Below are 72,089 nucleotides of genomic sequence, written 5' to 3'. Positions count from 1 at the left end.
ATTTATATTGGATTGACCCACCGTGAGAATACTACATAGTAAGTTATGTAATTGTCATAAGATATACTCACAATGATAATAGTGTATATCGCTCTTAGACCTGAAACCACTATGATCCCTAGATGTGGAATCAAGTGCTTTGTTGCCATTCTAACGTTGTCTGTAAAAGGATAACCATAACGTTGGTTGATGGGTACTTGATGAAGCATGCTGAGGGACATGAGTGTCCTAGATGGGATTTGTCCCTCCTCATAAACGGGAGATATATCTTTAGGCCTCTTGATGAAATATGACTGTAAAACTGCATGGCCATGCCGAACTAAGTCAATATAAGATATTGGACTTATTCGTTATTCAGTATATTTCGGAATCAAGGAATATAAATATTGATCTATACAAGGGTGACAATATCTATGCCTTGGGATCAATAAAGATATCGAGACAAAGGAGTAAGTGTACACATGAGTATTATCATGGAAAGGTTTCGTCAGATCACTTGACATTCTTGTCACTTGGGTAGCAATGATGTGTTGCTAGATACCGCTCATTGTTTATAATATTAAATATTAGATTTAATATTATTGCCAACGTGACTAGAACCTATAGGGTCACACACAAAGAACAGTCAAAAGAGAAATATATAAGTATGACTTATATAAGGGGTGCATTTAGTAAATAACGCTAATTAGTTAGCAAAATTACTAAACTCGTTGTTGGGCTTACTGAAGCCCAATAGTGACTTATGACTTGCAGAGCACACTAGAAGTTCTATAAATAGAACTCTGGTGCTGAAGTTTTTGGTTACAGATTTTGAAGCAACCCCTTTCTTCTCTGCACTTCCAATTCATTGGCTAGCACCGAGTTTTGGAGGAGCACTGTTTGTGTGGACTTGCTAGAGGCTTTGCTGCTTGCTGCTTGCTTGGCTGTGATCAAGATTCCAGTTTCCAGTTCCAGCTTTCAGATTCCACAGTTCAAGGTAACAATCAAATCACTGATTCATGTTTGAATTTCGTAATGATCCAAGGAATGAAAATCGAAATTTTTCCGCTGCTTCTACTCCATTCTTCTATTCGATTTTCCTTCAGGCTAATTATGCAGATAATGACGCAGTGGTGATACACTGCTTCCAAGACAGCCTAGCAGAAGATGCGGCAAATTGGTACACTGGTTTGAGCAAAGACAATATCCATACTTTTGAAGAACTTGCTGCTGCTTTTGAAAGTCATTACGAGTTCAATACCCGTCTGAAGCCAAATAGGGACTCTCTTAAGTCCTTGTCTCAGAAATCGGATGAAACCTTCCGTGAGTATGCCCAGAGATGGAGAGGGGCAGCTGCCCGTGTTTCTCCTCGACTCGATGAGGAAGAATTAACACAGACATTCCTGAAGACTTTGAAGAAGGAATATAAGGAAAGAATGATAGTCTCTGCTCCAAACTACTTCTCCGACATGGTTACTATGGGAACTTGTCTAGAGGAGGCTGTCAGAGAAGGTATCATTGTTCTTGAAAAGGGTGAATCTTCAGCCAGCGCACCAAAGAAGTATGGTAATGGCCACCATAAGAGGAAAGAATCCGAAGTAGGGATGGTATCTGGTAATCAGTCTACACCTGTTAATGCTACTCAATTACCTTTGCCCTATCAATACATGCAGTACTCTCAACATCACTTCTTCCCGCCGTTCTATCAGCAATATCCTCTGCCACCGGGTCAACCACCAGTGCCCGTTAATGCCATTGCTCAGCAAGTACAACACCAGCCTCCTGCTCAACAACAGCAGCAGCAACAACAGGGTCCTCGGCCCAAGACTTATTTTCCACCAATACCTATGCGGTATGCTGAGCTGCTCCCAACTTTACTTGCTAAGGGACACTGTGTCACTAGACCAGGCAAGCCTCCGCCTAATCCTTTGCCTCCTAGGTTCCGACAGGATCTTACATGTGAATTCCATCAGGGCGCTCAAGGCCACGATGTTGAAGGTTGCTATGCTCTGAAGTACATTGTAAAGGACCTGATGGAAAAAGGACGGTTGACTTTTGAAAATAGTGTTCCTCATGTTCTTGACAACCCACTTCCAAACCATGCTGCTGTTAACATGATTAAAGCTTTTGAAAGGATCCCCGTTCCTCAAGAGGATCCCACATTGAATGTCCGTAATATTGCTACTCCTTTGGTTCCACTACATGTCAAACTCTGCCAGGCTTCTTTGTTCAATCACGATCATGCTTCTTGCTCAGAATGTCTTCAAAATCCTATGGGTTGTTGTGTGGTGCAAGATGATATACAGAGCCTAATGGATGGCAAACACTTGATTGTCAGTGATGTATGTGTGATTGTGCCAGTATTCCATGATTCTCCTGCTGGAGGCGCATCCCAGACAAGGAATGTTGAACCCTTAGTGATCAGATTACCTGGTCCTGTACCTTATGCCTCTACAAAAGCAATCCCTTACAAGTACAATGCGACCATGATTGAGAATGGAGCAGAAGTGCCTGTGGTATCTCCAGCTACAGTTGATAATGTTGCGGGAGAAATCACAGCTCTGAGAAGCGGGAAAGTCCGTTCACCCTTGTTCCAAAAGAAGGTGGTTACACCTATTGCTACAATAACTCCACCGGTTGCTCCTCCTGTTGACAAGAACCCCGGCCCATCAGGCCAATCTATTGACAAGTCTAATCTGGACGAAATCCTGAGGCTTATCAAAAAGAGCGATTATAAAATTGTTGACCAGCTGCTGCAAACTCCGTCAAAGATATCTATTTTGTCTCTGCTCTTGAGCTCAGAAGCTCACAGGAAAGTATTAATGAAGGTACTTGAGCAGGCCTATGTTGATCATGAAGTCTCTGCGGATCAGTTCGATGGAATAGTGGGTAACATTACTGCTTGCAATAACTTGGGGTTTGGTGATGATGAACTCCCCGAAGCAGGGAAACACCACAACTTGGCTTTGCATATCTCGGTGCACTATAAGTCTGACATGATATCTAATGTGTTGGTGGACACTGGATCATCCTTAAATGTAATGCCTGAATCTACACTGAGACAGTTAAGTCATCATGGAATTTCTCTGAGGGGAAGCAGCTACTTGGTTAAGGCTTTCGACGGATCTCGCAAAGATGTTCTTGGAGAGGTAGACTTGCCAATTACCATTGGTCCTGAGACATTCTAGATCACTTTCCAGGTCATGGACATCAATGCTTCTTACAGTTGTCTCCTCGGAAGACCGTGGATTCACGATGCTGGAGCAGTAACTTCCACTTTGCATCAAAAGCTCAAGTTCATGAGGAACGGTAAGATTGTCACTGTACATGGTGAAGAAGCATATCTGGTTAGCCAAGTGTCATCTTTCTCTTGTGTTGAAGCAGGGTCCGCTGAAGGGACGGCATTTCAAGGCTTGACTGTTGAAGGTGCGGAACCCCGGAGAGCTAGTGCTTGTATGGCTTCATTGAAAGACGCCCAGAAGGCTGTTCAAGAAGGGCAAGCTGCCGGCTGGGGCAAAGTGATACAGATTTTGGAAAACAAGCGTAAAGAGGGCCTTGGATTCTCCCCGACTTCAAGCATTTCAACAAGAACTTTCTACAGTGCTGGGTTTATCAATGCTATTGCTGAAGATGCTGCTGAAAGTAGTTACGTGCCTACATTTGTTGTACCAGGAGGCACTGTGAGAAATTGGGAGGCCATTGATGTTCCTTTAGTCATGCATGCTTCCATGTAATGTGTCTTGTTGCTCATGTTTTTCTTTGTTTTCAAAATAACAATCCTTTCGCTCTGCCCAAGGCGAAAGTGATATCATTGTTAGGGCATGTTTGTTTCGGCATTGCCGTTATCAATAAAAAGTTGTCGTCTTTCTCGCGACTCTTTGTTTTTTACTTTTTAGTGCCTTTTTCTTGGAAATAATGGTAATTCCAGAAAAAACCAAAACATCTGTATTTTCTTATTAATTTCAAAAATCTGCATGAAAAACAATTTTCTAAAATCATCCCAATCACATTATGCATATTGAACCACAATAAACCCGTTGAACACAGTGACCCTATGGTTCCTCCAAATTTTGAATTCCCTGTATATGAAGCTGAGGATGAGGAAGATGATGAAGAGATACCGTATGAGATCACCCGACTGCTTGAGCAAGAAAGAAGAGCCATTCAGCCTCACCAGGAAGAGATTGAGCTCATCAACCTGGGTACTGAAGAAAACAAGCGAGAGATCAAGATTGCTGCTGCACTCGAGCTAGAAGTGAAAAAGAAGATCACTCAGCTTCTCTATGATTATCCAGATGTCTTTGCATGGTCCTATGAAGATATGCCGGGTCTAGATCCCAAGATTGTGGAACATCGGATACCGACAAGACCTGAATGTCCTCCTGTCAAACAGAAATTGAGAAGGTCTCGTCCAGACATGGCTCTTAAGATCAAGGCTGAGGTGCAGAAGCAAATTGATGCGAGTTTCCTCATGACAGCTGAATATCCTGAGTGGATTGCCAACATTGTACCAGTGCCAAAGAAAGATAAGAAGGTTCGAATGTGTGTTGATTACAGAGATTTGAATAAAGCCAGCCCGAAAGATAACTTCCCATTGCCTCATATTGATGTACTTGTTGACAGTACTGCTCAGTCCAAAGTGTTCTCCTTTATGGATGGTTTCTCTGGCTATAACCAGATACGGATGTCACCTGAGGATAGAGAAAAGACGTCCTTCATCACTCCATGGGGAACGTTCTGTTATAAAGTGATGCCGTTTAGCTTGATAAATGCTGGTGCTACCTATCAAAGGGGTATGACTACTCTGTTTCATGATATGATTCACAAAGAGATTGAAGTATATGTTGATGACATGATTGTGAAGTCAAGTGATGAAGAGCAGCATGTTGTGTATTTGAAAAAGATGTTTGAAAGATTAAGAAAGTACAAGCTGCGGTTGAATCCTAATAAATGCACATTTGGTGTAAGATCTGGAAAACTGCTAGGCTTCATTGTCAGCCAAAGAGGCATTGAAGTTGATCCTGACAAAGTCCGAGCCATCAGAGAAATGCCGGCCCCTCAAACTGAAAAGCAAGTCAGAGGTTTCCTTGGACGTCTGAATTACATTTCAAGATTCATATCTCACATGACTACTACCTGTGGACCAATTTTCAAATTACTCAGAAAGAATCAGCCTGTTGTATGGAATAATGAATGCCAGGAAGCTTTTGATAGCATTAAAGAATACCTGTTGGAACCACCTATCCTTGTCCCACCAGTGGAAGGAAGGCCTTTGATTATGTATCTGTCAGTGCTAGATGATTCAGTGGGTTGTGTCCTCGGTCAACAAGACGAGACTGGAAAGAAAGAACATGTTATCTACTATCTGAGCAAGAAGTTCACCGACTGTGAGACTCGGTATACAATGCTTGAAAAGACTTGTTGTGCTTTAGCTTGGGCTGCCAAACGCCTGTGTCATTACATGGTGAATCATACAACTTGGTTGATATCCCGAATGGATCCAATCAAGTATATCTTTGAGAAGCCTGCTGTTACTGGAAAGATTGCATGGTGGCAAATGTTGTTGTCTGAATATGATATTGTGTACAAAGCTCAGAAAGCAATCAAAGGAAGTGTCCTTGCTGAACATCTTGCTTATCAACCTCTTGATGATTACCAGCTAATTAAATTTGATTTCCCTGATGAAGAGATTATGTATCTGAAAGCGAAAGACTGTGAAGAACCACTGATCAATGAAGGGCCGGATCCCAATAGCAAGTGGGGATTGGTGTTTGATGGTGCTGTTAATGCTTATGGTAAAGGGATTGGAGCCATCATTGTAACTCCGCAGGGGCACCACATTCCTTTCACCGCTCGAATAACTTTTGAATGCACAAACAATATAGCTGAATATGAAGCATGCATCTTGGGCATTGAAGAAACTATGGACCTGAGAATTAAGCACCTTGACATCTATGGAGATTCTGCACTTGTTATTAATCAGATAAAGGGTGAATGGGAGACTCATCATGAGAAGCTGATCCCTTACCGTGACTATGCCAGACGCCTGTTGACATACTTTACAAAGGTTGAGCTGCACCATATCCCTCGGGATGAAAACCAGATGGCTGATGCTCTTGCTACTTTATCTTCCATGTTTCGAGTCAATCACTGGAATGATGTGCCCGTAATCAAAGTACAGCGTCTTGATAGACCCGCTCACGTGTTTACTATTGAAAATATGCCAGATCAAGCCGATAAAAATGTGAATGATAAAAAGCCTTGGTATCATAACATCAAACAATTCTTGCAAAGTCATGAATATCCACCTGGTGCCTCCAACAGGGATAAAAAGACATTGAGACAATGGGCTAGCAAATTCCTTCTGGATGGAGAAATCCTATACAAGAGGAACTATGACATGGTCCTATTGAGGTGTGTTGATAAACAAGAAGCTGAGAAATTGATGCATGATGTACATGACGGTACCCTTGGAACCCATGCTTCGGGTCACACCATGTCAAGGAAACTGTTAAGAGCCGGCTATTACTGGATGACTATGGAGCGTGACTGTCACAAATATGCTAAGGGATGCCACAAATGTCAAATTTATGCTGACAAGATTCACGTACCTCCTCATGCCCTCAATGTTATCTCTTCCCCATGGCCTTTCTCTATGTGGGGCATTGACATGATCGGAAGAATTTAACCAAAGGCTTCCAACGGATATCGTTTCATTCTAGTGGCAATTGATTACTTCACCAAGTGGGTTGAAGCTGCCTCCTATGCAAATGTGACCAAGCAAGTGGTTGTCAAGTTTGTCAAGAATAACATCATCTGTCGATATGGGGTTCCCAACAAAATCATCACTGACAATGGTTCCAATCTGAACAATAGCATGATGCAAGCTTTATGTGAAGAATTCAAGATTGAACATCACAACTCTTCTCCCTATAGACCTCAGATGAATGGTACAGTTGAGGCTGCTAACAATAATATCAAGAAGATTGTTCAGAAGATAGTCACAACTTAGAAAGACTGGCATGAAATGCTACCTTTTGCCTTGCATGGTTACCGTACCACAGTGCGCAGTTCAACCGGGGCAACTCCTTTCTCTTTGGTATATGGCATGGAAGCAGTTCTCCCTCTGGAAGTGGAGATTCCATCTCTTCGGGTGATCATGGAAGCAAAATTAACTGAGGCTGAATGGTGTCAAAGTCGGTATGACCAATTGAATTTGATTGAAGAAAAACGTATGGATGCTATGGCTCATGGACAGTTGTACCAAGTGCGAATGAAGAATGCTTTTGATAAGAAAGTCCGACCTCGAGAATTCAAGTAAGGCGAACTTGTATTGAAAAGAAGGATAAGTCAACAACCCGACCCAAGGGGCAAGTGGACACCTAACTATGAAGGTCCTTATGTTGTCAAGAAGGCTTTCTCTGGTGGTGCTTTGATTCTTACACACATGGATGGTGTTGAGCTTTCAAACCCTGTTAATGCCGATATAGTCAAGAAATACTTTGTCTATAAAAGAAAAGAACAGCATAGTAGGTCGAAAACCCGAAAGGGCGGCCTAGGCAAGAATGCGCTTCCCGGTGGATCGAAAACCCGAAAGGGCGATCCAGGCAAAAGTTAGGGTCAAAAAATATATATGTGAAAAAGCTCGCTGAGATTGTACGCAACTCAGGCAAGAATGAGCGCCTCGATGAGCCAAAAACCCGAAAGGGCGGTTCATGCAAAAAAGAGGTTAACAATAAAAGACAAGTAACTATATCTGGCAAATCACCATCACTCCCTGGGGCATCTACAACTGTCAATGGTCATCTTCATCAGAAGCTTCTGTACTTGTGAATTCAAAATTTCTATGAAATGTAGCGGTCATCGTGTTCAATGTATCACCAACCAATAAAATTACCATTTTCCAAGCTTTGTAAATCCGTGAAGTCATGCCTTTGGCTGACTCTCACTCTTCTACATCAATTTGAGCCTGTGTTTTTGTTTGAAACTCTATTTTTCTTTCTACCTTCAATGCTATATACAAAATATTTTCTTTCCATTTTGATAATGTCAATGTCTGAAACAAACATTTTTGAAAACTGAAAAACTTTTTTCCCGTCTATTTTGAAAGCAAACCTGAGCAATATGGTACATTTCAATGAAACATGCATGAATAAATGAGTGTCACTGTCTATTTCAATATGTGTTACAAGATGGTTACTCCCCAGGACGATCTGTGGTCAATGGCAAGAATGAAAAAACAGAATGAAAAATTGAAAAATGCAAATAAAAAGCTCGCTAAGTTGAAAACCCGAAAGGGCGGCTTAGGTAAAAATGAGCACCCCGCTGATTGACAACCTATGAAGGCAATTAGGCAAAAATGGGGCAATGAAAAGAATTTTATTCCCCGGTGAATCGAAAACCCGAAAGGGCGGTTCAGGCAAAAATGGGATTGAAAAATGAAAGAATGAAAGAATGAAATATTGAAAAGCATTGACCACAGATGCAAGTATCCAATGTTTACCCAGCACTGACACGCCTAACAACGGCGACCCGTACCAAAGAATCTTCCAAGGATCCCTCCTCTACAAGTTCATATTGCCCTCAGCCATGGTTTTGATACGTCTCTCAACGACGGTCTCTCCAAAGAGGATTTCTATGTGAATATGTTGCAGCACGAGCCACTACGTGCCCAATCTTCCAATGTTTTGTCTATCTCTGTGAAACTTCCTTGTCAAACTACAAACCAATCATGCATTTCAAGCATTCATACATGCATAATCATGCATTTTATGTGCTCATACATTCAATAATCTTGTTATACCATACATACATGTTACATTTCCAATCTTCACTGTCAAATTCAATTTCAATCTCCAACTTCAATCCAATCACAATTTCAATTTCAACTGTCAAATTCAATTCAATTTCAACTTCCAATCCAATTTCAGCTGTCAAATTCAATTCAATTTCAACTGTCAAATTCAATTCAATTTCAACCTTCAATCCAATTTCAATGTCAATTTAACTCAATTCAATTCCAATCTCCAATTCAATTCAATTTCAACTCTCAATTCAATGTTTATGTCTATGTCTCCGATCAATCTCAATTTTCAATCTCTTTTTCAATCTTAAACCTTCAATTCAATGTCTGTGTCACTGTTAATCCACTCCCTGTTTGCTTCTGGGCCAACAAAATGGTCATGTCAGTCTCCAAATCAAGTCAATATCAACTTACTCTCAATTTGTATCTTTCCAAATCAAACTTCCAATTTGTATCTTGTTATTGGTCAAGCAGCTAGTTCGATCCAAAGAACAACTTGTACCTGCTTATATACCTATACTTCCGGACAAACGACAAGTTCGATCCAAAGAACAGTTTGTACCCAGCTTATGCTTTGTTATCAGTCAAACGACAAGTTCGATCCAAAGAACAGTTTGCACTTACCCACATGATGTGGTGATGATCCAATGGCGAGTTCGATCCAAAGAACAGTTTGTATCTACCCTTTTGTCTATATCTCCATCCAAACAACCAGTTCGATCCAAAGAACAGTTTGTACATGTCTATCTGTTTGTATCTTCAATCAAGTGTCAAGTTCGATCCAAAGAACAGCTTGTATCTGCCTATATGTCTGTGTTTCCGGTCAAGTGCCAAGTTCGATCCCAAGAACAGCTTGTACCTACCTCTTGTTTTGTATTCCTTCGTCAAGTGGCTAGTTCGATCCAAAGAACAACTTGTACCCTATTTTCTATCCCCTGGTTTGTCTACCCTGTCAATGTCCACCGGAATCCCCAGTGACATGACATGCTCCATAGACTCCAGTTGTTTGTCTTGCATTCATAATCAAAATACTGCATGGCATTCATGATTCTGAAAATCCGAGAGCGTATTTTTATGTCCAAAAACAGTGCAAATGTTAATATTTAAGTATCTTCGTCCCGTCAAATCAAAGACTTCGTCTCTTGACTCTCCGGACGAAGAAACTTAAATAGGGGCAGCTGTTATACCCTAATTTTGGACCTAAAAATACTAGCTCCATTCTTCTTTTCTTGCATTTCAAGTCATTTGATATGTCTCTGATCAATTACATCTTTCTCTGCATTTTATTTCAATATTACTTGGAAAGTTCACATAGAAGGGTATTTTAGTCATTTCCTATGTTAAAATTTCTTTCAGTCTTTTAAAAATTTGTTTGAGTCCTTTCAAATAGTTTGAATAAGTCTTCATTTCAATTCTATGTCAAAATCCATTTCAAAAATTGTATTTGAAGTCATTTTGAGTCAGTTTAGCCCCTAGGGGCATTTTAGTCTTTTCATGTGTCAAAACTCTGTTCAAATTTTGAAAATTGTCTCTGAGTCTATCAAATTGGCTTAAATAAACTCTTGCTTCAATTCTCTGTTAAAAATCATCTTAAAATTGCATCTGAGTCATTTTTAGTCGTTTTAGTCCCTAGGGGCATTTTGGTCATTTCACACAAAATTTTGGCAGAGAGAGGTTACTTTAAAGTACCTCATTTAGGTAATTGGTTCGTTTTAGTCCATTTTGTCGTTTTTAATCGTTTCACTTTACGTTCATTTCAAATTACATTTTTTAAATTCAATTTTATTAATTTTCGTATCTTAGTCCTTTTGTGTCATTTTGCATTTTGGTCCTTGTCTTTTATTATTTTGCAGATTAGTCCTTTTGGTCCAAATTTACAGTCCAGTCCACATGTCAATTTTTCATTAGTCCACAAGAGTTTGTTACAAAGTTATGCCACGTGGCAGTGTCCTATTGGTCCAGATTGCACAAGTGGCAGCCTATAAAAGGCCACTTCATCAGTCAAGGTCAAGGCACCACTCACTTTTTGCCAAATCACCAAAAACACTTTCATTTTTTCTCTCTCTCCATCAAACAGATCAAAAACTCAAAAATTCGATGAACTTATTGGAAGTTCATCAAGAACTTCAACAAGTTCTTTCCAAACCTCCACCGTAACCAACTCTTACGGCCACCACTGCCACCGCCCTAACTAACATGTCTCCACCGTAACAAATTTCCAACCGTCACATTGCTACCGTAATCATCTTCTTCATCCATAACCAAACAAATTTTCCAGAAAAAAAATCAACAACAACGATCACAAACCCTAGACTCTCCAGAATCAAATTCAAAGTGGAATTAAGTAAAATTTCTTCGCAATTCTCAGAGATTCAATTGAATCTTCATCACTGAATTGCTATCCTCTGCAATTCCAGCACGAACTCACCACAATCATGGAGGTTCCGTACGATCACAGAGAAGAAGTTTGAGGAGAGAAAAAGAGAAATCGAAGGGGAATCGAACCAGAGAGAAAGAAGAATCTGCTCAGAGAGTACGAAGAGAAAGCCAGCATCAAAACCGAATCGAAATGTTCAATGGAACCAAATCAAAGTTCGATTAGAGTCAATCCAAAACCCTAGGGTTTCGAATCAAACATCACAGAGATTCAACAACTCAGATTTTGCCAGAAGATCAAAGGACAAATCGAAACTTCCTCCAACTCTTTCTCGTTCAAATCTTTGATTTCCCACAGGTAAACTCTTCGTCCTCTCTCGTTTCTTTTGAAATCTCAAACAAAGTGTACGAATGATATATGTTCATGAATCAGTGTAGATCCAAGAGTTTCAAATCGTTTTCATCAAAAAGATTTTAAAAAAACTGAAGACGCTTCGAAAATCGTAAGAGCTCATGCTCGATCTACACCAATTCATTGATGTTCTTACGTTTCAAGTGTTGGATTCGTGTTTATGGTGAGAAAAGGAGTGAAATAAGTCCTAGATCCAAGAAAGAAGATGACGGAACCTTCGCCGGCGGCGGTGAAACCCGTCGGCGATGTAGAGAGAAGAGAGAGCACTAGTTTAACCTAGAGAGAGAAAGAGAGGGTTGGAATGAGGATTGAACCGGGTTCCTTGCTTATATACACTCTTGAACCGGTTCAACCCATGGTTCGACCCATTCCAAACCCTAACCCGGCCTGTTTCTCTCCCTGAGGCCTTTTTGCATGCCTGAAAGCTCATTGCTATGCGCACCCCCCTGCCTGTGTGTTCTTGGTGATATTTTGCTGTTTACACCCCTGTGTGTTTTTTTTTCCTTATAAAAAATGCCTAAAAAATTACTATGTGTTTTCCATGTGTTTTTGATGAATTTGTGATATTATTTTTACATGATAAAATTGATGAAAATATATGTGTTGATCCCTTGATTAATATTTTGCTTTTTTTGTTAAAATTGTGTATGGTTTGGCCATGATGTTTTGACATATAATATGAGTACTTGATGTGTAATTTCGTGATGGATATGCCCCTGAATTTGTGGTTGTTTTACTGTCTTGTGAAATGGTTTGTGGATTTCTTGTTTTGCAAGTTATGTAATTACTTTAGTGCATGAATAAAGTGCCAAATATGCCTAAGACATATCATAATTCTTGACTTGAGTGTGTACTTCTAATCCTCATATTATTTAGTGTGATAAGACCTTTAGAAAAGTTGACATGATGTGAGGATTATAGGTCATGCACTTGTCTTAACATTATGATAAGTTTTAGGAATATTTTGCCACTTTTAGGTTAGGAATTTCATTAACTTTTGCCAAGTTTTAGCATTTCCCTTTGCTTATAATTTTCGATTCCTATTATTCCTTATGCCACTAACTATCTCTTTTCATGTTTCATTCATTCATAAGCATTCCATACTTCATCTTCTCCTCCATCTTATTTCTTGCACTTTAAGTTTCACCAAAAATTAGAATGTAAAACTTAGGAATTTTGTATTTTACTTTATGCCTTTAAAACTCTTGCAAGACCATGGAATGTAAACTAGGGCATGATGTAAAGGACAATGGACTCTAATGATGTACACCGACACAAGCACCGACACATGCACGCACATCACTTTAGGTATATGACTAGGATATGCATGTTTAGATGAATGCTTAGGATTTACGCTTAGAAAAATCAATTTTCCAAAAAAAACTTGAACAACATCACTCAAATTCTTTTTTTCCATAATAAACCTTGGGATCAAAATCCCATTGTATTTTCCTTTTATTTTCTTAATCAAATTTCAATGAATTTTAATCATACTTTGACCTTCATTTTGCAAAATAACTAATTCCACCTCGCTTTTTTCAATCTTATGCCCTTGAGGCCTCTTTTCCCATTCTTCAAAATCCCATTTTCAAACTTAAAATCAACCAACAAAAACAAAAACATTTTTGGAAGAGAACTACGGTGGATTTGATCCCTTAAACGGGTACGTAGGCAAGGAACCAAAATTCCTTCAATTCAATTAAAATAAAAATTCAAACATCTTCTTCTCCCTCCAATTCTTCACTTAGTAAACCTTTAGGTGTTAATATCATCTTTCAAAATAGCATTTAAAAATAAAGCGCGCGCGTAGAAAGTAAAGACGGTTCCTATAGGGTACTATAGTCGTTATGGGTGCCTAACACCTTCCCATAGCGAAATCAACTCCCGGACCTCGATTCTCAAGGGTTTTGCTTACTTTTTCCCTTCCCAAGAAAAAATAAGATATCACCGGTTAAAAAGGTTCAAACGTAATCAATGTTTGACACCCGAAAACCAAGATAAAACAGCTGGCGACTTCACTGGGGAGATTCGAGAGTTACGCCTAGTCTTTATTTCCACGCTTGCGCTTTCGTTTTTATTTGCTTCTTTTTTGCTTTCTTATATGAATAAATGTTTAAATTCTTGCAAACGTGTGGGGTGAGAATATCAAAAGTCCTACACCCGGGCTGAGTGAACTTAGGATTTAGGAGGGATATAATCGACAATTCATTCCGAGGGTTGCCTCGTGTATTGGATTATGCGATCAATCCCACATATCTGAGGCATTTTGGAGGTGATGTTGTCGGCGCGTGTTGTCGCGTTTAGGCACTTTACTTCTAATTGTTCTATGACGCTATGAACCGTAGATAACCAAACCCAACTATGGCCATTTTCTAGGACGTAGTGCGGAGGCTAAACCGAGTGTTGTCTCGAGTTTTAGTCGTCACGCGATACTACACTCAAGTTAGACCTTCTTACGGATAATCATGGAGCGAGTGTTGTCTCGTGACACCATGATATACGTCGGAGAGGTTGCAACTTGGAAACCTTTTTAGAACCCGGTTACTATCTCCTAAAGCCCTAGTTTCACCGGACACCGTGTCCACCCATGACTCCTCGACTTTGAACTTCAACCCACCATGTTTTCTCCGAACTTGAACATAATCATGCATACATGCATACATGCATAAACTTTTTCCATGCATTGTTATCGAAGGGCTTAAACAAATTGAATTTGTAAACATTGTAGGAATGGGGAAGACTAAGTCCTACAAGTTCATGGAAGTGGATTTGGCTAGTTTGAGAGATTTGGCACTCAAGGTCGAGGATCCGATTGGTTTCCGACATCGTTATGGGGCTTTACTTACTATTCTCCAGACTAATGTGGATGAGTAGCTTGTGCACACTCTAGTGCAATTCTATGATCGGGACTATCGGTGCTTCACTTTTCCAGACTTTCAGTTAGTGCCCACTTTAGAGGCTTATTCCTCCTTGATGGGTCTATCTATTGCTAAGGGGGTACCCTTCGCGGGACTTGAGAATCCTCCTACTCCATTGGTTATTGCTAAAGATCTCTATCTCAAGACCACCGATGTCTCCAAGAATCTCGTCACTAAGGCTCTCATCCGAGGGTTCACTTCAGAGTATCTTCTTGAGAAAGCCAAGCTCAATACCACTTGTCAAGACACTCTTGAAGCTATTCTTGCACTCCTCATCTATGGGCTTATTCTCTTTCCAAATCTTGATGACTTCGTGGACATGAATGCTATTATGATCTTCCACTCCAAGAATCCGGTTCCTACTTTGCTAGCTGACACATATCATGCTCTTCACGATCGATCCGGCAAGGATCGTGGATACATTTTTTGTTGTGTGCCTCTCCTCTATAGGTGGTTTATTTCACACCTTCCGAAGTCTTTCCACGACAATCCGGAGAATTGGTCTATTTCACAGAGGATTATGGCAAGCAGTTGCTCACTGTGGCGAGTTGGGGGCGAGCAGACCCCCTGTTCTGGTGGTCTAGTTCGCCATGGTGAGTAATTGCTCGCCCCGACGAGTCATGACAGTCCAGCACCTTCAAAAATGGTATTTTTGACCCCAAAACCTCAAAAACCAAGTATCTCCAAGTATAATATGACTCTAGGGATCATAGGAAACCTGTAAAACATTAACTTAGAAGTATTCACAAGTTAAGCAAGCATGGCATGTAAAAGGGGTCACAAATTTCTATGTATAAACCCTAAAGTTCATAATTTTCTCACAAGAGTAAAACACATAATCTCATGGGTGGAATCTATCTAAGAACTCACCTAACATGCTCTGAACTTGATTCCCAAGCTTCCAAGCATCATCTTCACTTCACAACAATCAAACCCTAACTTCTTCTTTCTTGCCCTTGTGATGAAAAGAGTGAAACCAAGCTAGAACCAAGCTTCCATGTACTTATGATATCATGAGGAAACATTGCTTAACATAGCTCCAACATCCATTCCAAACCAAACCCTAGCTCCTAGATCACATCTCTTGTGAAACAAAATGAAAAGCAAGCTTAATCCAAGTCATTCCAAGCTTCTAAGAACTTGTGGATTCCATAACCTTTTCTTAATCATTCATGGAAGGAGTTTAAGAAGGATTGATGGAGGGAGAGAGGGAGAAAGGGAACCGATTTCTAGAGAGAAGGAGGAAAAGAATTTTGCTTCAAACCCTCGAGAGAGGAAGATTGGTGGAAAATGAAGATTTTTGGGCTTAAAGTCCTTAAATACCCCTTTTGCAAGAATTTACCTTTACGCCCTTGCCTTAAACGTGTTTATATGACACTGATACTTAACTCGTGCTTGTCTGTCATTTCGTAATAAACACTTCCATCATTCTTATTTTCCTTAAATATTTGTCATCTGACACGTTTAACGGGTAATATTCCAATAATCGTCGAGTGGGATATTACAATAAATGTCTATCCTACCACTATCATATCTCGTCTTTATCTAACTTTTTATCATATCTTGTCTTTATCCTATCATGTGAACCAAATAAACTGTTAAATATTATGGTAAACTATGTTCAATAAAAGATGAATGAGTTGGGACATCTAGTTATGTTTATTAACTTTTTTTGAGGGAAAATTAATTATGTCATTTCATTCATCAAAATGTGCTCAATAGTCGATACAACTTGGTGGATTAACCAAACTATGGAAACTAGTTGTTAATGTGTCTGCCTTAAGTAATTCATGGACAACTGCATTTGTTTGTCCCTGCACAAACTCAACACCAGAGTTTTCATACAATTAACTTTACAACCATGTATAATACCCCCAATTATGCTGCATCATGCTTGGAAGCAACTCTATCACCCACTGTCTTTAAATCAAGTTGAAAATACATAGGTCATAAGCTTAACTCATGAACCCATTGAAGAGCCAACAACAAGTTATTTTTTATATCCACTGAACTTATTTAACGACATAGTTAAACTATGTTAACCATCAAATTTGTTGTCAAATTTTGTGTCAAAATATAAATGCTAAAATTGAGAATACATTCTTTCATTTTAGATAGAAGAAATACTTTTATTAATTTCAAATATAAGAGAGAAAAAATTGATTTTTCGTGAAATAAATATTTAATTATAAGCAAATTTCAACAAATTTTAATCATTTTAATGTTGTCATCCATTCTTTCAAAAGAAAAATGTTGTCATCCATAAAATATTGTTATATTAATTTAAATTTCAGAATTACTTTACTTCAATGACACAAGTTTTAATAAATGACATTCTGAAAATTTCAGCTATTCTTTTGATTAGAAAAATAATAAGATTAAGGGTGAGATGTTTTTCTCATTATATCTTGAAGCTTGTAAGAGTACCTTAGTAAACCACAAGAGATTCAAATTTTATCGTTGCGTATCCAAACAAAGTGTAACTTGAGTAAAGATTGCGTGATATGATATATAACAAAGAATTCTGCTCTTCACCCAAATGGTTATGCTCATTCCCAAAGTAAATGTCCGAATTGCCCCTGCATAAGTTAACATGCGCTACGTGGGTTAACTCAAGCTGGGTACTATTTTCGTTCAAAACCCAGCAAGCAACCACAAAGCTCCATTTTTTCTTTCCCCCACCTCCAAAAATCCAAAAAGTACGAATTTTTGGGTCAAAACCTTCATTCCAAATCATTGCAAATCATCAGGAAGCAAGTTTCTATGCTCATCAAGCATCAAAGAACATGTAATGTACCGTCAAAACTCTTCCATTTTTGCTGGTTTTTCTAGTAGTTACGTTTTTTTTGTTAGTAGGTGTAGGGCTCAGCGTGAGTTAACTCACGCCGTTTGTAAGATCTGTGTGAGTTAACTTGCGCAGAAAGATAAAACTAGTGTGGGTTAACTCACGCTACTGTGTTGCCCAGATTTTGAAATTTTGGGCAACTTCTTGCTTTGCTTGCGACACAAGTTATTTATTTATTTTATCTTGGTTTTTTTATTGATTAGACAAAGAGTGGCATGGTTGAAAATGTGGTGGAGGATGGCGTTGAGCCGAAACCGGGCAAAAACAAAGCTTCTGGCGAAGCTTCCGGCGTAAGCGTAGGTTCCGACGAAGGCAAACCTACCAATGATGTGAAGTTTAAAGTGAAAATTCCATTTCAAGTTGAAGCTCACATAGTTCACAACCAAGCAAAATCGGTATCTACCGATAACTTTGAAGAGAAGCCTAAACTGGTACCTATCGGTGTTCGTGTTATTGAAGTAAACACCGGGTCATTTTGTACAACAATTAAAAGATGGAGAGATCGTGAAGAATTACTTGGTTGGGTTCGTCGACAAGCGACAAGGGCCGGATTTACTATTTCTGTAGACAAATCTAGTACAATAACACCACACATGACGATCCAATGTGAGAGGAGTGGTGAATACAAACTACCTAAGACGAGGGAGAAACCGAAGCCTGACGATCGAACAACACATTTTGGTGCTGTCAGCTCGCCATGGCGAGTTGGTGGCGAGTAAAACATGCTTGCTGCGATGTTTACTCGCCATGGCGAGTAATAGCTCGCCCAGCGAGTTGTGATAGTCCAGAACTTGTAAAAATTGCATTTTTGGCTCAAAAACCTCAAAATCAAGTGACCTAAAGCATATTTGAACTTATTTGATCATAAAATACTTAGAAAACATTCATAGGACAAGTATTTAGATGTTTAGCAAGCATGGAATGAAATGGGCAACTAATCTCATACATAAAACCCTAGTTTTTTTTTCATGTTTTCTTTACAGGATCAAACACATAATCCCAAAGGGTAGGAAAGCTATCTATAGAACTCACCTATCATGTTTCTTGTGATTGCTCCAAGTTCCACGCTCAAGCAACCAACCCCTAACATCTTGATTCATCATACATCCAACTTTAAATCATGTTTCTCTTTAATTCTTGACCATAAAGAAACCACATCATGCACAAGTTCAACCTCCAAGCATCACCTTCACTTCTCACCTTTCAAACCCTAACTCTTGATTCCAATATAACCTCAAGCTTCCATTCAAATCCATAGTTGTTTCTTGCTTGATTCACCAATTCCATGAAACATGCTCAACATAAGCTCCAAAAACAACAATCCAAAGCCCTAGCTTCTTGATCAAAACCAAACCCTAGATTTTGAATCTCTTCTTGAGAAGAGAAGTGAAGAAATCAAGCAAAAACCAAGCTTCAATAAGCTTAGGAGATCATAAGCTTCTATAGTGAACAAGCTTGCCATGAAAAGAGGAAAATTTAGGAAGGATTGGTGGAGAGAAAGAGAGAAAGAGGCGTGGGAGAAGAAAGAAGGAGGAGAGAATTGTTTTCCTCAAACCTAGAGAGAGAAAGGATAAGAAAAGTGGGATATTTTGGGACCAATTTCACTTTAATATCCCTTTTGCATGCAATTACCATTATGCCCTTACCTTAAACGTGTTTGTACGACACTGGTACTTAACTCGTGCTTGAGCGACATTTCGTAAGAAAAATTCCATCATTCTTATTTTTCTTTAAACATTTGTCATCTGCCACGTTTAACGGGTAATATTGCAATAATCGTCGAGTGGGATATTACAGAATCTTTCTTGGTTGCTCTACTAACAGCAGAGCCTATAGGGTCTTTAATTCCAAAACTGAAACTATGATTAAATCTATTAATGTAGTGATAGATGATGTACCTAAAGAGAGGGTTCCTGATGTTGATGCTGATGTTGGAACACCTGTTCAGGACACAAATGCACCCACCCTGGTGAATGAATCTGAACCTGAGAAAGATGAAAGTGAAGATGTTGGGCAAGATCATATGTCTACTACTAAGGGTCCCTCTATTAGAGTTCAAAAGAATAATCATCAAGACCTAATCATTAGGAATTCTGACATAGGGATCACAACCAGAAGGTCAGTTGGAGTCATTGCCAACTCTTGTTTTGTGTCCAAGATTGAGCCAAAGAATGTCAAAGAAGCCCTGACAGATGAGTTCTGGATTGAAGCTATGCAAGAAGAACTTAATCAATTTAAAAAGAGTGAAGTGTGGGATTTAGTTCCAAGACCTAAAGGTGTGAATGTGATAGGTACCAAGTGGAGCTTCAAGAACAAATCTGATGAACATGGAACTGTGACCAGAAATAAGGCAAGACTTGTAGCTCAGGGTTACACTCAGATAGAGGGTCTGGATTTTGATGAGACTTTTGAACCTATTGCTAGACTGGAATCCATAAGATTGTTACTAGGCGTGTCTTGTATACTAAAATTCAAGTTGTCCTAGATGGATGTAAAGAGTGTCTTCCTGAATGGGTACTTGAATGAAGAAGTTTATGTTGAACAACCTAAAGGATTTGTTGATCCTAGCTTTCCAAATCATGTCTACAGATTGAAGAAAGCTCTGTATGGTTTCAAACAGATACCCAAAGCATGGTATAAGAGACTCACTCAGTTTCTTGTTGAATAAGGGTACAGAAAAGTAGGAACAGATAAGACCTTGTTTGGAAAATATGATAATGGAAGACTAATGATTGCACAGATATATGTTGATGACATTATTTTTGGTGGGATGTCGAACAAGATCGTTCAACGTTTCATTCAGCAAATGCAGTCAAAGTTTGAGATGAGCCTAGTTGGTGAGTTGACCTATTTTCTTGGTCTTCAGGTTAAACAAATATAGGACACTATCTTTATTTCTCAGAGCAAATATGCCAAGAACATTGTGAAGAAATTTGGGTTAGATAATGGTGGTCACAAGAGAACTCCAGCTGTAACTCACCTGATGCTGACAAAGGATGAAGGTGGTATATTTGTTGATCAAAGCATGTGCAGAAGCATGATTGGGAGGTTGTTATATCTTACTGCAAGCAGACCAAATATTACCTTTGTTGTAGGTGATGTGCAAGGTATTAAGCTGAACCAAAGATGAGCCATCTCACTCAAGTGAAGAGGATACTGAAGTACATCAATAGCACTAGTGACTATGGGATCTTGTACTCATCAAGTGAAAACTCTAAGATGATAGGCTACTGTGATGTTGATTGGGCAGGAAGTGCTGATGACAGAAAGAGTACCTCAGGATGATGTTTCTTTCCAGGAAATAATCTAATTTCCTGGTTTAGTAAGAAATAGAATTGTGTATCCCTATCTACTGTTGAAGCTAAATACATAGCATCTAGAAGTAGTTGTTCTCAACTTGTTTGGATGAAGCAGATGCTGAAGGAATATAATGTTGAACAAGATGTTCTAACCTTATACTATGACAATCTCATTGCTATCAATATTTCCAAAAATCCTATTCAACATAGCAGAACAAAGCACATCGACATTCGACATCATTTCATCAGAGATCTTGTTGAAGAAAAGGTTGTGACACTTGAGCACGTTGACACAGAGGAGCAACTGGCAGACATTTTTACCAAGGCTTTAGATGCTAAACAGTTTGAAAATCTAAGAGGCAAGTTGGGAATTTGCCTACATGAGGAGGCCTGATCATCTGTGGTGTGAGACGTGCTGTCAATTTCTACTTATTTGCACGTCTTTGTCTTATGGGGTATACAAGTAATGAAGTACTCCTGAAGTCCTATATCTTCTGTGTTTGACATATTTTATGGCTAAAAAGGGGGAGAGAAATGGTATATCTATACTCCCTATATCTTTATGTATATGTGTTATCTTCATGTATCTGGTGTGTCTGCAGTTCTTTTGCAGCTTTAATTGCCTATGCTTATGCCTGTATTCATGAAGTTGCATTTATTTTGCAACTATTGCAGGTTTTGTGTTTTGTGTAGATGTTGGCACTCATGTTGCAACATCTTGTTGTTCTGAATGATGATCTGAGAATTTGTTCTCAGTATTTATTTTATGTACATGTTCCTGGCTGATGTTCTCTAGAATGTTGGAACATGTCTGAGAAGACTTGTGTAGATGTTAGCACTTGTGCTACAACATCTCTATGATGGTTCTAATAATTTATTTTTCTCAGTATCCCTGCTGTACATGTTCCTTGTTGTTGCATTATTTCATGGAACATGTCTATGTGTATGACTTGTAAAAGTTTAAGTGTTGTGTGTGACCTTTGATAGGTCTGCTAGCATATGTCTGCTGATAGGTCTGCTAGTTAGTGAATATTCCTTGAAATTTTTTAGGCTTAATAGGTCAATTGGTCCCGTAATTAATTTCATGTTTTCATTTTGGTCCCATAAGTAATAAAACTCATGTTTTGGTCCCTTAATTGTCACTCCGTCTGTCAAATAAATCCATGCATGTTAAGTTTAACCCCAAATGTCTATGGTGTACCAACTTTATGAGTGATCCACCGTAGACCTTATTAAATTTTTTAATTTAAACCGTTTGATCTATTTTTTAAAATGACCATTAGATTATGCGTGTCTATTATAACTTACGGTGTACCATCAACAACTAATTTTTTTTTCTTTCTTTCTTCATCTTCTACCTTACTAATCTTCATCATCTTCAACTCACATTCATCAATATTCATGAGAAAGAAAAACTCAACAAAAAAAATTCAGAAACAACAACTATCAACAACAACACATAATCTAATCATCAAAATTCATATAATTAAACAACAACGACATTCAAAATAAATAAATCAATTCTTCACCAATTCAACAGCATTTTCATAATCCAAACAACAAGATTTCTGCACCAATCCGAAGAAGAAAAAAAACAATTATGCAATCTGAAAGTGACACAACACAATACAACAAATGTTGCAATCCCTCTTTCAATCTTCATCTCTTTCATCCCCAATTCACCCAATTACCGTACAAATCACAATTCAGATTTTTTTTTCATGTTCGCCGCAATTCCTCGTTGTTGTCTTCGAAGAAAAATTGAATCTTTAAACCATGGAGCAACAACGACTTGAGTAAACAGCCCAACATCATCAACAACAACACGACCAAGAAACCAAAGAGAATCAACATGGTCCTTTTCCTCTAGAACAACTTCAGGTTAATGGGTTCTTCTAAATTCATCTCTTTTCTTGGTAATTTTCGTGACCCATTATTTCTAATTTCTTTTTATGTTGAGCCATTGAAGAGATAAAGGGTCGAGGAAGGGTGGAGTCATGAAAATGGGTGGGATTCGAATGAGTCATGAAATTGTGATGTTGGATTTGGTTAGAAGAGAAGTAGATCCAGTTTTTTGATTTTTTTTTTAATTTGGTGTTGTGGATGATGAATGAACCCTAATTTATGGGTTTCTAAAAAAAACTTGCCTTTTATACCTGCCACGTGGACAAAAATTAACGGAACATTAATGTTTTGACGGAAGGGATTTTTTTGACAGACGGAGGGACAATTAAGGGACCAAAACATGAGTTTTATTACTTATGGGACCAAAATGAAAACTTGAAATTAATTACGGGACCTAATGACCTATTAAGCCAAGATTTTATGCCCAGATCCTGATTTCATTTTGTTTATGCATTAGGAGTTTTTGAGTGTTCAGAATTTCAGTATGCATGTATTCATGGGGAGTAATGGAATATTCCTGTAAGTAGTCACTCATAAGTTCATATATTTAGGGGGAGTGATACTTCTATGTATGCTTGTGCTAGTCCAAGCTAGTTGACAGGATGTGTGAGGCAGATGGTTAAATATCCATGTCTGTCACTTGTAAGTTTGGGAATTTATTTTTCCTTGCTTCTATATGTGCTTAGTGACAGTACTCTGTTGACATCCATGTCTGTCATGTGTAAGTATAGGAATTTATTTTTCCTATGCTTCTATGGTTGGTTGGTGACAGTACTCTGTAGGTTGGGAAATTTATTTTTTTCTTGTCTCTATGTGTGGCAGGTACTCCTGTCTGATGTTATGAAGGATGTTGAAACATCCTATTTATGTGTGGGAATTCTCTTTCACTGTCTGTAGCATAGGAACTTAGTTTTCATCTACTCTTGAGAGAACTTGCTTCTCTCTATATAGGTGTGGGAATTCTCTTTCCCTGTGTCATGTCATTTTTCGAAGATCAAGGCTATTTGATTATCTTTTGACTCACTAATTTATTTCACGACTGAACATTTTAATTTTTTTAGAAAAGGGGAAAAAGTTCAAACCACCCCATATTGAAAAGATTTAGGGTTCGGGGGTTAGTTACACAAAGGGAAGGTATTACCACCCTTTATGTCCGTAGTACTCTACGGGAACCTCTTGGTTTCATTTAATTAATGTGCTATAAACTTGCTTTTTACTTAAAAGAAGGAACTTAAGAATAATGATTAAAAGAAAAAAAAGGAGACCTATTTATCTACATTTTTATTGATTTGGAAGGACAAGTCCTTTGCCTACGTACCCGTGAGGGATCAAAATCACGTAGTTCGTGGTAGAAATTGAAATTGATGTTTGATTGGTTTGGTGTTTTTTATTAGTTTTGAAAAAGGTTTTAAAATGAAAAGCCAAGTGGCAAAATAAGCTTGTTTGTATTTTTTGTATTAAAGAAAAGAGACTCAAAATAAAATTAAATTGATTAATATTTGATTAAGAAAAGAAAATAAAAAAGGATCACTTGATTTAGGATCAAAGTTTATTTAAGAAAATATTTTTGTGAATTTATATTATTTGCATGTTTTTGTTGTTTTCAAATAATTGGAATGAAGTTAAACTAACGGAGCAGAAAAAAAAAAAAAAAAGCGTAAGGACCTTATAGTGGCATTGGACCACCACAAGGACCTTTTACCTAAACTACCGAGCATAAAAGTAAACATACACCCACTCACGCACACATGCACCTAAGCTATTACAAAAAATCTATTAATACATTCTAGGGTCTACGATAAAAATAAATAAATTACATTAAGGCCTATTTTACATTCTAAATTATGTGCGAAAAATAAATATGCATGAATTATATATACATCAAGCCTATATATACATCCTAAATTCCATATGATAAGAAATAAACGATACAAAATAAACATGTATGCAATAAATAGATGAATTTTAAATATGCAGCCTAATCTAATAAATATAAAAAGAAATTGAAAATGCTAGAGAAATTAAAATGCATGAATAAAAATAAAAAAATGATGCAAAAGAGGGGTGCAGGCAGTAAACAGGTGGTGCAGAAAATAAAAATGCATATTGGGCCTAAATAGATGCTGGGTGCGTGTTGAGCTGAAAGGGGGCTCAAACCGGTTCGGTTCAAGCCTGGACCGGTTCCAGGAGAACCGAACCGGTTCAGGGTAGTATATACAGGCTGTGGTTTTTATTTCATTTTAAACACAAATTTCTCTCTCTTCCCTATTCTCTCTCAAAGCCGCTCTCTCCTCTCTCTTTCTTTTGTTCTTCTTCCTAACAATTTTCCGGCGAGAACTAGTACACCGGCGCGGCGGTTGGCCGGCCAGAGTGGCGGCGCCACCATGCCGGACCTTAAAAGTTCCTTTTTATTTTTATTTTTTTGCTCTTCCTTTCTCTCTTCTTACCCTCTACTTATTCCTACTCTCAAAATTTTCAAATGACGAAATAATAGCCCTAGATCTACAATTAGTAATAGAAAAAGAAGAGAATGACCTTTTGTGTCGTGTTTGGAACGGCGGTTGACTGGATTAGTGGTGTTGTGATGATTTGCAACGGCTGGTCTGTGGGTTACGGTTTTGGACGTCGACGGTATTGCTAGGTCAGTTTGTCGACTTCGGCTACATCGTCATTTGAATCGACTGAGCTCTTCGTGAATGGGGTTCGATTACGGTGTGCCTGGCGTTCGTTGGCTGCGTTCGGATTTAGGCAATACGGTTTGATGCTTGACGGTTTGAATGGATTTTGCGATAGGTTTTGGTGCCGTGTTGAACTCGAGATCGACGGTGATGTTGGTGCTGGAACGATCGATTGGTTTGTTGGTGAATTGGCTTTTGATGTGTTATGTGTAGGGTTTGAATTTGGTTTGAATGTGTTGGGTTATGATTCTGTTTGGTGTATGAATGGTCGCATATGTTGGTTTTGGTTTGATAATTCTTGACATGTTTTGTGACGATGAATTGATTCTGTGAAATGGTGTGTGTTTCGCGATGGAGATTTTTTGTGAATTTTTGGTTTCCCACTTGTGTGCGTGCAGGCTTGCTGATATAATCCCTCGGTTATGCTGGAAATGTGAACATATGTGAACAGAGCGTTGATTGAATTGGGGAGGTAGAAACTGAATTTTGAGTAACTATTTGATTTGGATTTTATCAACTAATAATAATAGAAAATAATAAAAATGAAAATAAATGATAAAAAAAAAAAGATTATGCAAACTTGGACTTTTTGGACTTATCTAAAAAAAGAAATAATTAAATAAATAGAGACTAAATAGAATTAAAGATCAAAATAAAATAAAATTAAAATTAAATGATTTTTTTTTAAAAAAGAAAAAAAAGATGGAAATTTGGACTAAATAAAAATAAGAATAAAGGGAGAAGTGGGCACGACTCGGAACCAAATATGAGGTATTTTAAAAGACCGATCAGGGTCAAGTGACATATGAATGTAGTGTCCATCGACACGTGTCAGTGGTATCTTAGGTCAAAAATTGGGGTACAACAGATGCCCCTATTTAAGTTTCTTCGTCCGGAGATTTGAAGATGTAATCTTTGATTTGATCGGACAGAAGAGACTTAAATACAAAGTACACCAATTTTGGACCTAAGATGCTATGAATGTTCGTGAAATGTTTGTATGAATGTAGGACAGCAAAGATGATTTGACTGGAATGAGAAAGAACAATGGGATACCCAAGTTCGTTGAAGAAAGGGATCCGACTATGCTAAGGGGAAATGTAGTTTCACTAGGGAAAGATTGTCTACTACAGTATTGGTTCGGGACGATAGTTTAATGAAGACAACACTTTTAGCGACATCTCTGGAACAGCTAACGCTGGGGATGACACTATTGAAATTGAAATTGATTGGCGACATTCCTAGAACAGATAAACTGGGGACGACACCATTGAAATTGACTTGATTAGTGACATCACTGGAACAGCTAAGTTGGGGATGACACTTTTGAGATTCCGTAATCCGGTAAACCGGGGAAAGACCCATTTGATATTCTGTAATCCGACAACGCGGGGAATTGAAACACTTGACATTTCGTAATCCGACAATGCGGGGAATTGAAACACTTGACATTCCGTAATCCGACAATGCGGGGAATTGAAACATCTGATATTTCGTAACCGATATACCGGGGAACGACGCATTTGAGATTCCGTAATCCGATAAATCGGGGAAAGACACGTTTGATATTCCGTAATCCGATAAACCGGGGTATGGCATACTTGACATTCCGTAATCCGATAAACCGGGGAAAGACACGTTTGATATTCCGTAATCCGATAAACCGGGGAATGACATACTTGACATTTCGTAGTCCGATAGACCGGGGAAAGACACATTTGATATTCCGTAATCCGACCAGGCGGGGAATGAATTTGATCTTCTGTAATCTGACAAACCGGGGAAAGACACATTTGATATTTCGTAATCCGACCAGGCGGGGAATTGAAACATTTGATATTCCGTAATCCGACAAAGCGGGGAAAGACACATTTGATATTCCGTAATCCGACAATGCGGGGAATTGAAACACTTGATATTCTGTAATCCGACAAAACGGGGAATGATGATTTTGACCTTCCGTAATTCGTTATACCGGGGAATGAAACACTTGATATTTTGTATTCCGACAAAACGGGGAATGATGATTTTGACCTTCCGTAATCCGTCAAACCGGCGAGAGACACATTTGATATTCCGTAATCCGACAATGCGGGGAATTGTAACACTTGACATTCCGTAATCCGACAAAGCAGGGAGTGAGATACTTGAGAAGATAAAGATTGAGTGACATCTCGTTTTCTGACAAAGCAGGGGACGACACTTTTGAGAAAATAAAATGTGATTTCAAACTATTCATTGGTTGGAACTGACCGTTTAAAACATGATGAAAGGTAAACTCAAGCGGTCCGTTGTTTAGGACTGGCAACTTGAAATAATTGAGGACTGAGACGAAAGGATACGACCAAGCAAGACTTTGGGCGACTGATGCAACCATCTATGAATTGATATTGTGTGTGAATATGTGAAAATATTAATGTATGAATGTATGATTGTATGAATGTATGAATGTAACTTGTACGACTGTATAAACTGTACGTGACAGGTGAACTTGATGAAACCAGACAAAACAGGTAAGATGGGAGGCGAACTGGCATCGCAGTACAAACACTCGGCAAACTTCCTTGGAGATGATACTATTTTGAATAAATCAAGTCGTTGACGGTGTAAAACCCAGCACAAGGTAACAATTAATGCCTCATAGGGAGAAAACCCATTGTTGACCACAAGTCTGGAAGAAATCGCCATTTGTAAACCGGCGCAGAGCGTACTTCGGCCTGCTTCAACAGTCATTTTTTTGCATAATTTTTTGTTTATTTTTTTCTTTTGAAAATCCCTAACTTTTTCCTGGACCGCCCTTTCGGGTTTTCAATCCACCGGGAGTATATTCCTTTTTTGTGCCCCTAATTTTTGCCTGGACCGCCCTTTCGGGTTTTCAGTCCACCGGGACGCTCTCTATTGCCTAAGCCGCCTTTTCAGGTTTTCAGCTTAGCGAGCTCTTTTTGTATTTTTTTTTTTTTTGTATTTTTGGATTGTTATAACATCTTGCTCATGGAAGAAGTCCTCTCCATAGTGCTTAGCCCTGTTTCTCTTACGGAGTGTAACCGTTCTCGAGGCGGATGTTGACGTACACTTCATCTACTCAAGAGTTCAAAGAAAGTTTGTTTGTTGTTCACACTTTTCAAAAGATGTAAAAAAAAAGGTTTTGTATTTTGAAAATTTTTGCTTCAAGTATTGCCATAAAAAATAGAAGAAATTTTGCAAAATAGAATAAATGAGAGTTCCAAATAAATGGGCACAGACTCAAATTTGATGAATTGAGTGGTGGCCTGCCAATGGCGTGGCCCCACGTATTTTTGAAAAATTTGAAAAATGGTAAATATATGGGAAGGTACATTGAACACAATAACTATTATTCTCCCTAATAGCTTTGAATGCCCCTGTTTCGAGTTTTTGATCTGCACATGCTTCGAATTGGAGGTCTTTTGATAGTTGGATGCCCCAAGTGGATGGTGCCTGACTGATGCAGTTACTTTGTCATGATCCTTAACTTTTGCATAGATCGCCCTTTTCGGGTTTTCAATCTATCAGGATAATCATCATTTTTTTTGTCTCTAATTTTTTCCTGGACCGCCCTTTCGGGTTTTCAGTCCACCGAGACGCTCATTTTTGCCTAAGCCGCTTTTTAAGATTTGCGAATTACCGAGCTTTTACTTTTTGACAGAGTATTTCTTGACTGCACCGGCATTCATAGGATGTGTGTGTTTGTCACCATCCATAATTGTAAAAGTCATTACGCATGGGCCTTCATAACCAGGCATCCACTTGCCCCTAGAGTCTGGTTGGAAAGTAGTACAAGGTTCCCTTCTTGAAATTCATTGGGACGAACCTTTTTGTTAGAAGCTTATTTCGAACCTCTTTTGATATATTCGTACAAGGTCGTCATGCGTTTAAATTCGATCAAGCTTGGACTTTAGCAGAACTCCTATTGACGGGACTTCGACCTTCACGAGAAGCACGACCTCCATGTTGCATATTGGGGAAGGAGGGGGGTTGCCCCTGTTGAAATGTGTACTGAAGTACGATATCTGAGCAATGCGAATGGTAGCACCCCGAGCCAGTCTTTGTAATTGAATGTCATCTTCTAGACAATCTCCTTGATATTTTGTTCGCAGCTTTAATGGCTAAGATGCCCCAGTATGTGACAGATCTCGTCGGGAATCTCTTCATTCTCCTTCTTCAGCTTCGGACACAGGGAACTCACGGTTGGAAGAGAGTACTTGATTAATGTGTTCAACGGGTTTATTAATGCATGATTTGATTATTGATTTTGACAAGTGAGTATAAGTTATGATTATGAAGATATTTGAGAATGATTATATTTTTTGGTTTTTTGTATTACCAATTTTTTTCAGAAAAAAAAAGCATAAAATAAAACAAAGTCGGGATCAAAACGACTTTTTTACTAATGATGGAAAATACATGAAGCAAAAAGCCTTACACAAGTTCACTTTCTTCTCGGGCGGGACAAAAGGATTTTTTTGAAAAGCAAAACGCAAAAAGCAAACATTATTTGAACAAATAAGTAGTAGAAGGAACAATGACAGCTGCCCAATTGTGGCTACACGCTCGGATTCAAATTCTTGAAAGCAACACATCTTCGTCGATCAACTTCTGGACTTCAATCTTCAAGGAGAAACAGTGCTCAATGTCATGACCATGTGCTCCTTGATGGAAGGTACAGGAGAGGTCAGGTCTCCACCCAGCCGGCAATTTCGTAGGTATCGGCGGAGGTGGTCTGGTCTGGACAAGGTTCCTTTTAAGCAAAAACGGAAGCAACTCTGCGTACTTCATAGGAATCGGATCGAACTGCAGTGCTTTTGGAACCTGTTGTTGAGGTTGTTGCATGTACAGTGACTGAGGTTGTTGTTAAGGCCTTTGCCGGACAAGTAGCTGACCCTCGGGGGACAGGGTGTTATCTTGGATTAACCTCTGGACTACAGTCCTGAAAGCAAAACATTTCTCGATGTCGTCACCTGGTGCCCCTTGATGAAATGCACAAGAAAGGTCAACTCTATACCCCATTGGCAATCTTTTCGGCACCGGAGGAGGTGGTCTAGTTTGGATTAGGTCCTCCTTAAGCAGAGTGGGAAACAGCTCCGCATATTTCACAGGGATTGGATCAAACTTCGGTGCCCCCTGAGCCTGATTTTGAGGAATAAACTGTTGCAGAGCTTGTTGTCGAGGTTGTTGGGTACATAGTGGCTGAACTTGTGTAGCCATCAATGAAGATACTAAGTTAGTTAACTTCTCTACCTCAGCCCGAAGTGTTGTTACCTCTCCAGGAAGTTCGTGGACCTCTTGCTCAAGATGATCCATCTTTTGTGTTTGCACGAATGTCTGCATATGCGGACTGAAGTTGAAGGACGACATCGGACCACTTTTGAAATGGGTTGACCTCTGTTGGAAAAGACAAATTCTGTGAGACTCGGTTTTGAAACTTTTATGAATGCAAAATGATGTATGATGCTTATGCAAAAGATGGACAAATTTTTTTTATTTTATCGAAGGACTCGCCAAAGCAATTGTAAACATCATAAGGAACATTGTTTCATTTGACAATTCGTAATATTAAAACAGTAGCAAAGCCAAAGACAAAGTCCCCGACAAAGCTAAGGTCTGGTTTAAGACTTCTGAAATTGTATTCCCTAGTGTCCCTCTTTTATAAGGCCCACACCTTTGATGTTTACAAGGAATTATCTAGGTCCTTCGATATGAATGGGAAAATTTTTATGGATGTATGCATGTATGCATGATTATGCTACACAAACAGTGAAAACATGGTGAGGTTAAGTTCATAATGTTGGAGTCAAGGGTAACAACGCCATTTGGTAAGGACTATGGTTTCAATTGCACTTGTAACAAGGGTTCTACCAAGTTCCCAAATTGCAACCCCTTTTTGAATATATCGGTGTATAGGAATGCTCCTAGTCCAATAACATTCATAAGGTAGTCTAGTTTGAGTGTAGTATCGCGTATCAACTAAAGTCAAGAATGCTCTTGGTTTAGCCATCGCACTACGTCCTAAAAAGGCCAAGATGGGTTAAGGGTAACTAAGGTCCACAACTTCACAGGACACTCACATTGAAAGTAATAACGTCGACATGAATGCTCATGACAACAAGATTACTACCTTCCGTGGGGCCTCCACCGAGTAGGGTTATCACATGTACACATGGTCCAAGAATGCTCTTGGTATGGCACTATGATTATACCCTGTCCTATCTTATATTTCTCTCAAGCCCAGGTTAGGACTTATCTCACCACTCCCGTTAAGAAAGGAGAAAGAAGAAGGAAGAACAAATATACACGTAATTTCCATCTTTTATTTTTTGATTTTTTTAAGCAAGTTATAACACAATAGTTAAATAAAGCCAAGTTAGGCTCAACCCACTTATGGGGTTCCCCAGTAAAGTCGCCATTTCTGTCGCATCATTTTTCGGAGATCAAGGCTATTTGATTAGCTTTTGACTTACTAATTTATTTCACGACTGAACATTTTAATTTTTTTATAAAAGGGGAAAAAGTTCAAACCACCCCATATTGAAAAGATTTAGGGTTCGGGGGTTAGTTATACAAAGGGAAGGTATTAGCACCCTTTATGTCCGTAGTACTCTACGGGAACCTCTTGGTTTCATTTAATTAATGTGCTATAAACTTGCTTTTTACTTAAAAGAAGGAACTTAAGAATAATGATTAAAAGAAAAAAAAGGAGACCTATTTATCTACATTTTTATTGATTCGGAAGGACAAGTCCTTTGTCTACATACCCGTGAGGGATCAAAATCACGTTGTTCGTGGTAGAAATTGACGTTTGCTTGGTTTGGTGTTTTTTATTAGTTTTGAAAAAGGTTTTAAAATGAAAAGCCAAGTGGCAAAATAAGCTTGTTTGTATTTTTTGTATTAAAGAAAAGAGACTCAAAATAAAATAAAATTGATTAATATTTGATTAAGAAAAGAAAATAAAAAAGGATCACTTGATTTAGGATCAAGGTTTATTTAAGAAAATATTTTTGTGATTTTATATTATTTGCATGTTTTTGTTGTTTTCAAATAACTGGAATGAAGTTAAACTAACGGAGCAGAAAAAAAAATAAAAGCGTAAGGACCTTATATTGGCATTGGACCACCACAAGGACCTTTTACCTAAACTACCAAGCATAAAAGTAAACATACACCCACTCACGCACACATGCACCTAAGCTATTACAAAAAACCTATTAATACATTCTAGGGTCTGCGATAAAAATAAATAAATTACATTAAGGCCTATTTTACATTCTAAATTATGTGCGAAAAATAAATATGCATGAATTATATATACATCAAGCCTATATATACATCCTAAATTTCATATGATAAGAAATAAACGATACAAAATAAACATGTATGCAATAAATAGATGAATTTTAAATATGCAGCCTAATCTAATAAATATAAGAATGATAAAATGCAAAAGAAATTGAAAATGCTAGAGAAATTAAAATGCATGAATAAAAATAAAAAAATGATGCAAAAGAAGGGTGCAGGCAGTAAACAGGGGGTGCAGAAAATAAAAAAGCATACTGGGCCTAAACAGATGATGGGTGTGTGTTGCTCTGAAAGGGGGCTCAAACCGGTTCGGTTCAAGCCTGGACCGGTTCCAGGAGAACCGAACCGGTTCAGGGTAGTATATATAGGCTGTGACTGGTTTTTATTTCATTTTAAACACAAATTTCTCTCTCTTCCCTATTCTCTCTCAAAGCCGCTCACTCCTCTCTCTTTATTTTGTTCTTCTTCCTATAAATTTTCCGGCGAGAACTAGTACACCGGCGCGGCGGTTGGCCGACCTGAGTGGCGGTGCCACCGCGCCGGACCTTAAAAGTTCCTCTTTTTTTTTTATTTTTTTGCTCTTTCTTTCTCTCTTCTTACCCTCTACTTATTCCTACCCTCAAAATTTTCAAATGACGAAATAATAGCCCTAGATCTACAATCAGTAATAGAAAAAGAAGAGAATGACCTTTTGTGTCGTGTTTGGAACGGCGGTTGACTAGATTCGTGGTGTTGTGATGATTTGCAACGGCTGGTCTGTGGGTTACGGTTTTGGACGTCGACGGTATTGTTGGGTCAGTTTGTTGACTTCGGCTACGTCGTCATTTGAATCGGCTGAGCTCTTCGTGAATTGGGTTCGATTCCGGTGTGCCTGGTGTTCGTTGGCTGCGTTCGGATTTGGGCAATACGGTTTGATGCTTGACGGTTTGAATGGATTTTGCGATAGGTTTTGGTGCCGAGTTGAACTCGAGATCGACAGTGATGTTGGTGCTGGAACGATTGATTGGTTTGTTGGTGAATTGGCTTTTGATGTGTTATGCGTAGGGTTTGAATTTGGTTTGAATGTGTTGGGTTATGATTCTGTTTGGTGTATGCATGGTCACATATGTTGGTTTAGGTTTGATAATTCTTGACAGGTTTTGTGATGATGAATTGATTATGTGAAATGGTGTGTGTTTTGAGATGGAGATTTTTTGTGAATTTTTGGTTTCCCACTTGTTTTGAGATGGAGATTTTTTGTGAATTTGTGGTTTCCCACTTGTTGTGCTGGAAATGTGAACAGATTTGAACAGAGCGTTGCTTGAATTGGGGAGAAAGAAACTGAATTTTGAGTAACTATTTGTTTTGGATTTTATCAACTAATAATAATAGAAAATAATAAAAATGAAAATAAATGATAAAAAAAAAGATTATGCAGACATGGACTTTTTGGACTTATTTAAAAAAAGAAATAATTAAATAAATAGAGACTAAACAGAATTAAAGATCAAAATAAAATAAAATTAAAATTAAATGATTTTTTTTTAAAAAAAGAACAAAAAGATGGAAATTTGGACTAAATAAAAATAAGAATAAAGGGAGAAGTGGGCCCGACTCGGAACCAAATATGAGGTATTTTAAAATACCTCTGCCGAATTTTTCACTGAAAAAGTCCTTCCGATCAGGGTCAAGTGACGTATGAATGTAGGGTCCATCGACACGTGTCAGTGGTATCTTAGGTCAAAAATTGGGGTATGACACCCTGACTGTAGCATAGGAACTTAGTTTTCCTCTGCTCTTGAGAAAATTTGCTTCTCTCTATCTTCGTGTGGGAATTTGTTTTTCCCTGAATGTAGCATAGGAATTTATTTTTCCTCTGCTCTATGTGGTGAAGGATGTTAAAACATCCTGTGTACAGGAACTTATGTTCCCTAGATGTAGCTTAGGAATTTATTTTTCCTTAGCTCTTGAGAGACTGTGCTATTTATCTGATCCGCGGCTGCATGTCTCCGATATAGTGTAATACCTCTGCCAGCTGAAGTTGTGATTGAAGAGTCGTGAGGTATTCTATGTATGCACACTCTTGCTATCTCTAGAGTGATATTGCCTGCTACTCCTTCTTCTTGAGTATGTGTTTGTGATGACTTTAAGAAGTGTATCTAAGATATCTCTTTAGATTCTGTGTGCTAGTTGTTTCTTCATAGGTATGTGTTCATGCTCATGGAGAAATAATCTTATGTATCCCTCTTTATTCTTTGGATTTGGCCTTAATTTGTTTTAGCCAAAAATTTGCCAAAGGGGAAGATCGTTGGGTATTTGTGTTGGCTGCATTATTGCTAAAAGAAATATCCTTGTTTTGTAAGTTGGAACCAATGTTCCAATATGTGGTTAGGCATCTCTGTAAGATATTGGATACAATGTTCCAACATCCTGGCACGGTTCAGTGTGCCTGAGTTCATGGCTTTTTGTAAGCGCGCCCTTTATTGTTTAAGGAAACAATATTTCCTTATCTTATTGTCCAAGCAACACGCATAGCTATACATAATCTGCTGTGGAATATTTCTAAAGTAGATTTTATATTTTAGGAAATATTTGTTATTGGCTGGAACGATCCTATAAATGTTCCGACTAAAAACAAGACTCTAATGTTTTGATTTCTGTTTTGCAGATTAGCTGAACCGATCTGCTTTGTGCTAAAGCCCAACGAAGTATTTAGCCTAAGCTGCTTCAGTATATAAACAAGACTCTAAGACCTAATTACTCATTCAAGCCGTGGTACTAAAAAGTTTATATTTTTAGGGTTTTGAGTCTACATGTATCCTACTCTTGTATCATGTTGATGCAAGTTTAGAATCTTTATTGTGTGTCTTTCTTGTATCGTCTGTGATACTTGTTTAGGAGTGTGTGTGTGTGTGTGTGTGAGTATTGATACTCTTGTGTACTACACCGAAGTTGTGAAACAAGGTGTTAGTTGTTTGTGTTTGAAGGTAACTTCAACTTTGTGTTTTGGTTTAGGTCTGATAGGTCACAAGGGCTGTGACTGACCATTGGGATAGTGAGATGGGATCTCAGATCTAGGAGTTCCTAGGTTGAAGTCTATACGGGTAGGTCCTAGGTCACATAATGTGAACGAGGAGTTTGCTGAGAGCTATTGAATAAGGACTACACTAGTGGATTTCCTTCCAGGCTTGGTAGCCCTCAGACATAGGTGTGTTTGTCACCGAACTGGGTCAACAAACTCATTGTGTTCTTTACTTTCCGGTCATTTATTTTCTTGTTTTTATTTCTGTTTACTACGTGATGTTGGAACATTGAACGAAACATTGCAAACGTTAAAACATCTGACAGAACATATTAAAACAAGTGCGCTAGAATTTCAGTTAATCTTGTTTATGCTGCTATGTCTATGCCTTTTGCTTGAGGACAAGCAAAGATTCAAGTATGAGGGAGTTTGATGAGTCAATAATGAGTCATTAATTAGTGTATTTTATTTAATATTTAAGTTTATTTTAATTAAATTTGATATGTTTTTATTTCCTTCTAGAACTATTTTACTTCAATTGCAAGTTATTGGCTAAAATTTGGTTTTAGTCCCTACAAATATGCCTCATTTTGGTTTTAGTCCCTGTAAAAAAAATTTGTAGTTTTTTGTCCTTGTAAAATATTTTGTTTTTTAAAAAGGTCCCTGCAAAATATTTTGTTTTTGAAAATAGTCCCTTCAGGGACTATTTTAAAAACAAAAAAATTTTCAGGGACCAAAAACTATAAAAAAAAAATTTACAGTGACTAAAACCAAAACGAGGCATATTTGCAGGGACTAAAACCATGTTTTAGCCTATTTTATTTTAGTAACAAATATTTGAAAGATGTAGTCTTGGAGCAAAACAAGGGAGAATTGGAGTTGATTCATCCCAAAAGTATGAAGATCTCATACAAAAATATCTTGTGCAAGGATTCATGCCAAAAATATGAAGATCTCATACAAAAATATCTTGTGCAAAGAATTTGAAGATCTTGTGCAAAAATATAACAAGTGGCGCTCCCCATATTACCCTTTTACTGCTTTTGCTTCTTTGACAAAGCTGCCTATTTTAGTATTTCTGACCTAGAGCCCATGGTTTTTTGTGCAACACTTTAGTGATTTAATTCTTGAGGCTCAAGTCAATGTTAGAATATAAATAGAGCAGCCATCTAGTTGTAAAACCATCTTTTGTTCTTCGAAATAATAAGTGACAATTGTTTCTTTGAATAAAAGTTCACTCTTTATTTTATGTTCTTCTTCTTCTCTTCTATGTCTACAATGAACGTGAGTGAGTAAACTCTTCTTGTCTTGGGATTGTTGGATAAGTCTAATGACGTAATCCTAATCAAACCAAGCCATAAACCCTAATTTTATATAAATCTATTTTCTAATCTAATTTCACTGTTTTTTTAATGAATTAACAAATACCAAACTCATAAAGCGAACACGGAGGGTTAGTGTTTGTTAATTCATCATCACAAATATCAATTCATAAAGCGAACGCGGAGCTTTGATATTGGAGCAAGTGAAACTAGACAAGGATTGCGAAACATGAGAATAGTCTAGAAAACCTTGAGACACATAAAGTTTCGTTCTTCAAGGATTTTAATAGCAATCAACCATGAGAATAAGCGTGGTTGCTAGAGGAACACACTAAATGACTTTGAGAGAAGCTTTGATACGCTTAAGAGAAACTTGTCCTTAGAAAGTGGGTCCAATATAAAGTTCTGGTTTAGGGTTTGTTTTGTGAAGGATCTGTCATCTAGATGAACCAATAATCTCAAGGCGCTATTATTTTTATTATTTTCTTTTAATTAAAAATCCAAACTTTATAACTTAAAACTCTTTTCTAATCATTGCTGAAGTTAATTGAATTCATAACTCCTTGTCGGAACGAAACTCTCTTTTTACTACTTTGGTAAACCGTGCACTTGCGGATTTATGTCAACAATCATCTGTAAAAAACGACCACAAATTCAAGCAAAAATAGCATTCATATGGAACACTCATAATTGAAAATATTTAGGTATCTAACAACCTAAAATGGATATGAAAAATATTTAGCTCTAAATCTCACCGGTTTTGCTATTCGGAAAAGAGATGGTGGTCCTATAAGTACCTTCACTAGCAAGCCCCAGAAAGTATCATGCTTTCGAATGTAAGGGTAAACTAGCCTCTACTGTAAATGCTTTAACTGACTACCTAAGACTAAAACAAATTTAAGCATAAAAGGAAATGTTGTAATTGTAGATGCAAAAGAAATAAAATTTTATTAGATAATACTTGGAGGATTTGCAACAGAAAAAGAAAAGAAATTGATTACTCAAATCATCTCAGCTTAGCAAAAAATAAAAATGCAGAAAATAAAAATAAGGGGTTGCCTCCTATTCATCGCTAGTTTAACGTTTGAGTCCCGACGATTAATAGGTTGCCTCCTATCCAGCGCTTCTTTTGAGTCATTAGCTTGAGGAAATAGGTTGCCTCCTATTTAGCACTTGTTTAGCGTCTCGAGCCTGATAGATATGTCGAACTTGTGCTTGGGAGCCCATGTCCTTCAGGCTCCTTGATTACATCCTATTCATCAACCTTTAGGTTAGGTTTTTCCTTCGTCACACCATCCTGCTCAGGGTAACGGTACTGTCCAGAAATTTTGTAGGTGATGTAGTCTTTTCCTGATCTTATGATAATTTCCCCTCGATCCATATTATTATAGTCCGGGAAGTGGCGCGAAAAGGTCTCACCAAGATCATTTAACTCTATCTAATCTCTTCAATTCGATAACTGCCACCTAAATAGGGAAAGTGAATCCATCAACATCAATATCCACAATCTATATTACACCTTCAACATTCTTGAGAGAACCACTAGCAAGTCATATTCTTACATCGCAAGGATTTAACTCCAACCCTCCAATATTATTGAATATATAGTGATAGTGGCATCATAATTGCGCTAGATCCAAGGTCATACATTACTTCTACAACATAGAATCCCTTGATGGTAACTGGTATGCTAAAACATCTAGGGTCTTCCTTCTTCTTCGGAGTCTCGTTATCATGTTTCTTACGATCTTCCTTGGTAACAACGACCATATTCTCATGAAGTGGTTCACCGATGGGTGAGAATAAGTATCCAAAAGTTTGTTGCAACATTGGTTCTTGGTCATCTTCATGGTTTGTAAGACATCCCTGAGAGTGGACCATTCCTTCACCATATGCTTTAATGCTTATGTGACCTTGCTTTCAGTTGTCAGAGGATTAATCTCTTTCATTTCATCCTTTTTCACTTCCATCATTTTGCAAGTTTCATTCCTAGGATTATCTAGAGTTGTTCCAAAAAATCTTATTCTTGCAGAATTTGCAAATTAAGTAGACAGTTGTCCCATCTGCACTTCCAAGTTCTTTACAACAATTTTGTGTCACTTTTGTATCTCTTCAACTTCCTTATCTAGTCTTTCAAGTTTCCCCTGGGTATTCTTCATAACTTGAGAGAAGATCTCTTCTAGACTTTACCTTGGTTGTGTTGTATAAAATGCTACGAAGACCTGCAAAACAAAAACGGTGAGATGATCTGAGACGTGCTGATCGCACTGTCCTCAAGGATTTTCCGCGTATAGAACGCTAACCCCCCAGGATTTAACAGACCCTTCTCGATAAATCGAGGATTCAGAACTAGCAAGGAATATTATATAACAGGAAGTGTAACCCACAAGAAATTATAAAAGAGTGTAGCAAGTGTTTTGTTTCTTTCTGTACGTAAGTTTTTTTTTTCTTCTAAAAAGTTATGTACACCTTATATGCTACTCAAGCCTATATATAAGTATATTTCAAAACTTTTCAAAGTAACCGTTTAGCCACACAAAAATGAACGTAAGAATAATCATAAAGGTTGGCATTATGTTTCTTGATTTTAAGAATTTAAGGCACAAGATTTGTCATACAAACAAACATGTACGTTACTTAATTATAAGCCTTAAAACCTTTGTCTAATAAAATGCCAATGGTCAAAATAGAGATTAAACAAACTTCAATGACATATACGGTTACTCTTATTTTGAATTAAATACTTTTTGCTAAAATATTTTCAATTAAAAAAGAGGGACAAAAAATATATACTTGAAAACTTTTGAAATATCAACATAATTTACAACAATCCCCCACATATTTCAAAAGTTTAAAAGAAGATTATTAAAAAATAATTTTTGGGTTAACACTTGGATGTAACGCATCAAACTGGTGTAGCAAGCTATATGAACCAGCCCTAGAATGATAAACTTAACATACAGTGAATTTGGTGTAGCAAGCTATATGAACCAAAGACACTTACGTATGTTAGAGGTCTACCACCCGCATCACACCCCCACAATTCTTGCTGTTGGCGCTGTGGTGCGCGAATAGGCCGTGCGCGTGCTTGGATTTTTTCATGAGTGCTCCAGAGATTTCGCCAAAATCTCATACAAGCGGCCCCACTTGACACTCACATAGGTGATTTCATCAAGTGTATGCTGCAAATCATACACCACTCATAAGAGATATGAAATTCATTAAAAGCTACATTTGCTTATCCTCTCAATAATGCAGTGTCTAGCACTTCTCACTCACACCATAGGAAAGAGACAAAAACAAAAATTATTTAATTTAATTTTTGGTGCTAGCAGAACTAACAAGTGACTTGTTTTTACCCATATGAACCTTATTCATGGGATCTCCAATCACAAAGGTTGGGTTCCTATCACTTATTAATTTCGAATGGCTTAAGTCTAATTCCCCTCGATGTGTCACATATTATTTTCCTCCCCAGGGGCTTTATCGGATCCGCTAAACTCATAAATATTGATTAAGACGTCTCTTAATCAATTAATATCATGTTAACTCGAGTCTCATGAACTCGATATATATTATAGATTTATACAGGTCTACTTAGATATTTACTAAGCGACAACTCTCCACAATGAGTAAAATTAATACTCATTGGTTTCAAATCAAATTAACATCATCGCATTATTTTAACACAATGGCTCGTACACTCTAAGCAATATTACAATTCACATTATAATTACAATTCACATTATAAAGTAATTTTGCAAGAATGAAAACCACTAGTAATCTTGATTACCACAATTCTGAATGGTATACTCTATTAATGTCAGCAATATAGATGACTCGAGTAGTGTAGCCTTGCAAGTACACTTATCCACAATATAATGCCAAAATAAAATTAAATAAATATAATCAATTCTTTAGCATTTGTGAAACTTTCAGATTTGTAAACTTAATTATAAGAAAAACATGTAAAATGTTGTTCATGCATTAGAGAGAATGTAGTTACAGACAAGGGATTTCATACAAATGCATATATTCTTATATACTTTCTCTCATATATAACAGGTTCACATTTATCTATCAAACCATGCACATTCAAAATATGATTTTCTAATTATAAAACTTGTCACAATATGATAGTTATGAATTAACAACAACTAAATCATGATGACAGTACAAAAGTGAGATCCTGATAAAATTACATATAGAACTTTAGTTAACACAGAACTGAAGAATTGAATAGGTTGCATGCACATTATACAAACAGGAATTTCATTTTGCATATAGAATTTCTAGCACAACAATGTTATGCACAGACTGCACATGGTGGCAATTAAATGGAGTATTAACATTTGTCAAAAACATAGAGTTTTAATATAATATAATATCATGAATATATATTTAACTGAAGCAGAATATATAGAAAAGTAAATTCAAAAATGAATAGATGATAAAATTACACACAGAACTAATGAATTTATTTCTATATGTCATTGTCTCATTTCAATTCCATAATATAAATATGATAGATAGATACCGAGACCATACACAGAAGGAGAACTAATGAATTTGAAACTTGAGAAACAATATGGCATTTGGCATCACGTGTGGTCAAGATTTTTAAATCTAGAACAATGACAGTTTTTAAAAATAAGAAAAACACTCAAATTAAAATCATGTAGAACAAATATAAGTAAGAAAGCAAACAACAGTCAATTCAATAAAATGAAATCACATGATTTGACAAAAAGCTTTTCAGCCATACTTATTCTAACTGCAATACTGATAAGAAACTGAAGAAACTAATCCCTCTTAAAGAGGAACCTAATTATGCATAACTTCAGCAATGTTTAGAACAAAGAGACCCTTGTCACAATAACCTTTCCCCACAAATACATTATTCTTTGTCATTACAATCTTGTCAGACTCGAATGACACTTTAATCCCACCCTTGCTCAAAAGAGCCACAGAAATTAGATTGGTCCTTATCTCCGGCACATGTAAGACATCACTTAAAGCCAAGGTCTTTCCCGATGTGAGCTTCAACATAACTTTTCCTTTTCCCGAAACAGCAGCAGTTCGAGAGTCACCAAGATAAACATGTTCTTCTCCATCCCCCACAGTAGTGTAGGAGGTGAAGGCATCTTTAGTAGCACATATATGTCGGGTAGCTCCAGAGTCTACCACCCATTTGTTCACATCAGTCACAATGTTTGCTTGAGCAATGACCGCAGCAATAATGTCATCATCTCCTTCAGCCAAATTAGCTTCAGGAGGATTCTCATCTTTCTTTCGGTATCTGCACTGAGGTGCATAATGACCTTTCTTACCACATACATAACAGTGGCCAGCTTCCTTTTTGAAAGTGGGATTAGTAACACGAGGAACATACTTATTTTTATTGTGACCAGGTTTATGATTAGGTTTGTTATCATACCTCTTCTTCTGATTAGTGTTGTTCTGGATCAGATTTGCTTGGGAAGTTAATGCCTTTGCCTTTGCTGCCATGCTCTCTTTTCGGGCAATTTTTCAATGAGAATTCCGGCAACGAACTCGTCCGGGAGAGGAATATTTTCAGCCTTTAATTCTTCAATCAGCTTGTGATATTCATTGATTTGATCCTTAATGTCTTTCTCTTCTGACATTGTCCAGCGGTAGTAGTTGCCTATGACGAAGTTTTTCTTTCCAGCATTTTCAGCGGTGTATTTCAGAACCATTGAATCCCATATTTCCTTCGCTTCCTTGTATGAACAATAGACATCGAATAACTCATTAGATAAGGTAGTCATAATAGTGTGACGACAAACCTTATTTGCATGTTCCCATATGTCGACTTCTTTTTGAGTTGATGAAGACGGTGGCTTGGAGTTGGTGAGGGCTAAAGCGACACCGTGTAAGTCGAGTGTTGAGCTGATGCGCTCCTGCCATCTTCGAAAATTCTGACCAGCAAAGACTTCAATCTTTGAAACGTCGGGAAACGGTTTGGCATAGTTGATGGTTGGCACAACAAGAGTTTGTTGCTGATCTTTTGGAGCATCGTTTTTGGGAGGTGGAACTGCAGAGCCATTGTTGGAACTGTCTTCGTTAGTCATCGTAAAATCCTTGAGATTGTTGTATAAAATGCTACGAAGACCTGCAAAACAAAAACGGTGAGATGATCTGAGATGTGCTGATCGCACTGTCCTCAAGGATTTTCCGCGTATAGAACGCTAACCCCCCTGGATTTAACAGACCCTTCTCGATAAATCGAGGATTCAGAACTAGCAAGGAATATTATATAACAGGAAGTGTAACCCACAAGAAATTTTAAAAGAGTGTAGCAAGTGTTTTGTTTCTTTCTGTACGTAAGTTTTTTTTTTCTTCTAAAAAGTTCTGTACACCTTATATGCTACTCAAGCCAATATATAAGTATATTTCAAAACTTTTCAAAGTAACCGTTTAGCCACACAAAAATGAACGTAAGAATAATCATAAAGGTTGGCATTATGTTTCTTGATTTTAAGAATTTAAGGCACAAGATTTGTCATACAAACAAACATGTACGTTACTTAATTATAAGCCTTAATACCTTTGTCTAATAAAATGCCAATGGTCAAAATAGAGATTAAACAAACTTCAATGACATATACGGTTACTCTTATTTTGAATTAAATACTTTTTGCTAAAATATTTTCAATTAAAAAAGAGGGACAAAAAATATATACTTGAAAACTTTTGAAATATCAACATAATTTACAACAGGTTGTTGCTGCTGAGTTCCTTGGGGGAGGGGGGTTTATCTGTGGTGGTTGTAGAACATTGTTGCTTGGGTAAGAGAAGTTTGGATGTTCTGCCCAACCTGGATTGTAATTGTTTGATTATGGATTCCTCTACTGCCTAGAATAATTCCCCATATACCTCACCTGATCCTTTAAAACCCCCAAACTTTCTCGTAAGCATGCATCACTTTCATGTGTTTGCTCACATACCTTACAGTAGGCTTTTACAGATAGTTGTGCAACTTCACGAGCTTCCAACCTTTTTGCTAATGTTTCTAGTTGTATGTTGAGAAGTTTATTACTAGCAAGTAAAACACCCTGATTTTTTAGATCTATCATACCTTTCTTCTTTGGGGTCACCTCTTCCTCACATTGTCCTCGACATTCATTCAAAGACATGTTGTCAATCAGCTCTCGTACCTCACTATCTGTTTTAATTTCATGGTTCCTCTTGCAGAAGAATCTAGTAACATCTGAGTATCTGGTTTTATTCACGTAGTGAAGGCTTACATAATATCCATTTCCGAAATCTTGTGATCGGGACACCTCTTCAATAATAGCTTGAACCTTTCCCATGCATCATAAAGAACTTCACCCTCGTTGCTTTAAGCTGGAAATCTCCTTCTTCTTATGCAAGTGTTTTGCAGTTGAGAAATACCTGCCCAAGAACTCTCTTTTGAGATTATCCCAAGTCTCGATTGTACCACATGGTAGTGTATCCAGCCAATCCTTTGCTCTTCCGGTTAGAGAATACCTAAACAACCTGAGTCATTTCTCTGATTCCGACACCCCAGCTGGGTTGATTGTGCTACAGGCATCCAGAAAGTGTGTCAAGTGAGAGTTGCAATCTTCCGACTCTTTACCTAAAAATTGATTAGATTTCAAATTCATCATAACACTATACTTAATGTCAAACACCACAAGGTTTGCTGGTTGGAAACCAAGTGATACTTCATCCAAGTTATCTAGCCTCCCATAGTATCCTAGGGTAATGGGGCGTTCGTCTCCCATTTATGACTCGTCAGATGTATAGTCGTGAATTGGGATTGTTTCTGGTTGCTCTATCTTTTCTCTTGCAAGTTAGGCCACTTTCTGAAGTGCTCATTCAATTTTGTCTATGTTTGGATCAAATTGCAAAACATCTGTCTTGGTATTAAGGATAAAACAAACTATACATAGTTCTTATTAGGACAAAGTCAACTGGAAAATTAAATGCAGAAAATTAGATGACTTAAAAATAAATGATAGAAAAATAAAGATAGAAAATAATCAATTTGAATTGCTTAGTTGAAAATATCAACAATCCCCGACATCGGCACCAAGAACTTGATGTGTGGATTAGCCAAGTGTACCAAATTGTTTGTCTAGTAATTAAGTGATAAGTAGAGTATTGCATCCACACAGATTGTTGTTTCGTCCATATAATCCACGTTACTAATTTTTAAGTTGGCGATATAATAAAAGAGTTAAGGGTTAGATGCTTGGAATTTTTATTTGTTTGCAACAGAGCAAGCTTACCTAGTTTGCTTCCTGAAAAGTAAGCATCGGTTAGGATTCTTCGAATCCCCTCTATTTATATTGTTTGATATTAAATAACAGTAATGTCGTCGTTTATTTATCTTAAGTATATTATACAAGTAATGAGGCTGTTGGGACGTTACTACCCAAATAGGTTGGAAGATGCACCCGATGATCACACGGTGATCCTTATGTGTAGGGTCAATACTTCTCGGTGTACTAGGTCTATCGCTCCAATGTTTGGTTCCACCTACTGGTCACATGGTGATCCTTACGTCTGGTGTCATACCACCTCAAAGGTAACTGAAAACATAGACTTTATGTTGTCTTTCCACCATTTCCCAAGGCAATGAAAACCAAGGTTCCTTCTTAGGTCCACCCATCTATGAATCGTAGGACACTCGTAGCTCTCTCTCTCTCTCTCTCTCTCTCTCTCTCTCTCTCTCAGTAGTTCTACAAATGGGCAGCCCTATCAGTGTCTTCCTTACCAAGGTCTAAGAGTATGGTTCTATTAGGCTACAATTTATTTTCTTCAAGCAGACACTTGTTTCCTTAATTATTATCTAGTTACTTCATAGGTTCAACGTAATTTACTCAATAATAGTTATGTCACCTCCTAAGTACTTACTAATAGGGTTAACTCGCTTTCGATATCTTTCGCTAGTTATAAATAATTACTTCTTAAACAGATATAAATATCAAGATATAAGCATCAGGATAGTAATATTAATGTTAGGCCCTGTCACAACCTTTGTATCTAATCTAGGGTGTCACCTACTATAGAAATAAACTAAGGAAATTCCAAATAAAACTTAATAGCGAACAAAAGATAAATAAAATTAAAATGATATTATAATAAATAAATATCCAACAGAAATAAATAGAGGTTCATTTTCAAACTCTAACCTAAAAAGAATTAGCTACACATGCTAACTAAAAACAAATTACTACAGAAAGAAACATACCCTAGAAAATCAAGGAGAAGATAGAAACTTCTCTGAAGCTTTAGAATTGCCTTCCTCTTGAAATGCCACAGTTTAGAATGAGAAATTCTGAATGAAGAAGGTTGGTATTTATAGTGAGAGTTTCTACCTATGTCTGGTTTAAAAGTGCGGGCTATACTCACAAAAAGCAGGAAAAGATATTTGTGCCCCACGCATTTTCGATGCACGAGGCACATGCTCAGTGTGCCTAGTACATGGGACTGTATCACATACCATGCCCCGGGCGCATGGAAATGCCCCAGGTACTTGGTACATGTGCTACGCGCATGGCACCTCTTCCCGTGCCCAATTTCTCTGATTTTCCGTCGTTTTAGGTCTTCGTCTTCAAATAACCTGTCTCGGAACTTTGGAACAAAATTTCTCCCTCTTGTAAGTCTACTGAGGCCTCTTGAATCTTCATTTTTGGTCTTCCTATAAGTCTTCAAAAATCTTCGGATGTTCTTGATTTTCTGATTTGCACGATTTCTTCGTGAATTACTTCAAAAACCCCATAAAAATGCATTGTTCGGGAAAACTAGAATTACAGACTCAATTATAGAAAACATTACAAAAGTCCCGAAATCATAGGCAATCGTTATAATACTCCTCCTTTTTGCTGCTAAAACCTACTGAAAAGGTACTAACACCATTCCAATTCCTTTTTTTTTGTATAGAAGTTCCTTTTTATTATGATTATTTTTTCTTTCAATTACCACATAACTGTTCATTTTCATTATTAATATTTTTCTTTCAATTACCAAATAGCGTTTTCTTTTCCTACTATGTCTCCAAACCCTATTCCATAACCCTAATACTCAATTTGTATATTTTACCTGATGAGATAAAACCACAAGTGCACGGTTTACCGGAGTAGTAATAAAAGAGTATCGATCCGACAGGGAGTTATGATTTCAATTAACTTTCAACAATGATTAGAAAAGAGTTGAGTTATAGAGTTTGGATTTTTAATTTAAAGAGAAATAACAATAATAATAAAAAAGTGCCTTGGGATTATTGGTCCATCATGGTGACAAACTCTTCATCAACCAAACCTTTAAACCTAGAACTTTATGTTGGACCTAATTTCTAAAGACAAGTTTCCCTTTAGCCTACCACATCTCCTTTCGGTCTTAGTGAGTGTGTTCCTCTAACAATCACGCCTATTTTCATGGTTGATTGTTATTAGAATCCTTGAAGTTCGAAACATTTATATGTCTCAAGGTTTGCTAGACTATTTTCATGTGTCGCAATCCTTGTCTAAATTCACTTGTTCCAATATCAAAACTTCCACTTTCGCTTGAAGAATTTATATTTGAGATGATGAATTAACAATTACTAGACCTCCATTTTCGCTTCATGAGTTTGATAATTGTTAATTCATGTGAATACGGTGAATTTAGATTGGAAATTAGGGTTACATAAAATTAGGGTTTAAGGTTTGGTTTGATTAGGATTATATTTGACTTTGTTGGAACAAAATGTGTTTAACAATGAACCTTGAGAGTTTTGATCATAACAAGGTATTAAAAATTGTCAATTGGACAAGCTAATATTTGTTCAACTGTACAGGACCATAGTCAAAAATTTACATCATAAATAGGTTCTGAATGAACAAAAGAGAGCTAAGAAATCAACAAAAAGGAAGCTTAAAGTGTTTGAAGAGAAATGCTCCTGAAGACAAAGTGCTCCTGATGTGATGACGTCATCAGAAGCTGAAGTTCATCAGAAGCAAATTCACCAGAAGCAACCTCATCAAAAGCGGAAAATCACCAGAAGCCGCAGTTCATCAGAAGATGCAAGACTTAAAGTTTCAAAAGTTGTTCAATGGATTTAATCTCGTCTAGGCATTGCAGAAGACTGGGAATATGAAGCAACGGTCATTTTGAAGCGATTTGATGGAAATGGATGCTTATCTTCAAAAAGAGTTGACAAAGTACAATTGTACGAAGTGTACAACCACTACCTCCACTAGTCTGCATTGTCTCTGCTACAAGACAAGAAAACAGCTCTGAAATACAGCTCTGCCTACAACGATGTTCCTTCACAATGGGAATGGATTTGAAATTGATTCTTCATAGGACGACTTCCATATCAGTCAAAAGATCATTGGTGATTGATCAAAGCTTCAAATGACTTTTTTTGATGTGCTGGCAATTTCACAACGTCTCTTTCACACCTCTATATAAAGGAGTGAAGACTTAGAGATTGGTAGTGCATAATATCAGACTTAATAATTTACAACTGCCAAAACTCTGCTGAAATTGTTCTGCATTCAAAGTTCACTTAGAATTTCTGTTTCAAAGATCATATCTTAGAAATTATAAAGTCATAAGAGTCTGTATCTGATTTGTATTGTGAACACCACTGATTGTATATCAAGTGTTCATCCTCAAACATTTTTCTTTGCAATTCTGTTTGATTAGAAGTCTCTTTCAGTTGTGCTTGAGCAATAGAAGTCTCTTGATTGTGTTCAGGAGCATAGAAAATCTCTTCCTTGTGTGCTTGAGCAGTTTGAATTCTCTTGCTAGTTTAGCAGTGAGCATTTGTAATCAAATATTACATTTTAGTGAACTTTCCTTGGAAGTGCAAGGAGGATAGGACTACTTCTGGTTTGTGGAAGGAACCTGTATAATTGATTTGTGTCTTTCTTGTTTCTCTCTCTATATCTTTGTCTGCTGCATTTAGATCCTGAATACCACTTCAGAAGCAGTCACTATTTGCTTCTGGCCAGTGTGTTTCAGTTCAGGAGAAATGAAGAAAAATCTAACACAATTCAATCCCCCTTCTTTTGTTTTTCTCACATTTAATTGGTATCTAGAGCCTTGCTCTGTTGTCTCAATACTTAACAGTGTAACTGAAAAAGATCTGAGAAAAACAAGTCTGGTGAATCTTCCAGTTCTGGTCAAATGAACAATAATGTTATTTCATATGACTATGGTGATAGCAAGAAATCTAACTTTAGAAAGATTCCTAAGTTCAATGGAGATCTTGAAGAATTCTCTTGGTGGAAAACCAACTTCTACAGCTATGTCATGGGTTTAGATGAAGAACTATGGGACATACTTGAAGATGGTGTTGGTGACTTGGTTCTTGATGAAGAAGGAGCTGCTGTTGATAGAAAGAAACATACTCCTGCTTTGAAGAAACTTTACAAGAAGCATCATATTATCAGAGGAGCACTTGTCACTGTTATACCTAAAGCTGAGTATATGAAGATGAGTGACAAATCCACTGTCAAAGCTATGTTTGCTTCTCTCTGTTCTAACTATGAAGGCAGCAAGAAGGTCAAAGAAGCAAAAGTTCTTATGCTTGTACATCAGTATAAGTTGTTCAATATGAAGGATGATGAAACTATTGAGGAAATGTATTCAAGGTTTCAAACTTTAGTCTCTGGACTACAAATACTAAAGAAGAGTTATGTTGCTTCTGATCATGTTAGCATGATACTGAGAAGCTTGCTTGCTAGATGGAGACCTAAGGTTACTGCTATTGAGGGAGCTAAAGATTTAAACACTTTAAGTGTTGATGATCTTGTCAGCTCTCTCAAAGTTCATGAGATTAGTCTTAATGAACATGAACCTGCTAAGAAGAGTAAATCTATAGCTCTACCATCTAAAGGGAAGTCATCAAAAGCTCTTAAAGTTATTGAATCTGAAGATGAGTCATCTGATGGAGACTCTGATGAAGATCCTACTGAGAAGATGGCTATGCTTTCCAACAAGCTTGAGTATCTGGCAAGGAAGAACTGGAAGTTTCTAAGCAAGAGAGGTGGTTACAAGAGCTCCAAGAAAGAAGATCAGAAGGGTTGCTTCAACTGTATGAAGCCTGGATACTTTATTGTTGTTTGCCCTGATCTTTAGAAGGATAAATTAAAGGACAAGTCAAAGAAATCAAGTTTCAACTAAAAGAAATTCAAGAAGCAGATTAAGAAGAGTTTAATGGCAACCTGGGAAGATTTGGATAGTGAATCTGGGTCTGAAAAGGAAGAAGGTGAAGAAGATGCTAAGGTAGCTATGGGGTTAGTGGCTACTGAGACTTCAGAAGCAGATCCTGACTCAGACTCTGAAGATGAAAATGAGGTATATTCTAAAATTCCCAGAGAAGAACTTGTTGAGTCACTTAAAGAACTCCTTACACACTTTGAACTGAGAACCAATGAGTTGAAAGATTTAAAAGAAAAATATGTTGATTTAATGAAACAACAAGAGTCAACTCTAATGGATCTGAAAGCTTTTGAAGAAGGACTTACAGGCTTTGACTTCATTTGTAAAACTTATGAAGAAAAGCTTAAGTATCTTTGTCAGAAGCTACAAGAAAAGTGTAATGGAAAGTCTTTAAGCAAGCATGAAATTGCTCTTGAAGATTTTATTATATCTGGTATTGGCAGAAGCAAAGTTACTTCAATGATTTATAGCATTTACAGAAACAATGGCAAAGGGATTGGATTTTCAGGAGGGAAACCTAATGAAATCAGTCTCAAAGCATGTTGTGAATGCATCATGGAAGGATTGAAAACATTCTTTGTACCTGAAGGTGCTAAGTTGGAAATTGTTGTTCAATCAGAACCTGAAGCTTCTAGCTCTAAGGCTAAGATTACCTCAAAGCCAAAGAACTTTAAGCCAAAGGCAATGATAAACTTTGATTCTAAGACTTCAAAGATCAGGATTCTAAAGAGATCAGAACCTGTTCCTTAGAGTCTGTTGAAACCTGAATCTGAGGTCCTGAAGTCTAAGATTCAGAAGAAGACAGTTACTGCTCCTGGGAAATCAAAACCAAAGGTTGTTAAACCTAAGGTAATGGTTGACCAGAAGCTACCAAACTTACAACATAAGGTACAAGAAGTGAAGAGTAAAACTTCTAGTACTAACCTGAAAGGACCCATAAAACAATGGGTATCTAAATCTGAAAATGTCAATACTGCAGATATGTCCAAGAGCAAAGGAAAAACAAAAATCATGGTACCTAGACAGCGGTTGCTCAAGGAATATGACAGGAGAGAAGTCTATGTTCCTCACCCTCACAATGAAAGATGGAGGAAGTGTGAAGTTTGGAGGCAACCAGTCTGGCAAGATCATTGGTACGGGAACTATTGGTAACTCATCTATCTCAATCAATAATGTGTGGTTGGTAGATGGTCTTGAACATAACCTTTTGAGCATTAGTCAATTTTGTGACAATGGTTATGATGTGATGTTTGAAAAGACCAACTGCATAGTAATCAATAAAGATAACAAGTCCATAGTTTTTAAGGGAAATAGAATGGAGAATGTCTATAAAATTAACTTCTCTGAACTGGTTCACCAGAAGGTAATTTGCCTTCTGTCAGTGAATGATAAGAAATGGATGTGGCACAAAAGGTTGGGACATGCTAACTAGAGATTAATCTCTAAGCTTAGTAAGTTACAACTTGTCAAAGGCCTACCAGACATTGACTATCATTCAGATGCACTTTGTGGTGCATGCCAGAAAGGGAAGATTGTGAATTCATCTTTTAAAACAGAAGACATTATCTCAACCTCCAGACCCTTAAAATTACTCCATATTGACTTATTTGGACCAGTTAGCACTGCATCCTTATATGGAAGAAAATATGGATTAGTTATTATGGATGGTCACAGCAGATGGACTTGGGTAAAATTCCTGAAAAGTAAGGATAATGCTTATGATGTATTCAGTAACTTCTGCACTCAAATACAGTCTAAAAAAGATATGAAGATTTTAAAAGTAAGTGATCATGGTGGAGAATTTGAAAATGAGCCATTTGAAATCTTTTGTGAAAAACTTGGAATTCTCCATGAATTTTCTTCTCCTAGAACTCCACAACAAAATGGGGTTGTAGAGAGAAAGAATAGAACTTTACAAGAAATGGCTAGAACCATGATTCATGAAAACAATTTGGCTAAACATTTCTGGGCAGAAGTAGTGAATACAGCATGTTATGTCCAAAATAGAATCTATATCAGACCTATCTTGGAGAAAACAGCATATGAACTTTTTAAGGGAAGAAGACCCAATATCTCTTACTTTCATCAATTTGGATGTACATGTTTCATTCTAAATAACAAGCTCTACCTGAAGAAATTTGATGCCAAGGCCCAAAGAGGAATCTTTTTCGGTTACTCTGAAAGGTCAAAGGCATACAGAGTGTATAATTCAGAAACACTTTGTGTTGAAGAATCAATGCACATTAAATTTGAATGCAAAGAGCCTGGAAGTAAAACTCTAGAGCAAGATGAAAGTTTTGCAGAGATACAGGTTCCTGAAGATACTCCAGAACCTGATCAGATAGCTGAATCTGATGACAGTCCAGAAGCTGAACCCACCTCAGAAGCACAAGATGGCTCTCAGCAAGCTGATAAATCCAAGAATACTTTTAAGTACAAGTCTTCACATCTTGAGGATCAAATCATTGGAAACAAAGAGAGTCCTAGAAGAACAAGACCATACTTCAGACAAGAAGAGTCTATGATAGGACTGTTATCAGTGAGTGAACCTGCTACAGTTGATGAAGCACTTTTAGATGATGGATGGATACTAGCTATGTAAGAAGAGCTTAATCAGTTTCAAAGGAATGATGTGTGGGATCTTGTACCCAAACCTCAGCATAAGAACATTATTGGAACAAAATGGGTATTCAGAAACAAGCTGAATGAACAAGGTGAAGTAGTCAGAAACAAAGTAAGACTTGTTGCACAAGGTTACAGTCAACATGAAGGCATTGATTATACTGAAACATTTTCTCCAGTTGCAAGATTGGAAGTAATCAGGTTACTTCTTTCCTATGCAGTTAATCATGGCATAATATTATATCAAATGGATGTCAAGAGTGCATTTCTTAATGGAGTCATTGAAGAAGAAATGTTTGTCAAGCAACCTCCTGGTTTTGAGGATCTTAAGAGTCATGACCATGTTTACAAACTTAAAAAAATCACGATATGGCTTGAAACAAGCTCCCAGAACTTGGTATGATAAACTAAGTAATTTCTTGATCAAAAATGATTTCAAAAGAGGCCAAGTTGACACAACACTCTTCAGTAGGACTCTTGAGAAAGATATTCTAGTTGTGCAACTTCTACTCAAGTTGCTCCTGATCAACAGGTTGCTCCTGAACAGCCACCAATTCCTAAGAAGAAGAAAAAGACTGTGATCAGGAAGATTAAGGAATCATCTCATGTCACACGAGAGGAAGAAGGTGTTGAAGCTGCTACTGGTTTGGTCACCGGAGAGATTAAGAGAAAGAAAGCTGAAGATGCTGCTGTACTCCAGAAGGCTCTAGAGATTGCAAAAGAGGTTGAGATCCCTGCATCCAGCCTGGCTAGAGCTGATGTAGCTGCAGATACTAAAGAGGTTGTGAAGATTGGTGAAGATCTTCAAGAGATGGCAACTTCAGAAGCCGGTATCTTGATGATGGTTGCAAGTACTAATGAGGGTATCCAGGAGGACAAAGCTGCTGGGTCAGAAGCTGCTGCTCCAGAAGCTATGACAGGTATTCCTGATTCTCCACACTCTAACTCTGTGATAGAAATAGAATTTGAATCCAACCAATCATCACCCTCCCAATCCACCTCATCATCATCATCTACTGATTATGATGATGTACCTTTAGGCAAACTATACCCAACCACCCAAAAAGGCCATTCATCAACAACCAAAATCCAGAAATAGCCTTCTCAGACTATTCCTTTTGAGCCTATGATTCCTTCAGTTGATGAAAGGATAGGTGAAATGTCTGAGATGAGAAACAAAGTTTGTGAAAGACTACCCCTCAATCATCCCTTTCAACCTCAGGTTATTCAAACTCTCAACATGGTTGTACCTGATGAGAATGTTGAATCATCTTTATCCCAACCATCCTCACCCAACCAAATGCAAGACACCACTGTGTTAGACAATCTGGTTAGTCACTATTCAGGTGAACTACCAGAGGTTAGGCCAAACTTAGAAAGAGCCTCTGAAGTTGCTTCTGATGAAGTTGCTTCAGAAAGCCCCCAACAACAACCACCTAACCCACAAATGACCCAAATTGGCCCTAAACAGGTTTCTATAACTGTTCTTGAACAAATTATTCTTGAATACATTGTCCCTGAACAATATGTTCCTGGACAAATCCTAACACCCTCTATTCCTGAAACCATCAGTGAACCTGATAACATAATCACATCAGATGCTACTAATATGGAGATTGAGCAATCTGTCTCTATTGTGGTTATAGAGTCTGTTCCTGATCAACCCTCATCCAGTAACACTCATTCAAACTCTACAAATATCCAATCATCACCCAACTTAGCCATTGTACCCCTAGCTCCACCTAAACCAACAAAGATACCTCACCACCAACCATATTCCTGGATTCTACTCTATTACAGCATGTGTGTGAGGATATAAGTCAGAAGCTGGTCAAGCTCATTCAAGCTAGGAATGATCTGGAGCATAGAGAAAGCTATGAGAAACAATGAAGCAGACCGAAAGAAAGAGTTGATTATATCATGTCTGCACTCAAAACATCCTGCACAGATGCTCAGGCCCTAGCTCAGCAGAAACTTAAAGACTGGATGAAGGGTATAGACAGCAGTCTTCAAGAAGTCAAGATTCTGAGAACTTGGGTGCAGAGTCCTCCTAGTCTGAAAGGAAGAGAAGTCACTGACTTCATTCCCACTTATGTGCATCCAAGGGAATTGGACTTGTCATTCTTGACCAAGATCAACCTAAGAACAGTTTCTCCTGATCTGGCTTTGATGCAAAAGAATGCTCTCTTGGAAGAGAAGAATAAGAAGCTAGAAAAGGAACTTCTAGAGCAGAAGCTACTTCTACTTGAGTACAAGAGTTCAACTGAAGCTAAATTGGAAGAAGCTAGAATTAGAGAAGACAATCTGATTAAAAGCAATGAAGACTTCAAGACTGAGATGAAGTTACAGCAAGAAGCAATGCAGAAGAAACGAGAAGAGACAAACTTCATGATCAAGCAGATGGTGGATATGATGAAAAAACAAGCCACCCCTTAGTTGCACATACTATTTAGCTTGTTTTAGTTTAAATTGTCTTGTTTAGTATCTTCTTGAATATTTATATGCTTCTGACTTCCAATGTGCTTTTGTCTTCAATTATGCTTCTGATAATCTTGTGCGCTTCTGATCATATTTTGCTTCTGACTTAAATTGTTTTACTCTAATATACTCCTCGTATTTTTGCTATGATATATATATATATATATATATATATATATATATATATATTTGCATGTGTGCTCTGATATATTTATATGTTTTATGCTCTAATTTTAGAATATTTTCTCAATATCTTTTTCTTACCTCTTTCTTCTTTTTGTCTTTAGTTTTTAAACTTATTGTTGATGACAAAAGGGGGAGTAATATGTATAGTATTTATAGGCTCTGAGCCCCATTAATTTAATTTAGGCTTAATTGCATGTTTGGTCCCTTATGTTTATTTTAGTTTTCAAGTTGGTCCCTTACGTTTTGAAAGTTTCAAGTTGGTCCCTTACGTTTTAAAAGTTTTCAAGTTGGTCCCTTACGTTTTGAAAGTTCCAAGTTGGTCCCTTATGTTTATTTTAGTTTTCAAGTTGGTCCCTTATGTTTATTTTAGTTTTCAAGTCGGTCCAAAACATAAGGGACCAACTTGAAAACTAAAATAAACATAAGGGACCAACTTGAAAACTAAAATAAACATAAGGGACCAACTTGAAAACTGAAATAAACATAAGGAACTAACTTGAAACTTTCAAAACGTAAGGGACCAACTTGAAAACTAAAATAAACGTATGGGACCAACTTGAAACTTTCAAAACATAAGGGACCAACTTGAAAACTAAAATAAACATAAGGGACCAAACATGCAATTAAGCCTTTAATTTAATTTTTAAATTAATAGGACCAACTTCTTATCTCTTAGTTTATTATAATGTGAGAATATTTTGAGAGTTATTACGTTTTTAATGATGAATTTAATTAACATGGATAGAACTCAGGGGAGCTTACAAACCTCACCTTAAGAACTATTAGACTCAGGGGGAGCTTGCAAGCCTCAAACCCTTAAAGTCAACTTGTTAATTGGATTAACAACAATTGCACATTTTAAATATTATTGTTTGTCATCATCAAAAAGGGGGAGATTGTTGGAACAAAATGTGTTTAACAATGAACCTTGAGAGTTTTGATGATAAGAAGGTATTAAAAATTGTCAATTGGACTAGCTAATATTTGTTCAAGTGCACAGGACCATAGTCAAAAATTTACATCTTAAATAGGTTTTGAATGAACAAAAGAGAGCTAAGAAATCAACAAAAAGGAAGCTTAAAGTGTCTAAAGAGAAGTGCTCCTGAAGGCAAAAGTGCTCCTAAAGACAAAGTGCTCCTGATGTGATGACATCATCAGAAGTTGAAGTTCATCAGAAGCAAGTTCACCAGAAGCAACCTCATCAGAAGCTGAAAATCACCAGAAGCTGCAGTTCATCAGAAGATGCAAGACTTAAAGTTTCAAAAGTTGTTCAATGGATTTAATCTCATCTAAGCATTGCAGAAGACTTAGAATATGAAGCAACAGTCATTTTGATGGATTTGAAGGCATTGGATGCTTATCTTCAAAAAGCGTTGACAAAGTACAATTGTACGAAGTGTACAACCACTACCTCCACCACTCTGTGTTGTCTCTTGTACAAGACAAGAAAACAACTCTGAAATACAGCTCTGCCTGCAACGATGTTCCTTCACAATGGGAATGGATTTGAAATTGATTCTTCATAGGAGAACTACCATATCAGTCAAAAGATCATTGGTGATTGATCAAATCTTCAAATGACTTTTTTTGATGTGCTGGCAATTTCACAACGTCTCTTTCACACCTCTATATAAAGGAGTGAAGACTTAGAGATTAGTAATGCATAATATCAGACTTAACAATTTACAAGTGCCAAAACTCTGCTGAAATTGTTCTGCATTCAAAGTTCACTTAGAATTTCTGTTTCAAAGATCATATCTTAGAAATTATAGAGTCTTAAGAGTCTGTATCTAATTTGTATTGTGAACACCACTGATTGTATATCAAGTGTTCATCCTCAAACATTTTCCTTTGTAATTCTGTTTGATTAGAAGTCTCTTGCAGTTGTGCTTGAGCAATAGAAGTCTCTTGATTGTGTTCAGGAGCATAGGAAGTCTCTTGCTTGTGTGCTTGAGCAGTTTGAAGTCTCTTGCTAGTTTTAGCATTGAGCATTTGTAATCAGATATTACATTTTAGTGAACTCTCCTTGGAAGTGCAAGGGGGACAGGACTACTTCCGGTTTGTGGAAGGAACCTGTATAATTGCTTTGTGTGTTTCTTCTTTCTCTCTCTCTATCTTTGTCCGCTGCATTTAGATCCTGAATACCACTTCAGAAGTAGTCATTATTTGCTTCTGGCCAGTGTGTTTCAGTTTAGGAGAAACGAAGAAAAATCTAACACAATTCAATCCCCCCTTCTTGTGTTGTTCTCACCCTCAGACTCATCCAACAATCCCAAGATAAGAAGAATATATTCACTCATGATCATCATAGACATGGAGAAGAAGAGAAAAAGCATAAAGTAAATAACAAAGAAATAAAGGAAGAACTTTTATTCCAAGAACAAAAGATGGTTTTACAACTAGATGGCTGCTCTGTTTATAGTCTAACATTGACTCGAGCCCCAAGAATTAAATCACTAAATTGTTGCACAAGAAACCATGGGCTCTAGTTCAGAAATACTAAAATAGGCAGCTTTGTCGAAGAAGCAAAAGCAGCAAAAGGGTAAAAGGGTCGCGCCACTTGTTATATTTTTGCACAAGATCTTCAAATTCTTTGCACAATTTATTTTTGCATAAGATCTTCATATTTTCGGCATGAATCCTTGCACAATATATTTTTGCATGAGATTTTATATTTTTGGCATGAATATGCTCCAATTCTCCTTTCTTTTGCTCCAAGACTAAATCTTTTGAATATTCGTTCCTAAAATATAATAACTTGCAATTGAAGTAAAATAGTTCTAGATGGAAATAAAAACATATTAAATCAATAAAATAGACTTAAATATTAAATAAAAGACACTAATTAATGACTCATTATTGACTCATCATTACCCTTATTTCTACAATCTAATTCCAATTTTGTCCTCTCACTCACAATAAAATTGTATTAAACTCATCATGTCCATAAGGTAAAGAATGAAAAAAATTGTTTCAGTAATGGAGAGACGATAACATTGAATTGATTAAATGGATATATTTAATTGCTTATTGGAATTATCTCTTTAGCATATTGGAAAAAATGGGCTTTAATTCGGTATGGATTAATTGGATAATGTCAAATATCATGTTCTGGTAAATGATAAAAGAGCTGGACCGGTTATTCTAGGAAGAGGCTTGAGACAAGGTGATCCATTATCACCCTATCTTTTTATCTTGTATGCTGAAGGTATGACATCTCTGATAAAACAAGCTGAAAGGAATAATATTTTGCACGGAATAAAGGTTTCTCGTAGAGCCCCGACCATTAGCCACCTCCTTTTTGCAGATGATAGCTTTCTCTTTTTTAGAGCTAATGAGGTTGAAACGAATGCTTTGAAAAAAAATATTAGATGATTATGCTAACGCTTCTGGTCGGATGATCAATATGCAGAAATCAGAAATATTCTTTAGTAGAAATGTTTCAACCATTTTGAGGAATACCCTTTCAAATATTTTACAGGTAATAGAATGTTTGGGTACAGGAAGATATCTTAGTCTACCTTCCATGATTGGTAGGAGTAAGAAATCTATTTTCAATTATATTAAGGATCGGATATGGAATAGAATCTCTTGTTGGAGCAGTAAAATGTTGTCTCAAGCTGGTAAAGAGGTTTTAATCAAATTGTTGGCACAAGCAATTCCATCTTATTGTATGGGAGTCTTTCTTTTACCAACTTCCATTGGTGATGAGATAGAGAGAATGCTTAACTCTTTTTGGTGGGGTGCGAGGTGAAAATAGAAATGGTATCCGATGGCTGGGTTGGGAAAAATTGACCATGAGGAAATAATGGGGTGGCATGGGCTTTCGTAATATTTATGGTTTCAACTTGGCAATGTTAGGGAAACAAGGTTAGAATTTCTTGACCAACCCTGATGCTATGGTGTATTGAATCTTCAAAGCTAAATACTTCCCAAATGGGGATTTTTTAGGAGCATCCTTGGGGCATAATCCTAGCTATATTTGGCGTAGCATCTGGTCCTATCGAACATTGTTGAAGGCAGGTTACCGTTGGTAAATTGGCGATGGATCTTTGATACCAATTTGGAATACTCCATGGCTGCGTAATGATACAAACCTGTATGTTGTCAATCACACTACCGCTTCTAATCTTCCTTTAAAGGTTAGTTCTTTAATTGATGCAAATATGGGTTGTTGGAATAGCAATTATGTGCGAGAGAATTTCTGTGATAGAGATGCTAAAGAAATATTACAGATACCACTTGTGAATCTTGGTAAGAGTGATGAAATCATTTGGAGATACGATAAAAAAGGCTTGTATTCGGTTAAAAGTGCATATAGAGTTTGTGTGGATGTGATGATAAATAGAGATGTATGGAAAGTTGAAGGAGATTGGAATAAGCTATGGGTGTTAGCCATTCCTCCCAAGGTAACACATTTTATGTGGAGGCTTGGGAGGAATTGTTTGCCAAATAGGCAAAGATTGATGACAAAAGGTGTCAATTGTGAATCAAATTGTGTTGTTTGTCACCAGTACATGTAACAGCCCGATTTTTCGTTAGATTTATATAATTATTTATTTATGTGTGTTATATGTGCTCTTATGTGATTATTTGCCTCTGTGTGTATTTTGGTTGGGATTCGTAGAATTCGGTGTTAGAAGGGTATTTTAGTCATTTTGGACTTAGGGCCATTTTGGTCATTTTGTGAGTAGGGGTAATTTAGTAATTTTGATGAGGATTATTTTTAGTGCTTAGTGAGAGTTATTATTTTACTAAGTGCTAGAGGGTGTAGTAATTATTTTATAACCGGTAGGTGACCGTTATTATTACATTTTACCGTTAAGTGGGTAGAAACATTTTGAATTAGATTAAGTGATGGGTTAGGCCCATTAAGGCATTGTGAGTTGAGCCCAATTAGATATAGCCTATATAAACTCTATTCATTGAAGAAAATAGGGTTTACGCCATCATTTTTCATTTTTCATTTGGAGAGAAGAGGTAGAGAGAGAAAGAACAAGAGAAGATAAGGGTTTGAAGAGAAGGATCTAGAGAGAGCTAGAGGAGGCTAGAGAATCAAGCTTTGGGAGCTAAAGTGAAGCCCTAGTAGGTGATTGTGAAGAATTAAGGTAAGGGGGTTAGAATTTAAGCATAATCAATAGTTGCAGTTTATCCCTAATTCTTTGCTTAAGTGGTTAATTGGGATTTTGTTGTAGAAAATTCGTGCTTAATTTTGATGATATGATTATGTGCATGAATTGAATGTTAATTGTGTTGTTGTTGAATTTGTATGTCAAAATGGGTAGATATGAACATGATATGTTTTTGTATGAAATTGATGATGAATGAAGTTGTTGTTGTTGAATTGTTGATGAATTCATGTTCAAATGTTGTTGTTGTTATGTTGACATATGTTGTTGTTGAATTGATGCATCGGGTATCATGAATTGGTGATGAAACTGTTGTTGTGGTTGAAAGTTGTGAAAGTTTGGTGAATTGGTGAATTATTGATGAATTGATGTTGTAATCTCAAAACATGTGTATGTTTGAGTGTTCTATAGTGTATATGACATGTAAACACGTTTTGGATTAAGTTTTTGGGTTTCGGATAATCAAAATGGGAATTTTGGGTGAAAATGGGTTGGAACCCGTAACTGGTTTTTGAACTTCTGGTGTAGGATGCTTAAGCATGCAGAGGACGCTTAAGCGAGCTACCCAACGTGCAGAAAGCATGCTCCAAGCGAGCGACTCCCTGAAGCTACTGGAAGTTGGACGCTTAAGCGTGTAGAGGACGCTTAAGCGTGTAGCTCCCAGTTCTGCCATTTTTGAACTTTCGCTTCGTGCACTTGGGGGCCAATCCGAGCTTTCTAAAATGTTTCTTTTGACTTGTTAAACCTCTTTTTATGCACTTAAACCTACTGGAACATTGTATGAGTTGAATTGGACTTGATTTTGTGAAATTCACTTAACTTTTGAAAAATGGTCCAAAACGTCAATTTTCCGAAAACTCGTTTTTATCATGGAATTGAAGTAGGGTTAAGGTTGTATAATGTTTATATGATTTCTAAAAATGGTTGTGATTGGTTTCATCAAGTTTTAGCTTGTCTTGCTTTGAAAATGGAAATTTTCTTGAAAAGTGATAAAGGGAGACGAACTTTGTGATTTTCATGATTTTGTCGCAGTTAGCTGGTGAAACGTAATTGCATGCTCTACTGCACTTATATGTGACTTAGGGGTATGCTTAGTTGAGGCATTGAAACTTGTTTACTTAATTTTGGTTAAATGACTCAAGTATTTCTAATGTTGTGATTTTGAGAGACGAACTTTGTTGAAAATGGTTTTAAGAGCCGATTGCCTTGTGAATCCTTTATGGATAGTTGATATAACTTATGTGAAGATGATTGATGGTGTATATATGTGACAATTATATGTTGATTGAATTATGGATGTCGTTGGTGATTGTGTATATGTCAGGTGGTGGTGAATTGTTGTCGATTGCATATATACTAAATGGTGTTGATGGTGAGGTGATTTGTTTGAGTGAACATATGCATTTGTAGTCGATTCGTATGTTCATGCATTCATGACTGATGGTGGTGGATTTTATATCCAATTGAGGTGATTATGATGTTTTTGTTGCATCATAGGTGACGACCTTGAGTAGATTTGGTACCACATGCATGTATGTGTCGAGTTTAGGCGTATATCATATTGCATGATTTTTGATTGTTGAATTGAATGATGAATGTTGATGATGAGTGTGCTTGTGATTTCATAATTGCAATGATTGAAATTGTTATATGAATACGTATATGGAGGTTAAATGTTCATGATGATTACAGGAGAATTGAACTGTTTATTTATGTCACATTAATTAAATTGATTATGATTGATGTAATACTAACCTCCAGTGGTTTTGACCGCCTACCTGTCTGTATGGATGGGTAGACGTTGTGCAGGAGTAGTCCAGTTTGGTGAGTGCTTGGATAGTGGGATCTAGCCTCCGTTATCATTTTGGCGTCGTAGTCTAGGGCTCTGATTAGGTTGTGTCAGTGTCCTTAGTTATGTTGGATTATTTTATTTTGAGGTGTACTCATTGTTGAGACTTGGAGAATTTTATATTCATGTTTGTTGACCATGGCATATGTACTGATGGAGATGTATGATTTTTATATCCGCTGCGACTGTTGAGAAAAATATATATTCATGCTAGTTGTTGTTTGGTTGAGACGTAGCGTCTATTTCTTGAGTATTTGCTATATTCGCGTGTTTTATCACTTAAATAGAAGTAGGTCGTTACATGTTGGTATCAGAGTCGTGGTCGGTCTTGTCCAGACTAGTATTCATTGATTTTTCATGTTGTATGCGAATGGTAATGGATTACCTTCAGTACTTGTTTTGTTGTGATGTTGTTCATCTCTGTTGGTTTGGTTTTGGTGTAGAAGCGAGATAGCTGGTGGTAGAGATGATGGAGCGATTGCAGAGGCTTTGACTGCAATGGCACAGGTGTTGGCTCAGGCTAACGAGCAGGCGGCGGTTGGTCATCGTGATCCTAGAGAGGCTGAGGAGCGGACGCTTGATCGTTTCTTGCAAAACAGTTCGCCGACGTTCAAGGGTAGGTATGACCCAGATGGAGCTCAGATATGTATGCAAGCCATGGAGAGGATTTTTCATACTATGGTGACTGGTGAGGATCAGAAGGTCAGGTTGCCTACTCATATGCTTGCTAAGGAGGCCGAGTATTGGTGGACCAATGCTAAGGGGAGGCTTGAGGCTAGTGGTGAAGTTGTGACTTGGGCTAGGTTCAAGACTGAGTTTTTGAGGAAGTACTTTCCTGAGGATTTGAGAACCAAGAAAGAAGTAGAGTTTTTGAACTTGAAGCAAGAGAACCGTTCCGTGGCTGAATATGCTGCAAAGTATGAAGAGCTTTCGAGGTTTTGTTCGGACATCAATGCTGAGGATGCTATGGTTTCCAAGTGTGTGAAGTTTGAGAGTGATTTGTGGCCCGATATCTACCAGTATATGTGTATTCACGAGATCTGTGATTTTGATACTTTGGTGCATAAGTGTCGTATGTTTGATGATGCTGGGAGGGCTAAGGTTAATCACTACAAGGCTCAAAATGGGAAGAAGGGAAATGGTCATGGATTTGGGAAGCCGTACAACAAGGATAAAGGAAAGAAGAGAGAATCTGGTGGAGGCTCTAAGCCGAATGTTGCTGAGGTGAGGTGCTATAAGTGTGGAACCTTGGGTCATTACTCTAATGATTGCAAGAAGGGAAAGAGCTGCTGATGACAGTGCATCAACATTAGTTTTTAAGTCATATTTAGGTCTTTATTATAGCATTTAGAGAGTCAACTGCAATGAATTCATGGTGAAATCAAGCCAAAACAGGAACAAGAGCTCAAGAGAAGAAACTTCAAGAAACCAAGGAAAATTGCCTAAAACTCAACCATCGTGCCACGTTTATCACATTCGTGGCACGTTGAAGGAAGCGTGGGACAAAGGATTCAGCACTGGAATTTTCGTGGCACGAAGCAACATGCAACGTGCCACGATGGTTGATTTTGTCAGCTGCCACATAGGATTAATGAAGCATCGTGCCACGACCAGCCCGTAACGTGGCACGATGATGGGCTTTTTCTGAAACCCTAATTTCTTTCTATAAATAGCCAGCTGCTTGCAAGGGTTTTGGTACTGATTATTATTGCGATTTTGAGCACTAAGGACGACAGGAGACCAAGGAACGAGCCCTGAATCTCATACCAACACCCTGTTGGTTAGATTTATGTATGTTTTCTCTTGTTATTTCTTATGATTGTTTAGCTATGAGTAGCTAAACCTTTAGTTTGGTTAGGCCATGATGAAACTCTTGTAATATATGATTTTGTAGTTGAACTCTCTCTATAATCAATGCTATTCAGTTTTTATTCAGAATTACTTGTGTTTATTGCTTTTCATGATTATTGTTTTGTATGACTACTAGCCCTAGCTTCTTGCAATCACATGAATTGATCTTAGGAATTGAATGACTACTAGCCCTAGCTTTTAATCCTGAAATAGTAATTTTGTTTAACTCAACACTAGGAGCCTAGAGATAGGAAATTGAGGGTTATGATACAAGAATTAACGTTCCAAAATTGCTTCCGCGGTTATTCAATCACGTTAAGAGATTAATAGGGTTATAACTTAGGAAAGGGCTTTGATGCGAGAGATTGATCAAAGTCACTTAGTTAATTTATCGTAAAAACTGAGTAGTAATTGAGAGTAGAGAGAGGAAGACTTTTTCATATAAAGCAATAGTGGATTCACCGGCTTAACCATTCATCTCAATATAATTTTCTTTCGAACTCTTTCTATTTTAATCAAATCTGATTAAAACCAAACTTTTCTGCCTAGGGCAACCAATTACGAACTTTAAACATCCTAACCTATAACGAGCTTGCTGGAATTGAAATTAACACAGTCCTTGTGGATCGATATTTTTACTACTTCGATAGTTTTTGGTACACTTGCCAGATATTTATCAAGTTTTTGGCGCCGTTGCTGGGGACTGTTGATTCATTTCAACAAGGCAATTACGCTATAATTTAGGATTTCTGCAATTTAATTTTCTATTTTAATTTTTATTTTTCTGTTTTCATATTCATTTGATTACTTTACATTGTGCAGTGCTACTAAGGTATTTTGTTGTTTATGCGAGGTAAAGTGAGCGCCGACGATCTCGAATTCGATCCAGAAATTGAAAGGACTGCTAGAGCACTCCGAAAAGCTGTCCGGTTGCAAAGGTTGTCTCATTCCGTTCCACCGGGTGTTCGAGAACAAATACCGGAGCAAATTTCTCTTGAATCTGAAACATCCGCCTCTCCTAAATCTGCTATCATGGAAGGAGAACAAGTACCACCGAGACCTAAGCTTGGAGACTATGGGTTAGCCACTCATCGCGGTCAACTGATCCACACTTTTCAACCAGCTAACCCCGTTGCTTTTGACATCAAGACCACTGTTCTCAACGGTTTAAAAGACAAACAGTTTGATGGGACCGAAGCCATGAGCCCACATGAACACTTAAGCCGCTTTGCTGAAACATGTGAGTTTTGTGTACAACCAGCTACTGTAACCAATGCACAAAAGAAACTCAGGCTATTTCCTTTCACCTTGACGGGAAGAGCGAAGGATTGGTTGCTGACTATACCCAATGGGACTGTTCAAACTTGGGAGGAGTTAGAGCTTAAGTTCCTCGAGAAATATTTCCCTATGTCTAAGTATTGGGAAAACAAGATGGAGATCTCTAACTTCAAGCAAGGGGAGAATGAGTCACTATATGATGCTTGGGAGCGATTCAACTTGCTTCTTAAAAGATGTCCAAACCACGAGTTCACTGAAAAACAATACCTCCAAATCTTCACTGAGGGGGTGACACCTAACACTAGGATGTTCTTAGATGCTTCCGCGGGAGGTAGTCTCAAGAGTAAAACTGATCATGAAGTTCAAGCTTTAATTGAAAACATGGCTAGCAATGAGTATCGTGCTGAAGCGAAAAAGAAAGAAAGAGGAGTGTTTGGGGTAAGTGATCAAACTGCAATCTTAGCCAACCAAGCAGCCATGAACAAACAAATAGAGACTCTAACTAAGGAGTTTCAGAATTTCACATTGGCACACAAGTCACAACAAGTGGCTGCAATCAGGTGTGATTTATGTGGTGAAGGACATGCTAACGGCGAATGTGTGCGTGAAGGAACTAGTGAGGACGCCAACTACATGGGAAACTATCAAAGACAAAATCAATATTATCCTCCACAACAACAACAAAGAAAGCCTTCAGCTCTTGAGGAAACTATGATTAACTTTATGAAGATGACTCGAGGCAACTTTGAAGAGATGAAGAAGAGTCAAGAGGCTGAAAGAAAGAACAATGAAGCCTCTAGAAAGATGCTTGAGACTCAGCTGGGGCAATTAGCAAAGCAATTGGCTGAACAAAACAAAGGGGGGTTCTCAGGTAACACAAAAGACAACCCTAAGAATGAGTCTTCCAATGCTATTGAATTGAGGAGCAAAAAGGTTCTTGAACCTTTAGTTCAAAAGACTCCAAAGAAAGTTGACGGAGTAGTAGAGGAGGACAGTGAAATTGAAAAGAATAATGAGGGAATAGTTGAAGAAGAGATTGAACATGGTGTAGTTAAAAAGGAGAATGATCAAGGAGTAGTTGAAAATGAAGGGAAGAAAAAAACAGAGGGAGAAAAAAGTGAGAAATTGATTGATGAAGACTTAATTTTGAGGAAGTCTAAGAGCCAAATATTGAAGGATGGAGACAAGCAACAAGTTGTTCCATCATATGTGAAGCTTCCCTAGCCTCATTTAGCCAAGAAAAAGAAGAAGGAGGAAGGTCAATTCAAAAAGTTTATGCAACTTTTCTCACAACTTCAGGTGAACATTCCTTTCGGTGAGGCTCTTGATCAAATGCCTTTATATGCTAAGTTCATGAAGGATTTGTTGACTGGAAGAAGAAAGCCAAAAGATGATGAAAACATTGCACTTTCAGAAAATTGTAGTGCTATTCTTCAAAAGAAAATTCCACCAAAACTAAAAGATCCAGGTGCTTTCACTATTCCTTGTTCAATTGGACCGGTAGACATCAGAAGAGCTTTGTGTGATTTAGGGGCAAGTATCAACTTGATGCCCCTTTCAATGATGAAAAAGCTTGGATGTGGGGAGCCAAAACCAACAAGAATGACCATTACTTTAGCTGATCGGTCAATCTCTTACCCTTTTGGTATACTTGAAGATGTGTTAGTTAAGGTCAACGAGCTAGTATTCCCTGCTGATTTTGTGATTCTAGACATGGCTGAAGACGAAGACATGCCACTCATTCTAGGAAGACCCTTCCTTGCAACTGGTCGTGCTTTGATTGATGTTGAAATGGGCGAGCTTATGTTAAGATTCCACAATGAGCAAGTGGTGTTTAATATTTTTGAAGCCATGAAACATCGAGCTGAAAATCCTAAGTGCTACCGGATTGATGTCATTGAGGAGATAGTTGAAGATGATTCTCGTGAACCTCAACCAACACAACCTATGGAGAGAACACTTGTTAATTCCATAGAGAATGATGAAGATATTGAAGATGTTGAGGTGAAGGAGTGTGTCAAGCAACTTGAGGCAAGTAAGTAACAAATACAGCCACCGCCACTTGAAAACATACTTGGTGAAAAATATGGGGGATCAGAAACCTTGAACAATGAAAAAGAAAAAAATCCAGAGTTAAAAGAACTCCCTCCACACTTGAAATATGTCTTCCTTAGTGAGGATTTTTCCAGACCAGCAACCATCAGTAATACACTGACACCTTTAGAGGAAGAGAAACTAATGAGGATGTTGAGAAGCAATCAAGAAGCACTGGGATGGAGTATTTCTGATCTAAAGGGTATTAGTCCAGCCTATTGTATGCACAGAATACATATGGAGGCTGAATACAAACCTATAGCTCAACCTCAAAGGAGACTAAATCCAACAATGAACGAGGTGGTTAAAAAGGAGGTGTTAAAGTTGCTCGATGCAGGCATGATTTACCCTATTTCTGACAGCTCTTGGGTAAGTCCTGTTCATATAGTACCTAAAAAGGGAGGAATTACGGTAGTGGCTAATGAAAAGAATGAATTGATACCCACACGCACCGTCATCGGTTGGAGAATGTGTATAGATTACCGGAGGCTGAATTCCGCAACAAGGAAAGATCACTTCCCATTACCATTCATGGATCAAATGCTAGAAAGGTTGGCTGGCCAAGCCTTTTACTGCTTCTTGGATGGGTATTCAGGGTATAATCAGATTGCGGTGGCTCCGGAAGACCAAGAAAAGACTGCCTTCACTTGTCCTTTTGGTATATTTGCTTATAGGAGGATGCCCTTTGGGTTGTGTAATGCACCGGCGACCTTCCAACGGTGTATGCTCTCCATCTTCTCTGATATGATAGAGAAGAACATTGAGGTATTCATGGACGACTTTTCTGTGTTTGGTAAATCTTTTGATGAATGCTTGTTTCACTTAAATGTTGTACTTAAAAGATGCACCGAAACGAACCTTGTTTTAAATTGGGAAAAGTGTCATTTTATGGTTACCGAAGGTATAGTTTTGGGGCATAAAATAAGTGCTAAATGCATAGAAGTGGATCAAGCAAAGATAGAGGTTATAGAGAAACTTCCCCCACCTGGTAATGTTAAAGGAGTTAGGAGTTTCTTGGGGCATGCCGGTTTCTATCGGCGTTTTATCAAAGATTTTTCAAAAATTTCTAAGCCCCTTTGCAACCTCTTGGTCAAAGAGAATGATTTTGATTTTGACTCTGAATGTTTAAATGTTTTTTCTTTGATTAAATCCTAGTTGGTGACTGCACCAATAATCATTGCACCCGATTGGGATTTACCTTTTGAACTTATGTGTGACGCAAGTGATTATGCTGTTGGTGCAGTCCTAGGCCAACGAAAGAACAAATTTTTCCATGCAATTTACTATGCAAGCAAGGTTTTAAATGAAAATCAAGTCAACTATTCCACTACTGAAAAGGAATTGCTTGCAGTGATATTTGCATTGGAGAAATTTCGTTCTTATCTAACAGGCTCCAAAGTCATTGTTTTTACAGATCATGCAGCCCTTAAATATCTCTTGACGAAAGGGGATTCGAAGCCTCAGCTGTTTAGGTGGATCCTTTTATTACAAGAATTTGACCTGGAGATTCGTGACAAGAAAGGAGTGGAGAATGTGGTAGCTGATCACCTCTCAAGGTTGGAAAATGAGGAGGTGACAAAGAAAGAGAAGGCCATAACGGCTGAATTCCCAGATGAAAAGCTGATGGCCGTTGAAGAAAGGCCTTGGTTTGCCGACATGGCAAATTTTAAGGCCGGTAACATAATTCCGGATGACATGGAGCAGCACCAGAGGAAAAAGTTTTTCAAGGATGTAAACCACTATTTGTGGGATGATCTTTATTTATTCAAGGTAAGTGTTGATGGTTTGATTAGACGTTGTGTTGCAGGAACGGAAGCTAATAGTATCATGTGGCACTGCCATAGCTCAGCTTATGGGGGCCACCATAGTGGAGAAAGAACCGCTGCAAAAATCTTGCAAAGTGGCTTCTGGTGGCCCACAATCTTCAAGGATTGCCAAGAGTTTGTAAAGAGGTGTGATAAATGCCAAAGAACAGGTAGTATCTCCATATACTTGTGTGTGTTGACAATGTTACCAAGTGGGTTGAAGCGATACCATGTGTTGCTAATGATGCTAAAACTGTGGTTAGTTTCTTGAAAAGGAATATTTTCACTAGGTTTGGAACCCCTAGAGTTTTGATCAGTGATGGGGGGAGGCACTTTTGCAACAATCTTCTTGAATCTGTACTTAAAAAGTTTAACATCAAACACAAAGTTGCAACTCCCTATCATCCTCAAACTAGTGGTCAAGCGGAGGTTTCAAACCGTCAGTTGAAACAAATTTTGGAGAAAACTGTAGCGTCTTCTAGGAAGGATTGGTCTAGGAAGTTAGACGACGCTCTTTGGGCATATAGAACTGCGTTTAAGATGCACCTTGGGATGTCCCCTTATCAGTTGGTTTATGGAAAGGTTTGTCCTCTCCCAGTTGAATTGGAACATAAAGCGTATTGGGCTATCAAAGCCCTAAATTTTGATCAAACTTTAGCTGGAAAGAAAAGGCTGTTAAAACTTAATGAGCTAGAGGAGATGAGATTGCGTGCGTACGAGAACGCCGTAATTTACAAAGAGAGAACTAAGAGGTATCATGACAAGGGATTGGTGAGGAGAGAATTTTATATTGGACAACTTGTTTTGCTGTTTAATTCCAGGTTGAAGTTATTTCCCGGGAAGTTAAAATCCAAGTGGTCCGGACCATTCGTGATTGTAGACATGACTCCCTATGGAGCTGTGGAGCTGAGCAAGCCTGGTGCACAAGAGACTTTCAAGGTTAATGCACAAAGGCTGAAACCTTACCTTGGAGGCGAACTCCCTAAGAATAGAGCGGGAGTGGTGTTGGATGATCCTTAGGGGTAATCATAAGTCAAGCTAGTGACGGTAAAGAAGCGCTGGATGGGAGGCAACCCATTGGATTTAGGTCCACTCAGGTATTGTTTATATTTAGTTACTGCATTTTACAAAACAAAAATAGCAAAAAGATTTTTATGAAAGCTGAAAGCAAACTTTTTCTTCATGATGTGGCACGCCAGTTTCTCATCGTGGAACGATTTGGAAACTAAAATCAGGATGGAAGCCACTGGAAATTTCGTGGCACGAGTGTTTCCAAATCGTGACACGTTTGCTGGAGAAACTATGATCGTGCCACGATGGTTGATTTTGTCAGCTGCCACGTAGGATTAACGAAGCATCGTGCCACGACCAGCCCGTAACGTGGCACGATGATGGGCTTTTTCTGAAACCCTAATTTCTTTCTATAAATAGCCAGCTGCTTGCAAGGGTTTTGGTACTGATTATTATTGCGATTTTGAGCACTAAGGACGACAGGAGACCAAGGAACGAGCCCTGAATCTCATACCAACACCCCGTTGGTTAGATTTATGTATGTTTTCTCTTGTTATTTCTTATGATTGTTTAGCTATGAGTAGCTAAACCTTTAGTTTGGTTAAGCCATGATGAAACTCTTGTAATATATGATTTTGTAGTTGAACTCTCTCTATAATCAATGCTATTCCGTTTTTATTCAGAATTACTTGTGTTTATTGCTTTTCATGATTATTGTTTTGTATGACTACTAGCCCTAGCTTCTTGCAATCACATGAATTGATCTTAAGAATTGAATGACTACTAGCCCTAGCTTTTAATCCTGAAATAGTAATTTTGTTTAACTCAACACTAGGAGCCTAGAGATAGGAAATTGAGGGTTATGATACAAGAATTAACGTTCCAAAATTGCTTCCGCGGTTATTCAATCACGTTAAGAGATTAATAGGGTTATAACTTAGGAAAGGGCTTTGATGCGAGAGTTTGATCAAAGTCACTTAGTTAATTTATCGTAAAAACTGAGTAGTAATTGAGAGTAGAGAGAGGAAGACTTTTTCATATAAAGCAATAGTGGATTCACCGGCTTAACCATTCATCTCAATATAATTTTCTTTCGAACTTTTTCTATTTTAATCAAATCTGATTAAAACCCAACTTTTCTGCCTAGGGCAACCAATTACGAACTTTAAACATCCTAACGTATAACGAGCTTGCTGGAATTGAAATTAACACAGTCCTTGTGGATCGATATTTTTACTACTTCGATAGTTTTTGGTACACTTGCCAGATATTTATTAGCTGCTACAAGTGTGGGGGAGCAGGTCACAAGGCGTTTGAGTGCAAGAAGGAGATCACTTGCTACAATTATGGTGAGAAGGGCCATATCAGTACTAAGTGTACCAAGCCGAAGAAGGTGGCGGGGAAGGTGTAACACCCACAACGTGGCCCAGTAACAGTGGCGGAGCCAGGCCGGCCCCGAACTTAAGCGGGATGAGTCGGACCACCGGGCTGTTACAGGATGACCCCACGTTGATAGGAGGAACCGAATCACATCGGAATGAGAGGGATCCGGAGGCCGTGTAGGTATGGGACTACATGGTTGAAGGAAGGCTTATAAGAATTGTTAGGTACTACCCATGTCAACAAGATGCATCTTCTTTTCGGGAGCTCAATCCATAGGAACTCCACAGTTAAGCGTACAGTTAAGCGTGCTTGGCTTGGAGTAGTACTAGGATGGGTGACTTACCGGGAAAT

At 37.7% G+C, this 72,089-nt stretch overlaps 1 protein-coding gene and 1 pseudogene across 1 annotated transcript; one reads left to right on the top strand and one right to left on the bottom strand.

Moving 5' to 3' along the window:
- Positions 1-17,548: 17,548 nt before the first annotated feature.
- Positions 17,549-18,052, top strand: LOC146915546 (uncharacterized). The gene has a single exon (XM_085721375.1). It carries the CDS (start codon positions 17,549-17,551, stop codon positions 18,050-18,052), a length of 504 nt encoding a protein of 167 aa, XP_085577501.1.
- A 25,666-nt stretch (positions 18,053-43,718) lies between these two features.
- On the bottom strand, positions 43,719-44,618 carry LOC146915545 (uncharacterized; annotated as a pseudogene).
- Positions 44,619-72,089: the final 27,471 nt, after the last annotated feature.

The sequence above is a fragment of the Medicago sativa genome, chromosome 6, assembly GCF_051527215.1.
Source record: "Medicago sativa cultivar Bolivia chromosome 6, Bolivia_mono, whole genome shotgun sequence".
Taxonomy (NCBI): domain Eukaryota; kingdom Viridiplantae; phylum Streptophyta; class Magnoliopsida; order Fabales; family Fabaceae; genus Medicago; species Medicago sativa.
Note: the sequence above shows the minus strand (reverse complement) of the source record. Positions and strands in the feature narration are given on the sequence as shown.

Coding starts and splice junctions, on each gene's coding strand:
- LOC146915546 (XM_085721375.1), top strand. CDS start 17,549: ATGGTTGAAAATGTGGTGGAGGATGGCGTTGAGCCGAAACCGGGCAAA.